This window comes from Cornus florida, unplaced genomic scaffold, assembly GCF_030987335.1.
Source record: "Cornus florida cultivar Cherokee Brave unplaced genomic scaffold, ASM3098733v1 CherokeeBrave_3.0.0_Hap2_Chr11, whole genome shotgun sequence".
Classification (NCBI taxonomy): domain Eukaryota; kingdom Viridiplantae; phylum Streptophyta; class Magnoliopsida; order Cornales; family Cornaceae; genus Cornus; species Cornus florida.
The window spans coordinates 128,036,269-128,098,874 of NW_026775581.1; the positions used below are offsets into that span (position 1 = coordinate 128,036,269).

The 62,606-nt window shown below is 33.4% G+C and overlaps 5 protein-coding genes, 1 long non-coding RNA gene and 1 other non-coding gene across 12 annotated transcripts; 3 read left to right on the forward strand and 4 right to left on the reverse strand.

Annotated features, from left to right (window-relative positions):
* The first annotated feature begins 13,893 nt into the window (after positions 1-13,893).
* On the forward strand, positions 13,894-22,867 carry LOC132283080 (PHAF1 protein At3g51130). Of its 3 annotated transcripts, none has more exons than XM_059784970.1 (15): positions 13,894-14,210; positions 14,541-14,623; positions 15,715-15,789; positions 16,782-16,849; positions 16,923-17,028; positions 17,126-17,186; positions 17,274-17,440; positions 17,870-17,932; positions 19,632-19,679; positions 20,858-20,971; positions 21,066-21,189; positions 21,274-21,350; positions 21,829-21,933; positions 22,103-22,164; positions 22,744-22,867. In XM_059784970.1, the coding sequence occupies exons 1-14, from the start codon at positions 14,111-14,113 to the stop codon at positions 22,148-22,150; spliced, it is 1,239 nt and encodes a 412-aa protein (XP_059640953.1). In that variant the 5' UTR covers positions 13,894-14,110; the 3' UTR covers positions 22,151-22,164; positions 22,744-22,867. The 3 variants fall into 3 exon arrangements, with proteins under 3 accessions (XP_059640953.1, XP_059640954.1, XP_059640955.1); XM_059784971.1 differs by having other exon boundaries at positions 13,896-14,210; positions 21,066-21,165; XM_059784972.1 differs by lacking the exons at positions 13,894-14,210; positions 14,541-14,623; positions 15,715-15,789 and adding an exon at positions 15,821-16,606.
* Positions 22,868-22,995: 128 nt separating this feature from the next.
* LOC132282111 (probable pectinesterase 53) lies at positions 22,996-28,638 on the reverse strand. Its single transcript, XM_059783735.1, has 5 exons — positions 28,494-28,638; positions 24,604-24,823; positions 24,299-24,488; positions 23,465-23,907; positions 22,996-23,287 (listed from the first exon to the last, which is right to left on the reverse strand). The coding sequence occupies exons 1-5, from the start codon at positions 28,636-28,638 to the stop codon at positions 23,137-23,139; spliced, it is 1,149 nt and encodes a 382-aa protein (XP_059639718.1). The 3' UTR covers positions 22,996-23,136.
* On the forward strand, positions 27,745-27,817 carry TRNAE-CUC (transfer RNA glutamic acid (anticodon CUC)). Its single transcript has one exon. It is a non-coding gene; the product is annotated as a tRNA-Glu (tRNA).
* Positions 28,561-32,422, reverse strand: LOC132282408 (B-box zinc finger protein 18-like). Of its 3 annotated transcripts, XM_059784079.1 has the most exons (6): positions 32,024-32,421; positions 30,910-31,039; positions 30,607-30,703; positions 30,351-30,466; positions 30,018-30,257; positions 28,561-28,957 (listed from the first exon to the last, which is right to left on the reverse strand). In XM_059784079.1, exons 3-6 carry the CDS (start codon positions 30,695-30,697, stop codon positions 28,946-28,948), a joined length of 459 nt encoding a protein of 152 aa, XP_059640062.1. In that variant the 5' UTR covers positions 30,698-30,703; positions 30,910-31,039; positions 32,024-32,421; the 3' UTR covers positions 28,561-28,945. The 3 variants fall into 3 exon arrangements, with proteins under 3 accessions (XP_059640062.1, XP_059640061.1, XP_059640060.1); XM_059784078.1 differs by lacking the exon at positions 30,910-31,039 and having other exon boundaries at positions 28,561-28,954; positions 32,024-32,422; XM_059784077.1 differs by lacking the exon at positions 30,910-31,039 and having other exon boundaries at positions 32,024-32,422.
* A 3,424-nt stretch (positions 32,423-35,846) lies between these two features.
* On the reverse strand, positions 35,847-37,075 carry LOC132283756 (glyoxylase I 4-like). Its single transcript, XM_059785767.1, has 3 exons — positions 36,824-37,075; positions 36,510-36,627; positions 35,847-36,432 (listed from the first exon to the last, which is right to left on the reverse strand). Exons 1-3 carry the CDS (start codon positions 36,985-36,987, stop codon positions 36,142-36,144), a joined length of 573 nt encoding a protein of 190 aa, XP_059641750.1. The 5' UTR covers positions 36,988-37,075; the 3' UTR covers positions 35,847-36,141.
* Positions 37,076-48,477: 11,402 nt separating this feature from the next.
* LOC132284868 (probable LRR receptor-like serine/threonine-protein kinase At4g36180) lies at positions 48,478-52,933 on the forward strand. Its single transcript, XM_059787001.1, has one exon. The coding sequence runs from the start codon at positions 48,762-48,764 to the stop codon at positions 52,179-52,181; it is 3,420 nt and encodes a 1,139-aa protein (XP_059642984.1). The 5' UTR covers positions 48,478-48,761; the 3' UTR covers positions 52,182-52,933.
* A 1,201-nt stretch (positions 52,934-54,134) lies between these two features.
* On the reverse strand, positions 54,135-59,875 carry LOC132286756 (uncharacterized). 2 transcript variants are annotated; one of them, XR_009472854.1, is made up of 3 exons: positions 59,685-59,875; positions 54,877-54,939; positions 54,135-54,640 (listed from the first exon to the last, which is right to left on the reverse strand). It is a non-coding gene; the product is annotated as an uncharacterized LOC132286756 (long non-coding RNA). The 2 variants fall into 2 exon arrangements; XR_009472853.1 differs by lacking the exon at positions 54,135-54,640 and having other exon boundaries at positions 54,776-54,939.
* Positions 59,876-62,606: the final 2,731 nt, after the last annotated feature.

A 62,606-nucleotide genomic window follows, 5' to 3' on the forward strand; every position in this document is an offset into this window, starting at 1 on the left:
ATTGAGAAGGTTGGATTGTTAATTTTTTTCTTTACTTTTTCTTTTTAGAAGCATTATTATTATTTTTTTTCTTTTGTTTTATTTTTATTTTTCTGTTTCTAATTGATGTTTAGAAGTAGATGAATTGTTTTATTTTATTTTTCTCTTTCTAATTATTTTTTTCTTTTTTCTTTTTAAGAAGTATCACAATTCTTTTTTCTTTAGTTTTTATTTTTATTTTACTATTTATAATTATACTTTGGATGGTTCAAATTTTGTTATTCTTAATTTGTTGTATTGAGAATGTTGAATTGTTATTTTTTTTCTTTACTTTTTTATTTTTAGAAGCATTATTATTATTTTTTCTTTTGTTTTATTTTTATTTTTCACTTTCTAATTGATGTTTAGAAGTAGATGAATTGTTTTAATTTATTTTTCTCTCTAATTGATGTTTAGAAGTGGTTGATTTGGTAAGTTTACTTTGAATTGTGATTTTTTTTCTTTTAGTTTTTTATTTTTTCTTTTTGGTTCATTCATAATTTATTATTATTTTGAGTCATTATTGTTATTTTTTTTCTTTACTTTTTATTTTTCAAAAGTATCATTATTCTTTTTTTTACATTTAATTACTTTATACATTAAGAACACTAATTAATTACTTTACACATTAAGAACACCTATTAATTTTTTTGGTTTGGTAAGTATCTCACTCATATTTTACAAATTGTGTACAAGGGGGAACTAACGGTCTATCAATATAATGATAACTAATTATTATTATTTTATTTTTTAATACAAATTTCTATAATGGAAATAAAATAATTTTTATAAAATTTAACAAAAATTAGCAATTTTATTTTCTATAAAACTCCATCACATTATCTATTTATTATAAGTTTTATAATAAAAGAAAATCTAATTAGATAAGGATATACTTAAAGAAAATAAAATATTTTTCATAAAATTCTATTACAAATTACCTATTTTGTTTTCAATAAAACTCTATCACATAATTCACATTAGACAATGATATATTTACAGAGTTTCTATAAAAACACAAATTACCTATTTATCTATTTATTATTAGTTTTTTTAATTAAAGAAAATATATTTAAACAAAAATTATATATATATATATAAATATTTATTAATTGATATAAAAAGAGATTTTAAAAGAGTTTCTATAAAAGTCTAACACAAATTACCTATTTATAAATTTATATGTTTTAATAAAAAATATATATAATTAGAAAATATTTATTAATTGATATAAAAATAGTTTTTAAAAGAGTTTCTACAAAATTCTAATACATATTATCTATTTAACTATTTATTATGAATTTTATTAATAAAAAAAATCTAATTAGAAAATAATATATTTAAAAAAAATAAAATAATTTCTATAAAATTTATGACAAATTAGCAATTTTATTTTCTATAAAACTCTATTACATTATCTATTTATTATAAGTTTATTCAGGAAAAAAAATTAATCTATATTTATCACATATAACCTATATTTATCCCTATTTATCTATTTCGTATGAATGTTTTAATAAAAGAAAATATATTAGACGAGAATTATTAACATAAAAATATTTATTGATTGATATTAAAAATAAAATAATTTATCTAAAACTCTACCACAAATTATTACCTAATAAAATTTAAATATCTGTTTAAGTATTTATTTAATAATATAAAAAAATATTTATTAATTGAAAAAAAAATATTACCAAATAAAATTCATATTTCCTAAAAAATTATTTCAATTTAACTAATAAAATTCAAATTACAAATTACCTATTACTTTTGTAAAAGAGTTTTCATAAAATTCAAATCTAAATTACCTAAAAAAAAAATCAAATAACCTAAAAATTTATTTCAAATTACGTAAAAAAAATTTAAATAAAAAATTACCTATTAAAATTCAAATTATCTAAAAATTTATTTCAAAATATAAATAAAAAATACTAATTAATTGATATAAAAGGAGTTTTTAAAAAAGTTTCAATAAAACTCTAACACAAATTACCTATTTATCTATTTATTATGAGTTTTTTTAATAAAATGAAATCTAATTAGAAAAAAATTACTAATATAAAAAAAATGGTTATTAATTGATATAAAAAATAATATAATTTCTCTAATAAACTACCAAAAATTACCTTTTATTATGAGTATTTTAATAAATGGTAATCTAAATAGACTAGGATATATTTAAAAAAATAAAATAATTTCTATAAAACTCTACCAAAAATTAGCTATTTTATTTTCAATAAACTCTATCACATCATACAATGATATATTTAAAGAGTTTATATAAAACTCAAACCCAAACATCTATTTATCTATTTATTGTGATTTTTTTAATAAAAGAAAATCTAATTGGAGAAGAATTATTAATATAAAAAATATTTAGTAATTAATGTAGAAAATAAACTAATTTTACTAAAACTCTAACACAAATTACATTTTATTATGAGTTTTTTAATAAAAAAAAAAATCTAATTAGAAAATAATTATTAATATAAAAAATATTTATTAATTGAGATAAAAAGAGTTTTTAAAAGAGTTTCTATAAAACTCTATAACATTTTACCTATTTATCTATTTACTATAAGTTTTTTTAATAAAAGAAAATCTAATTAGACTAAAATGTATTTAAAGAAAATTCTAAAATTTCTACAAAATTTTGTACAAATTATTTTCTATAAAACTCTATGACATTATCTATTTATTATGAGTTTTTGAATAAAATAAAATTAAATTAAACAAGAACATATTTAAAAAAAAAAAATCTATAAACTCTACTACAAATTAGCTATTTTATTTTCTATAAAATTTTATCACATATAACATCTATTTACATATTTATTATGGATATATTTAAAGAAAATAAAATAATTTCTACAAAAATCCACCTCAAATTACCTATTTTATTTTCTTTAAAACTCTATCACATGTAACATGTGTTTATCTATTTATTAAGAGTTTTTTAATAAAATAAAATATATTTAAAGAAAATAAAATAATTTTTAGCAAAGTTTCTATAAAACTTTAACACTAATTCCCTATTTATCCATTTATTATGAAATTTTTAATAAAAAATATTTATGAATTGATATAAAAAACTAAACAATTTCTCAAAAAATTTACCACAAATTAACTGTTATTATGTGTTTTTTAATAAAAGATAATCTAATTAGACAAGCATATATTTAAATAAAATAAAATATTTTTTATAAAACTCTGCCACAAATTACCTGTTTTATTTTCAATAAAACTTTAATATATTAGACAAAGATATATTTAAAGAGTTTCAAAAAACTCTAACACAAATTACCAATTTATATATTTATTATGAGTTTTTTTAATAAAAATAATATAATAGACGAGATTTATTAATATAAAATAATTTATTAATTCATATAAAAAGAGATTTTAAAAGAATTTATATAAAACTCTAACATAAATTACCTATTTATCAATTTATTATGAGTTTTTTAATAAAAGAAAATATAATTAGACAATAATTATTAGTATAAAAAAATATTTATTAATTGATTTAAAAAATAAAATAATTTTTCTAAAACTTTATCACATATAAACTATATATTATGAATATATTCAAAGAAAATAAAATAATTTTTATAAACCTCTACCACAAATTACCTATTTTATTTTCTTTAAAAGTTTATCACATATAACCTGTATTTATCAACTTATGACGAGTTTTTTAATAAAAGAAAATATAATTAGACAAGAATATATTTTAAAAAATAAAATAATTTTTTAAAATCGTTTTTATAAAACTCTAACACAAATTACATATTTATCTATTTATTATGAATTTTTTAATAAAATAAAATATAATTATACAATAATTATTTATATAAAAATATTTATTAATTGATAAAAAATTAAATAATTTATCTAAAACTTTACCTCAAATTACCTTTTATTATGATTTTTTTAATAAAAGAAAATCTAATTAGACAATGATAAATTTAAAGAAAATAAAATAATTTCTATAAAACTGTAACACAAATTATTTATTTTATTTTCAACAAAACTATATTACATTAGACAATGATATGTTTACAGAGTTTCTATAAAACTCTAACACAAATTGTCTATTTATCTATTTATTATGAATTTTTTAAGAAAAAAAAATCTAATTAGACAAAAATTATTAATATAAAAAAAAATTATTAATTGATATAAAAATAGTTTTTAAAAGTGTTTCTATAAAACCCTAACACAAATTACCTATTTATATATTTATTATGAATTTTTAATAAAAGAAAATATAATTAGATAATAATTATTAATATAAAAAATATTTATTAATTGATATAAAAAATTAAATAAATTTTCTAATACTGTAGCACAAATTACCTTTTATTATGACTTTTTTAATAAAAGAAAATCTAATTAGGCAAGAATTATTAATATAAAAAATACTCTATAAAACTTTACCGCAAATTAGCTACTTTATTTTCTTTTAGTATTTCATTATTTATTTATTAATATAAAAATATTTATTAATTGATATAAAATGAATTAAAATAAAAGAGTTTATATAAATAAAATGAATGAAAATATAAAAGTTTCAAATCATTATTAAAACAACTAAAAAGTAGGTAAAATTGGGAATTGTTTAGTAAAATAATTTATTAAATAATAAAATAAGTTACAAAACATTCATCACGTACATCGCACGTGCCTTTTCCTAGTATATATATAAACTCTAAAATTATTTTATACCTCTAGCTTTTTGCCTCAAATTTATTGTTTCTTTCTTAATTTGATTATCGGACACTTTATGTCTCAATCTCTTTATAGTCTGTTTTTTTAAATACATGGCTCTCTTTTCAGCTAATTTTTTATTTAATTAGATATTGTGATACCCCTCGGATCCGAGACACGGGTTGATCAGGCTCAGGCCCAAACCCGAGGGAATATCAAACAATTAAAGTATTTAAAATGAACACAGATAACAAAATGAATTTAAGAAATAAAGTTTAAGCTGAAGGAAACTAAAATAAAATTCTCAAATAATAAAGATTAAATAATCCAACTCCAAAACTTCCAAGGGTACAACTCGGGAATCCATCTCTAGTGGACCCCTAATAATAATCCAAACAGTAATAAAACAACTGATAAGACATCCAGAAGTAAGTTACGAAGAGAAGTCCTATATCGTCAGTAGAGTGAATAAAATCTCTGCTCAGCACGAACACGTCTAAGTCTGGAACTGTCGTGTACCTGAAAAAATAGAAGTAGGTCAGGCCCACGAACAAGTTATATCCTACTACAATCCAAGCAGAAACTCGATACGCATGTACATGCTAACCAACTCAACAATAGCTAATAGTCCGTATGTATATATATAATCACACTAAAGGACTCTCACTGGACTACAGGCCGGTCTCAACCTGAATAGAGGCAACATGCAAAAACGCACACAAAGTGGGTATGTGTGCCTAAACCTAAACAGGGTACACCTCCAACCATCGTAGCCAGCTAAACATCCCAATGCATATACGCTCCCTAACCAACGACTCTGAGACTCAGGCTCATATCGTGGTGCCATAAAAATATATTTAAAATCCTATCCTATCCATCCATAAGAAATCCAGTTGGCCATTCAGCTTGTGCAGCTTCTTTGACTCAACACAGTTAACAAGTAATCCAGCTAGTCATTCAGTTCGTGCAGCTTTTTTGACGTAGTATAAATATAAGTAGGATTTATTTATAATCCATTCCCTTATTCCAATACAGGTTAGATTTAGTATTTTTGAAACTAAACCATCCCTGGTATGTCACTGTCCCATATCGGTGCATACAATCCAATCCATCCAGCAGTTGATAGAATAAATACGAATGATAACTACCAACTAATCCATAAAATCCACAATTGATAATAAAACATAGTAGTAAATTTAAACATCAATTGTTCCACAAGTTAGCACAATAAAGTTACGTATTTTAACATACCGGCATTACACTACTCAACCAAATAATCCAGCAATTAATAGTACAACAGTATATGCAAATATCAACTTATTCCCAGAATCCTTATAATTGAGAGAACATGATTGAAAGTCTATATCAATTAACTCCACAACAAGTGTATTAAATCTTGACCAATTATCGTGCTCATACTTTCAGTCCAACAATTGATGCGATGAATAAGATAATTTAAACACCAATCATTCCATAGCAAGCATAGGAAAAATATATCAATTTTAACATGCTTAATTTATATCACAAAAACATGATTAATAACTGATAATTATCCACAAAAAGTTTCTACAACAATTTAAGAAATTTAATCCACCTGCATTCAAGAACAGTTCGCATATCTTGCTATAAACTGTTTACGGTTCAATCCTATAAACCCTAAGTAAATTGTTATTCCTTCCCACACCCTCTGGAGTCTTTATATGATCACAAAATTCATTTAATCTCTCATGTACAGTCCCTGAATGTCCCAAACAGACCAATAACTCAGCTTAGAAGCAAAATTCGTCGAAAATTGCATCAAAAGGGGAATGAGCCGCCTCCCCCTTGTGTGGAGCCGGCTCCACTCCATGTGGAGCCGCCTACACACACCCTAGAGCCGGCTCCACCTTGTGTGGAGCCGCCTCTTCCTCCTTTCTCCCTCTCTGCTTGTTTTCCCTCATCGTTTTCATCTTCGGCGACTTCCACCACCTCCGTCCTCCATGGTCAGGGTTCCTAGATGTCTAAACTAGGTTCTATAATGTCCATGGGACAACTTAACTCTTATTACAACTCCTAACATCAACATAAACATGCACTGTGTAAAAAGAATTTAATCTGAGAAATCTAGCATTACCGTAATCCCACTGTTTCAAACAACTCAACTATGCACCCAGATTTAATCTAGTGTTCTCCTAAGGTGTTCCAGAATAATAAATCTCCTTACACATCAATGGACATGAAATAGAACAAGAATTAAGCAAGAAAGCATTTAAATAAAAAATACAGAACTTGAAAACATGTCCTAGTTACAGTATCTTAAACATGCAACTTAGTTCAATTTTAATCCTTATATGTTCCTGGAGTTGTATTAGACCTGTAAAGAACACGAGCAAATGGGAGAGAGTTAGGTATAGAACTTGTCTTTAGCCTTGCATAGTCGTCTTCCTACGTTCTTCGGCAACGTCCTACTGAAATCCTCCTCTATTCTCTTTCTGCCTCCACTGTCGTGAATAGTTTTTTTATAAAAACCCTAAGCAGACTTAATACTTATATTTATAGGTTTATGCAGAACCTAAAATCAAGCCAAACCCTACAATGAATCCTAACCGGCCCATAGAGAATCCTAATTAAAATCTACATCGGCTACCCAGACTTAACTTCTAAAACCAAAACCCTAAATTAACACAATTAAAAACAAAATGAAATTAAAACAATTAAATCCGCAATTAAGACAACTAATTAAACAAAACAATTAATCAATTAAGTAAAACAAAAACCAAATTTAATATAACCATGAAATAAACACACAATTAAAATAACCAATTTAAACTAATTAAATCAAATAAAAACCAATTTAAACAATTAAATAAAGGATTAAACAATTAAATAAAGAATTAAACAATTAAATAAATGTCAAGACTATCCTTTTAAAATTAGGAGTATTACAGATATCGTAATGTTTATGAAGGTAAGAATAAATACCTAAATATAAAAGTTCTTCACTTCTCTTTAGACTCCATTGTTATAAGTGATATATAAAAATAATGAATATATACCCGTTATAAAATGTGAAACCTCATATTGTAAATCGTACAAATCTTTATTTATTTGATTTAATGTTAATAATTGATTTGGTGAACCTAACCGAAAATAGTTTAAATTTTCAATAAACAAAAAAAATTTATTTGATTATTTTTAAATTATTGAAAGCTAGATTTTTTAGGTTTGTTAGTGTTAATTATTTTGACATAGGGATAAGTGTAGAAAACACCCATCAATTATGCTTTGAGTAGGCACTTTTATCCCCTATTTGAAAAAGTGTGCAATAAACGCCCTTAATTTTTTGAAATTGTACAAAATTACCCCTCCATCATAAATGTGACCTAAATTATTATTGTAATACCCATTTTGCCCTTTTAATTTTTCGAAAATACCTATCATCTACTCTCTGCGATTTGGTCCACCCCACCAACTCTCCCACCACCGTCTTCTTCTTCTTCAACCACCACTACCTCAACACCCGACCCGGTTGGACAGAGGGAGTGATGTTAAGCTCTCGAATCCCAACTCCGACACCCCGAACATTAAGAAAGCTGCCGTCAAAGCGAAATTCATAACTGCACTTAAAGGCGGGCTGTAACCTCGATCAACCAACCTCTGCCTCTTTTTGTTCCGATTCCTAAACTCTTCAACCAATTCTTTAGTCAAACTTTGATTCTAGTAAGAGATATCCGGATTCAGATAATGAATTTTAGATAGAGTGCCAGAATCAATGTCTTTACGAGGTTATAGGGCTCGGTCGTGACTGTACTGCTGACAAGATCTGGTCGGCCTACAGGAAGCTTGCCTTCCAGCGCCACCCCTACAAGCTTGTCCAGTCTGGCGTCTCCAAAGCTGAAGCCACCGCCTCCTTCCGGGAGCTCGTCAACGCCTATAAAGTCCTCTTTGACCATCGCAAACGTGCTTGGTACGATTCGCACCGTTCCCAAATCCTCTTCTCCGATCCCACCCCATCCGGTTCCTCCACCGTCCCCAACCTTTTCTCCTTCTTCTCCAACTCTGTTTACTCTGGCTATTCTAACACTGCCTGGCCTTCTACAAAGTGACAAGTTCGAAAAAAAAATTAATAAATAAATAAATAAATCACCGTTTATTGTCCTTTTTGGTCTTTTTTACAAAATTTTGTATTTTTATATATTTTATAAAATTGTTGACTAAGGGTACTTTAGTTAGATTTGGTTTTAAATGTGCTAGAGGGATTTGATTGCACCAAATTGAAACTTGAGGGGTATTTTTTGCACTAGAGGGATATGAGATGTGATATGCACTGTATGCATAGTTGAAGGGTGTTTTTTGCACTTGACCCGTTTGACATATTAGAAAACTCTTACTAGTATACACTCGAAGAGGGAATGAGACATCCTCTATAATACAAGCACACATTTCAATTTGTTTTCCTTTGCATGATAATGTTACTTAAAGATACACAATTATTCTATTCAAATATGTATGAAAATAAATTTTTTTCCCCTGAATTTGAAAATATTGCCTAATGGAAAATAAATTCATCGGGAACAATTGTCAATGTTATAAATAAAGATAATATCAATCAAAATATAATATTTAATATTTTGTTTAAGAAAAATCTATCTTCAATTTTTTGTTATTTTATTGTTTTCAATGGTGTTCCCTGCTCAACAAATTTTATGAATTTGTCAGTGTGTTTGGTAACTAACTTGTTGCACAATGTTTTATTACAAAAATATTTGAATTTTTCTAAAAAAATGGTATTTATATGATTAAAATTTTAAAATATTATTATTATAATGACAAAAAAAAAAAAGGTGAATAAAAAAAAAAACAAAATAAAAAAATCAGAGAGAATTTTGAAGGGGAAAAAATGGAATTTGTTTGAATAAAAGGAATTCAAAGTTTTTGAAGATAATTAAGAAAAAAATTGAACAAGAATAGTAAGATTGAAAAGAAATAAAAATTAGAGAGAAACTTTTTTTTCAAAAAAATAATTTTAGGGGAGACATTTTATAAATTCTTAAAAATTATCTGGCTAAGTAAAAAAAAAAAAAAAAAAGGTCAATGGATGAGCATACCTCTGCCCCTCTGGGTCCATTTTGGTTTAATCGTTTATCATAAGAGATTTTGGCCATGACAATTAGACATACTTTAAAGTACTCAATATTAAAAATAAAAAAAATACAATCTAATTAGGAAAAAATGTACACGTAGATCAAAATATTTTTAGACAAATAAGTATTTTTACGATAATAAATAATATATAATAACATAACATAAAAATAATAGCAAAAACGTGTGACACGAGTAAGATTACTATTAAATACTTAAAATATTATTTAATAAAAAATATAAAATAATTAATTAATATTATAGAAGTGGTTTATAACTGATAGAAAAATTCAAAAGGTGGAAGCTATTTAATTTCTCAATATTCTTCATGAAAAATATTGAAAAAAATACATTTAATGGAGACAAATTTAATTTTAATTTAATGAAAGAAAAAACTTTATTATTTTATTCTTTGTTATAAAAAAATGTGTTTCAATTAGGGTCAAGTCCAGAAAATACTCCTATCATACCCCTCACATGCAAAAAAACACCCCTAAAGTTTTAATTTTGTGCAAATAGGTTCATCTGACACATTTAAATTATACTTTGACTAAATTGCCCTTTATTGAACTATTTTTAAAATATATCATTTTGTGAAATGACCAAAAAGGGTATACTTCAACAATTTTTTTTTTTTTTTGTGACATCGTTTTTGCCCATCTAACAAAAGATGATGATGACGACCAAGAGAAGAAAAAAAAAAAAACACATGAATGCAACGACAAAAACATAGACCAGAAAAGAGAGTTCATAAATCAAGAGGATGGTGCCGCCCAGATGTCTCAAGCTTGGATCCGGCGGGTGGTGGTGTCTGTCGGTGTATGAGAGTATATTGGTAAATCATCGGAGAGACGAGTCACGTGGTGGTGACTTAGCCAGGTGAGGCCTAGTTTATTAACAAATATGCTGTTGGATTGCAGTGGCACCGGTGATTGGGAAGTTGCTGAGCATCGACAGAACATGTATTGTTTATTATAATAACCCTCACCCTAACTAGACACAATATTGTCCATTTTTGGCTCCCCCGTACCAAATACTTCTCAGGGAGTCAATCATCCTGGTACTATTCCAGGGTAAGCATGTTTAACTCTGGAGTTCTGGTAGGTTAACGGCTATCATGGCTTTAAAATACGTTGTTGTATAGAAGGGTGTTGAATTTACATATAACACTTGTCCCATCCACACCCAGGCGATGTGGGATTGTGCACCTGTAACTCGTCCAGTGTGGTAGCCTACTGGTGCCACCTACATACGCTCGCACACACCCACTCGTAAAATTGCAATAATCACCCCCCCCTTTGGGCCCAACATCCTCGTTGGCCACATTTCCGGTTAGGTTAGGCTCTGATTCCATTTGTAATAACCCTCACCCTAGTCGGACACAATATTGTCCACTTTTTGTTCCCCCATACTAGAGTCTTCCCAGAGGGTCACCCATCCCGGTATTACTCCAAGTTAAGCAAGCTTAATTTCGGAGTTTTGGTAAGTTCACGGCCATCATGTCTTTAAAACACATTGTTACATAGAAATGTGTCGAATCTATACATAACACTTGCCTCATCCATACCCAGACAATGTGGAATTGTGCACCTATAGCTCATCTATTGTGGTTACCTACTGGTGCCACCTGTATACGCCCACACATATTCGCTCACAAGGTTGCCATATTTCTATAGAGTCGGTGAAGGCGAATTAACTGGGTTGCCGCTTAGGGATGACAACGGGGGCGGTTTTGGGCGGGTGTACCCTCCCCCGCAACCGTTTAAAAATCCCGCCCCTATCCCCACCCAAAACCGCAAAAACGGGGGAACTTTACACCTCATCTCCGTAACCGTTTAACATTTTTATCCCCGCGGGTACCCGCCCGGCCCCGTTTAAGACCATAATTTATTTATTATTAAAATAGATTTACTCTTTTTTTTTTTTTTCCCTCATCTTCAATTTTTCACCTTGCAACTTTCCTTTTAATGAAATTCATTTGTTACTTTAATATTGTTATATAGGGTACTTAATATATAGTGGAAATTATATATATTAATGAAATAAGAGTACTTAAGTAATTTGCTATCTAAACGGGGTGGGGCGGTGCGGGGCCACCTCCCCCGCCCCCATACCAAACCTGCGCGGGTTTTTATTACATCAAACCATCACCGCCCAAATAAGTAAAACAGTCCGCCAAAATTGTCAAAAACAGGGCTGGTAACCGCGGGGCGGGTCAAATTGCCATCCCTATTGCCGCTTCTGGAATCATCACGTAATCGGTGGAAGGTGGAGGCCGCCGGTGACGGAAACAATGGCACAGTGACCACGTTGAATCGCATTTTGAGTGTGTTTATGTGCGTAGGCGGTGACTCGTCGGCGATGATGGAGGCGGAACCATAGTGGGTTTTGTTAAAGAACACAATGGCAGTGAGCAAAGCATGTGAATAATGGTTTTTCGGTAACTGGTGGAGAGGCAATGGAGTTTTTGACTACTATACCATGCGATCCAATGTTGGACGTGTTATAACGAGTCGACCAAGTAGGCCAACTCGGCTACTCGTGAGACCCAATCCGGTGGTAGAGACAACCTGTTTACTCACCAGAGCGAGTTATTATTCTCTCTCTATTGTCGCCTCACCGACCCGTTAACTAACCATCATCCTCTTCATCACTCCACCAAAGAACACTATACAGAACAATTTACTCGCCGAACTTAGGCCTGAGATTGATGCAGTGAAAATTGCAGAGGTTGCTGTCGCCAAAGGTTTCATCGTTAGTGTGCCATAGTTGCCGTTGTTGTTGCCTTTGCCGCGATTTAAGTAATGGCGGGCTTGAATAACAGTTGTCATTAAGTGTTGTTGAACATATGCTTGAGATTGACACGGTTATGTGTTGTTGAAGAAGAAGAAGAAGCGTGTTTGGTTACAAGAGTGATGGTGTCTTAAACTAGCTTGACCTAAGCCATTTTTGGAAAACTGAAATGGCAAAATGGATGTTATAACACTAATTTATGTCAGATTTATGATCGAGGGGTATTTTTCACAATGTGAAAAAGAATAGGGGTGTTTTTTATACACATTTTCAAATAGGGGTAAAAGTGATACTTAGAGTATACATTAGGGGTGTTTTGTGCGCTTGCCTCGTTTAAATTATCAATGCTAATGTACTAAGGAAGTTGAGCATGCACACCAAACGCAACATTAGATTCTTATATTAAATGAAATATTTAAAATCTTAATTGGTAAGAAATATAAAAAAAATGCATATTATAGCAATGGTTTGTAACTGTTGGAAAATTTCAAAAAGAGAAATTCAAAAGGCAAGCTATTTAAATTCTGTATTAAGGAAGTGGTTCATGCATTTTGGAAAAATTAAAAGGAGAAATTCAAAAGGTACAAACTATTTAAATTCTTCTAATATACACCTAATACATACTTAATTATTATTTGATAAAAAATATAAGAAATTGAAAAATTCAAGAAGTGCGAGCTTTATAAATTCTCAATTTTCTCTATAAAAAACCAACAACACATAATAATAAAATTTTCCCGCACTCTCATGCGTATATTATTATAGAGATAATATATATGGATAGATTTTGAAATTGCAACAGTTGTAAAGAGATGAGTTGTAACCATGGTTATTTTGATAATTTATTTATTTATTTTGACGGTTTAAGTTCTCAGTATCCATCCAATTTGTAGTCAAATTAATTGAGATCAGTTAATTAATTAGGGTATGGTCAAATTACAAGCTATATTATCTAAGTAAAAATAAATTATCCTTCCACAGGACACTTGAAAAGAAAAAATTATAGATGGTCTTTACTATTTTGCCCCATTTAAGGAGCTTTCTGAGACGTAAAAAAGTATTTTTATTACTACATAGATAAAAAAAACCTTTTAAAAAAATTATCAGAAAAATCCATTTTAAAAGTTGTTAAAAAGAAAAAATAAAATTCCAAAATTGGACTCTGTTTGGTAATTAGTACCTCTAAAGCAACCCTACTTGAGTAAAGTTAAAGTTATCCATTCCGGAGGATTACGTGCCCACGCCACTGGGGACATTTATATAATTTTACAATGTTCCCATTTTCTTCGCTACGCTTTCCAATCTCGTTGGGTCGAACTCAATGATCAGACGATTCAATTCACCGAATTCAACGTTTCGTGTTTGAAATTGTTTCCAGAGATTCACTCGCACATACACATACATACATACATACAATCTCAACAACCGAGAAACCCTAATCCGAAAGGAGACGAAAGAGAAAGGTATGATGTTGCAGAGACCCAGACGGAGGTGCGAGGGCACGGCCATGGGTGCCATCGTCCTGGATCTCCGGCCCGGCCTCGGAATCGGGCCTTTCTCTCTCGGTAACTCCCAATAACACAACCACCTGTATCTTTCGATCGAATTCGACAATAATCATTTCGTTAATTAGGTCAAATTATTTGTGCATTGGTTATTAATATTCAGATTGATTGAATGATTATCGATGGTCGATTGTTTACGTGTTGGGGTGTATTGAAATTTTGCTGTTTTGATCTATTGATATGTTGGTTATCAATTTAGAGTACCGTATCAAATTCTTAGTTGAGTTTTGGGAATTATGTTACTTAATAGTTTACTTTATCTTATCGTCGTTGTGAGTATATGTGTTATGTAATATGTTGATTGATGATTTGATGTTGATGTTGTTTCAGGAATGCCGATATGCGAAGCATTTGCCCAGATAGAGCAGCAACCCAATATTTATGATGTAGTCCACGTGAAGTACTTTGATGAGGTTCGTCAATGAATTTAATTGAAGATGGTTAATGATGTTAATTTATTCAATCTATTATTATGTCAAGGGTCATGCTATGAAATGAAAAAAGAAAATGTCAAATATAGATTGCAAGTGTCAAATAAAACTCCACACCTACAAGTGGAGAATGGGTTGTAGGCATATGATTGGTTAACCAAATGGCAATTTCCAAACCATATCCCCTTGTAATCGGGAGCCATAACAGGTAGAAGATGTTATTGTTAGTTCACACCATCTGGTGTTCAAATTTTTAATTTTTTTTTTTTTTACAGGTTCAGTTAATCCTTACTTCCCTGGTGTCTTGTTTTTGAAGTGTCCAGTAATGATTCTACCTTCTTTTCCCCACAAACGATGTTATGCTTCAATTTGTTAAACAAAGGAGATCTAACAATATCCAAGTTAAGATGCACCATAAATAGTGTATTGCGATGTTGGCTTTCATGGCCATATTGACATAAGTTTTTCTGATTATAAAATAGTTTTAGTTCAATGACTTTTTCAATAAATTTCTAAAATGGCTCTGGTTTTGTGAGCCCTGAATTAAGTCAGTCGGTGTACTCGGGTAATTTAGACTACTCATGAATCACACAGCTCTTGGAAAACAATTGGTTTTGCTGTTATTAGCCTACGAATAATAGGTGCACAGATCTAACAGTTAATGTTGCAATGGTTGCTGCCAGCTCGTAGCATAAATCCTGAATATCCGGTATAAAGTTCCTTCAATCAAAAAATGTTTGCAGTTTGCAATCGGCTTGCTGACTACTTGTACTTTTTTATTGCAATCACCTACCCATTTTTGTCATCGCTGTTATTAGATTATGTCTATTATTCATTTTGTTTTGAGGTTAATGATTTCATTGTATAATGTGATATATGCAATTGTTTTGAACTTGTAGTTATACATGACAGTTCAGTTCGTAGACAGATAGCATTTGGTTGTACTGACAATCTACTTGTCTTAGTTGTCATTCATTTATGGATTACCTAATGGGCACTCGGTGAAGTACCCAAGCATTTTTTTGGTATCTATAAGTTGCAAGACCTCTCATCATTATGCCTGTTTTCTGCAGGAGCCTCTGAAGCTGGATATTGTCATAAGCTTTCCTGATCATGGTTTTCATCTCCGATTTGATCCCTGGTCGCAAGTATTCTTTTTAACCATAGCTTCGACATTACCTTTCCTGCATGGTTATATTTAGCTGACAATCGTATTTGTTTTTATATATATATATTTCTATGCAACTCTAAATATTTGCATAAATTAGTACCTTGGTGCTTTGTGGTTTATTGGACAAGATTTCATATATGGAAAAGAAAAACTTGCTGTTAGTTTTAGCTTACAATGCAGTAATTTAAATTCATGAGTTTGGCCCCAAACAAGATGACCAGAAATTACTAGATCATAAATGCAATGAAACCATTACTTCGATCAAGGTAAATTTCCTAGAACATTAAGTTGTGAAAATATATATATTAATTCATACTTAGTTGAATAAAATTCAATTAGAGAGCCCGAAAATAGAAGAATTACATAATAAATAAAAAAATTGAACAAGAAAAGGAAACCTCAACTATCTTTTTATATAGTTAGTAGAATTCCTTTCTGGAAGTTTGTGAATGTCACACCATATTTTTCATTAGTTATATATTAGTTACTCCAACATGAAACCTCTTACCTCTGGGTTAACAGTGATATATATATATATATTGGTTTTTCCCATCTCATTTTGGTTTTTGGTTGTTGTAGCTTGAAGTTACAATTCCGTAACAATTCTAGACATAATATCCTTGAGAATAATCAGAAAATGAAGAAATTCTTTGGAATTTCTTTATGTATCATTTTATTTTATGGGAGAATGCTTCGTACTTTATTTGAATGTTTGCAGTGAAGGATTCATTGTTGTCCAAAAGTCAGTGGCGTCCTTTGATCTTTGGGCTGTAACAATATATTTGAGTTTGAAGGTGTGGTACATATTATGTGATCTGATCTGCTATGCTTCTAACAATTTAATTTTTTTGATTCATGCTTTATAGATTGTCTTACAGAATGTTATTGTATGAATGATACATTTTGAATACAGAATGTTATTGTATGAATGATACATTTTGACTGACCTAAATTTGTACCATGTATCAGAGGCTACGCCTTGTAGAAATTTTTGATGTCAAACGGCTTCAAATGCGCTATGCCACTTCCCTGATTGGGTGGGTTGTGAGATTGCACTTTATTTACATACTGTCTGTTAGGATTATTCTTGACCCTTATTGTTACTTTCAGGGGACCGTCAACTCTAGCTACTTTTGTAGCAGTTTATGCGCTTTTTGGGCCAACATTTCCTGGAATTTTTGACAAAGACAGATGTGTTTACACTCTATTTTATCCAGTATGTTCAGCGATACATGATTATGACACAATACTTCTTTTCTTTTGCTTTTATTTCCAATTCTTTTTCACTGGGAGGTGATATCTGTATTTTGTAGGGGTTGTCCTTTGCCTTTCCAATTCCCTCTCAGTACACAGAATGCTGCCATGACGGAGAAGGTATCGTATTTAAAGTTTTTATTCCGATCTGCACAAGTGTACCAATTTGTCTATCCTCATTTGGCTCCCTCCTTTTCATCATGAAAGCGGAATTGCCCTTGGAGTTTCCGGATGGCACCACTCCAGTTACGTGCCGTGTCTCCATATATGATAGTTCTACTGATGGTAAAGTTGGCGTAGGGTCCTTAATGCACAAGGCTTCTGCTCCTCCTCTGCCTTCTGGTAGCCTCTACATGGAAGAGGTGCATGTTAAGGTCTGACCACTTCCTTCACTTGCATAGTTGCATTACGTAATTTATTTGTTTGCACCCTTAGTGAATTACTACCAACTCACGTTTCTTCCCATCAGCATCATGCTTCTGATTTTAGTTGGTGAAACCTTTTTTACACATTCTCCTGTTTGTTTAGAGTTACATCTTTAGACGGTATCTTCTTTTGCCCAGAGAGGGGGAGAGGAGAATCATGCAGACAGTGATTTTGAATTTTAGTCAGTGTTTATAAATCTAAGCATGGATGAGAAAGGAATCTTGTGGCGGGTCCCAATTAGTTGTCACATTACTCTGTTATGTTCTTGTTTGTTTCAAAACACGACAACTTATAGATGTACTTTTTGAGACTCCTTTTTCATCCGGTGCCTGTAGAATTTGGATCTGATCCTCCTTTCCCTTGTCAATGTTATTCAGCTCGGGGAAGAATTATGTTTTACCGTTGGTGGTCAGCACATCGCGTTTGGTGCATCTCAACAAGTAAGATCAATTGTGCTCTTTCATTGCATAAAATAATCTTTTTATGGTTTTGTTTGATGTAATATATATATATATATATATATATATATATATATAAAAATTGGTACGTACATCTTTCTCAATATTTTCATAAGGTGTACGGTTTGTAGAAGAAAAACTGCTGTAAGCTTTCTTAATAAATTCTTTTTGATCATGATGTCTTTTCTTAAGCAATCAGATATACCATTTAGATCACAGTTGATAAAGTTGCAACAAGAATTAAGAATCATCACTTCTTCTCCTCAAACACCTATAAGGCATGATCTGAGCAAAGCCGATTTTTTTTTTTCTTTGAATATTTCCTTTATAGAGAACAAAACAATTACCTTCGTCGAAATCATGGGAACTACCCTGTAGTCATTTCTTATTGCATTAAGTTACTAATTCTTTATCTGACATATTAGGGATGGGAAAGTTATTCTGGCAGTGGACAATTTGGAATTTAAGAGTTCTGGTGTGTTACAGTCCTACAGATAATTTGGTAAAAGTCCAAGAATGGAATCAAGAGTGAAAAGTAATGCAAACCAAGAGAAGACAGAGAATTTTGTTGAATTGTTTGCAATAATATGTGAACTTTATATAAATTTGTAGATGTTCATTGCAGGTGGAAATTCATGAATAAATTTGGAATTATTAAATTATGTGGTGATGACATAAAGTTTACCCAATTGATGTAAAAGCTTAGGATTTTGTTGGAATTTTTATGAATGATTAAAGAATTATCTCATGGAAGTCATGCATTACTTCAGTGAATTTGTACTGTTATGCTAAGAGAGGCTTTAGTTTGGATTTTCCTTTCATTTTGCTTGCATCGCACACACCTAGTTTGGGTTTATAGGTATTCAAACTAAAGAGAGTGGAACGTTGCCCCAAACCCACCTCCTCTCTCCACTATAGTTTCCTGCCTCCCCCTTTATTTGAAACACCAGGTTGTACTCTTCCTCCTTGCGTATTAATATATATATATATATATATATATATATATATATATATGTATGTATATTTTTATAATTTTTTTTTTTCTTCTCTTTTAATATATTTTTATGCTAGACAAGCTATATAATATGTATACTTCGTAAATTGTTGAGAAAAGAAAGAGAAACATAATGTTTGAGGTTCAGATATACTTAGTTATAGTTTCACTTTACCTGTATCCGTATCTTTCCTAATTCTTCCATAATTATTTGATTTTGAATGATGTTTATTCTTACTACTGTAACTTTGACTTTATTTCCATCTTCTGGTGAAATCTGTTTTTGATTTATAGAAAATTGATGTTATGCTTTTTAGTAATTCCGTGCTTGATCTCAAATGGTCTTGTTATGCAGATGTATGGATTGCTTTATAGAAAGTTGATATTTTGCTTTTCTGTAATTCCGTGCTTGATCTCAAATGGTCTATTTCTTATCTTTCCTAATTCTTCCATAATTATTTGATTTTGAATGATGTTTATTCATACTACTGTAACTTTGACTTTATTTCCATCTTCCGGTGAAATCTGTTTTTGATTTATAGAAAGTTGATGTTATGCTTTTTAGTAATTCCGTGCTTGATCTCAAATGGACTTGTTATGCAGATGTGTGGATTGCTTTATAGAAAGTTGATATTATGCTTTTCTGTAATTCTGTGCTTGATCTCAAATGGTCTATTTTTTATGCAGGATGTGTGGAGTGAATTAGGTCGCCCCTGCGGCATCCATCAAAAACAGGTATGTGAAGTTACTCAAAACTTGGAGACAGTGTGTCAGGATTGTATATGGTTATAGATTTGAGTTTCTTATGTAAAGCAATAGGATTTTTATTTTTCAGCTTGCAGAATTTCAATTTTTTTTTTATGAAACTTTAAGTGGACTGAGAGAAATTAGAATTATTCAAATCAGTTAAGGAATTTTGTCATTTATTAGAAGGTAATACATTAGAGTTATATATACCAACTCAGTGCTTTGTATTTTTCATAATTTGTATTTTGTAATAATGCATTGTGGGATTCTTGGATTTTTACCTAGATGACCAGACTGGGATTTGAAATGAATGGTAAATGATGTTTTCCAATGTTTTTATTTATAAAGCCAAAAATTCTATGGTTTCTATCACTGCATGCTTGATTCAAATGGTTGTCCTTCTCACTCTTTTTGTGCTTGCAACATGGGTAGAAATAGAGGTAGTTTTTCAATAATAAAATTCTTTCGAATATATGGTGCTAGATGTGATAAACTACATCAAAAGATATAATATTTGACTAATATTAGCAATAACATATTAATAAGGGAAAAAAAAAAAAGGTGCTTACTCTTTCATTTTCTTTATGCTATTTTTGGCTGGGAGTTTGTTGACAGAATAGTTTGGTAGGCGAGTAGTAGGGTACTCACCTAGTGTCATCTACATATTTTGATACTTCAATACTTGCTATTTTTTCATGTTATTATAGCAGGTCAATTAGATGATAGGCAACTAATAGGGTCATTGTCTGGGGTCACCTAGGTATTTATTATTATTATTATTATTTTTATAAGTAGGGTCACCTAGGTATTTATTATTATTACTGTTTTTATAAGTAGGGTCACCTAGGTATTTTGATGACAGTAATTTTTGCTAGGCTAAGATACTTAAGATCTCTGTTAGAATATGTAAGAAGAGAAAATTGAACAAGTGGTAAATATATAAGGAAGTCAACTAACAAGACCATTGCCCAAGGTCATTGTGGTATTTTGACAACGATTATGTTGATATTTCAGATACTTGTGATTTATAGTTTGATAAAATTTTATGGACGTGAAATTTGAATTGTGAGGGATGTTGGAGATAGATGCCTTAGAAATGTGTCTGTCATGGTCACTTTCTGGTTCAGGCCCAAACAATCTGTTGAGATTGATTTTCACTTGTACAGGTAGATCAAATGGTGATTCATTCTGCGTCAGATCCCAGGCCACGCACGACTCTTTGTGGTGATTACTTCTACAATTATTTCACACGTGGCTTGGACATATTATTTGATGGGCAGGTATTCTCTTCCTTTATCTCAGATATTATCAATGAAGTTCTGCATATTTATTTTTGTGTTGGAAAGTAATCAGATCTTTGCGCTAAATTTTCAGACTCATAAAATCAAGAAGTTTGTTTTGCACACCAACTATCCAGGGCATGCTGATTTTAATTCCTATATTAAGTGCAATTTTGTAATCTTTAGTTCTGAGTGTAAGTTCCTGCCTCTCATGCAAGGTGCTGCTTCATTCTCTCCCCCTTAGTCTGCTTAGTCTTTGCTATTCGGAAACTGATTCATTACCCATCTTCTGTTGCCTACAGTTGGTGGGTCTTTTCATCAGGAAGTAAATGCCTCTAAACGTAGCATTGCACCCAGCACAAAATGGGAGCAAGTGAAGGTAAAATTATGTTTGTGCAAGCCCAGATGTGTAGTTTTTTTTTACCCTAGAAAGATTTAACCAAGGAATTACGAAAGTTGATTATAGAAGTGCAGTTCTAATACATCATGGCAGACTTCTGTGATATCATAAGAGAAATTAATTATCTTGATTTTCTTTTTCTATTCACTTGCGTAGTTGGTGGGAAAAAAGTTCCACAATTGGCGTGTTTTTTCTTCTTCTTCTTTAATACCAAAGGGAACATTAAAGAATCCTTCACACTGTTTCGTGTTATTTTCAATGTTTTATGGAATAAACTGTTAATGGTTTACGATGCTGACATTCAGTATTGTTGGGTTGGAGGTGCTCTGAAATTTCTCCTTGTGAAAGTAAGCAAAGCTTACTTTAGCCACTCTTTCCTCCATCCGGGAAAGAAAAATGAAATAGAAAAAAAGAATTCAGTTTTTCGGGTGTTGATAGAAGAACTATTTTTCTGTAGGAGATTCTTGGGGACTGTGGTAGAGCTGCTATTCAAACACAAGGCTCTTCGAGCAACCCTTTTGGATCTACATTTGTATATGGGTATCAAAATGTTGCCTTTGAGGTGAGTTGTTGATAAAAAATCGACCTATTATTGTAGTAGCTAAATCTTTTTTACATCTTTTCCCCTTGCAATGCCCGGTGGTCCTTTTTTACTTTTTACTTTTTTTCTTTCTTTCTGTCCAACTCATAGCATATCCAGGATTTCTTACAAGGGAACATTGATATCGCAGGTTATGAAGAATGGCTATATTGCAACTGTAACTCTTTTCCAGTCGTGATAAAGTGTTGATTGGTATGTGGATTTTGATCCTTCCCTTACCAATGCTATGTCATTGCATACTGAGTCTTTGTGACTGTTCTTTCTGTATTATTCTTCTGTTATTTCATGTAAGCACTGCTCCTTTAGGCCAAGCCTTGGGTGTTGCTTGTGAACTCCTGGAACAAATTTGTTCTTTTAAGTCTCACACGTGTGTGTGTGTGTGTGTGTATCTTGGCATATTTAGGCTTTAGTTGGAAGACTGTTTTCAAGCACTTATGAATACTCAAACATAATATGACATCCAACATAATTTATTTATTTATTTTTAACCATGGCAAGAAACTTACACGCCTAATATTTGTCCATTGTCCGTAATGGACTTGAACCCTCTGCCTTCAACAATCAACCAATTTAGCTATTGTCATTTCGAATAATGTATATATTCTTCTTTGAGATTTATAATGCTGTCACTTCTACGAGTTACTGTCTAATTGACTGTATTTTTTGCATCTCTGGAAAAACATAACCGAACCTCCATACAAGGAGACTTTATTCTTCTTTTTCTTCTGAGACTGACTTAATGCTATGCTGTTTTGAAACCTATTTTTGCAGGGGCTGGTGTGTTTTGTACAGTTAATCGGTGTTAAAGCGGTACTGCTTAGAATGAACATCATGATGTAAAATGTTAATTGTACAGTTATATAATAAATCATACAATTTCTCTATCTTGTCTCAACATGTAGTTTGCAAGATATCGTGCAACTAATTATAACTTTATTATAAAGGTAATTAAGGTTTCAATTCAGCTCCTTACCAAAAGCTTGTCTCCACCTTCACAACCATACAAAATCATGAATCAAATTTAATTCTTGTTTGTAGTCCTGTAGGTGTTTACAGGGTGGACTTTGTCAGTACTTCAGTTAGGCAGTGTCCTAGTGATTTAAAATTTTGTTCAAATCTAGTATAGCCACGATATGAGGATTGAAGTGTGCGCATTGGATATTATCACAATTCTGTAAGCCATTCATTGCCGTAGATAAAATCAAGTGAAATAAATGGTTCCGCCTCTTGTGGGGTGAGCTCCCTGGACCATGACACCCTCCCTCGAAAATCAGCCCCTGGTCCAGAACACTTGAATTGTCCGTAAAACACAGTCCTGCAAAGGAATGCGCATGACTATTGTTTGAATTAGTTATCAAGCTTAACAAATAACTGTAGTGCAGTGTGACTCTGAATATAGTTCCTTGGCATTTGACTGGATTCCATGCGAGTGTTGGGGCATGTGTGTGTGTGAGAGAGAGAGAGAGAGAGAGAGAGAGAGAGAGAGAGATACCTTTCCCTCTTCTTATCTCCCCAATCGTACCATCCTCTAGGAGTGATGATTCTGTCCATGTAAGTGTAAGCAAAAACAACCCTAGAGAAAGTGCCCCATGCCCTGCCCAGGTAAAGGGCACCAGACCCAGTGACCTTGCAGTGGATGAAGGAAAAGCCGGTTTCCTCAAGCAAGCTCTCCCTCTTCTGGGCGGTCAAGGCTCCGTAGCTGTTTGTAATGGCATGCAGATGGCAGTTCTCATAGAGGGAGCGACCGTTCCCAAATATGAAGTCCACAGAACCTTGGATATAACAGTCCCTGAAGTAATGCCTGCCTTTGTGATCGAAAAGAGTGTCTTGTGCTCCAATAAATTTGCAACCTATAAAAGCCGCCGTGTCTGCTGAGATTCGTAGTGCCACTGCTTGCTTTCCTAGTGCACCTGAGGGTGGTGATGGTGCTTTATTCTGTTAATCAAACATACAATCATATAAACAAAATTGGGTATTCTGAAGCTTCCTTTTGCACTATCCATCTTTGATAATTTGCAGGATTTTAGTCGTTTATTTTATAGTCTAACCCAGTCTTAAGGCTTTATACATGCCATTTCATTGAATAGGCTAGTTTACAAGTATGTATATAATACCACATCGAACGGATTCCAGCCTTTGAATGGAACGCTCACACGTGTGAGAGTTGAGATACATCTGATGCGGCACAATACTACTGCATAAGTACTGAGATCCGTCAAATATGATACAAAATCACTGCAAACTTCAGTCCTTGATCATGTGGGTTCTGTTGTGGGACCAACATGATTCAAGTGCTGAGTTTGTATGGTCATGAAATAGTACTAACCTTGAAGGTGATGTTCTTTGCCATGAAGTAAGGCGAATTAATGGCAAACGTTGCAGAATTCAAGGTACCCAATGGTTGCCCATTCTGCCCGGTCCGGTCTGCCGTGTCGTCCCACTCGATAATGGTTGTGTCTGCACCGGCACCTTCCACGCTAATGTAAGCCATGGTCACAGGAACCTCAATCTTCTCACTGACATTTCCCATCAAATTTAAACCATTTTTAATATAAACTAAAAATATTATATAAAAACTTGAAGAAATTCATATACCATAGAAAAGTGAAGTAGAACTCTATCTATTATTACCTGTAAATACCTGCACTAACCGAGATAACCACCCGACAGTTATTGATAATTGGTAGAGAATTTATGGCTTCTTGCACTGTAACAAAATCTCCTAAACTTGGATTTTTATTTACTTTTATGGTTAAGCAAGGATTGAACTTGTTCTTTGCTGTCTGAAAGAGGGAATGATTGAAAGAACCGATTTTTCTAATCCATTTGTGGTAGGTATCTTCAATAACAACTGACCCAGTAGACCCATTTGGATGATAAGATGAAGTTGTGATTTGGAACAATAATATATAAAAAAAAGAGCTTCAATTTCATTGTAAAATCAATGGACATGGATAAAGTAACAGGTTGTAGAGTGAAGAGAAGAAGAAGAAGGTGAGGAGTAAAAATGTTTTGGTTTGTGGATGTGAAAGAGGTGAATATTGGAGGACAAAAGCTGTTTGGTTTTAAAAACAAAAAGAGGGAGGGAAACGCATGCAGAGGAATCTTTGGCAGAGTGTGGTTGGTTGTATGTTTTATCTTCCCACCAAACATAAGTGCCAGTTTTTCCTTTTGTCATGTAGTTTTAAGCTGTTAATGGATGGTAAGAGAAAGAGCAAAGGGAATGGTATATTTTGGGGAAGGGGCGTGGTGCATGATGACAAAAGGTGGTTATAAATCGCATGATGTTGCATCATGGAGATGGCAACATGTTGACTTCGGCATATTGATAACATCAAGCACACATTAAAAGGATTTTTTATTTTTTATTATTATTATTATTTTTTTTAATCCTATTTTAAGCAAACACAACCTATGCTCGAATATTTGAGGAGTAGAGTTTATAGTATGTCATTTAAGTTGGTCGGTGTTCGGGGTTGCTTCTCTATAGCTGGAAATCATTTTCATTTCAAAAAATTGCAGTTGAATATGTTTTGGTGAAAAAATAGTGAAGTTAGGAATTGTAACTTTTAAAATTGGGGCAAAGTACAGAAAATTTCTCTCGACTTGTAACGTTTTTCAATAAACCCTCTAATCTAATTTTTTACCAAAGAATCTCTCTCGACTTGTATCTCTTTCCAATAAATCCCTCTTATCTAATTTTTTTTTTCAATAAATACCCCTTATCTAATTTTTTTAACCAAAGAACCCCCCTCAACTATCTAAGGGGGGTAAAAGAGTTGATATTTGGACCAAAATACATTTTTATTTAAATTTAAATTTTCCCAAATTTTAAAAATTAATATCTCACAAACCGTGCATCCAAATATTACAATAATATATGAGTGAAAAGCTTATAAAATAATGATTCCAGAAATATAAGATTTGTTTAACAAAATTTTATAACCAGAAAGAAATAGACATCTAAAAATCTACTGCAACAATCTTATTTTATTTTATTTTTTATAAAATGCTAGAGTTATTTGTAAGAAAATTTTCAAAATTATTCATTTTCATATGGAGCATAACATATAAAAGAATTAGCCCTAATAGAGACCGAATATTCAAAAATTTTTTTATATAAAAAAATGGCGAGTCTATAAAAGAATGAAAATGCTTTGATGCAAAATATGATATTTCATGAAATCGATTTCTGTTGGGGTTAAATTTTTTATATATTCGGCTTTATATGTAAATGAATGATTTTGAAAATTTTCTTACAAATATCTCGAGTATTTTATTTTTGAAAAATAAAATAAGATTGTTGGAATAGATTTTTAGATTGCCTATTTTTCTCTGGTTATGAAGGTTTATTATACAAATCTTATATTTTTGGAATCCTTATTTATAAGCTTTCTGTGCATATATTATTTATAATTTTTAAATGTATGGTTTGTGAGATATGAATTTCTGAAGTTCGGGAGAATTAAGATTTAAATAATAAGGCATTTTGGTCCAAATATCAACTCTTTTATCCCTTCAAATAGTTGAGGGGGATTATTTGGTAAAAAATTAGACAGGGGGATTTATTGGAAAAATAGACAAGGTGTTTTATTGAAAAATGTTACAGGTTGGTTGGGGTTCTTTGGTAAAAAAATAGACAAAGGGGATTTACTGGAAAAGGCTACAAGTTGATGGGGGGTTTTCTGTACTTTGCCCTTAAAATTATGGTGCGGGTAGAGGTTTATCATTTTCGGTAACTAATATTTTTTTAAAATTTTTTTAGACAATGTAAACCCTTTCTATTTTTTATAAATATAATTTTGTCCTGTTACAAACAAATAGCAAACGAAAATTCTAGTTTTTCCAGAACTCTGCAAAACATCATATTATTAAATTTCATTTTTTAGGTAGCATATGTATGAGTTTGCTTTATTTACTGTATTACTTGAAGATCCTAAATCAAATACAAATTAATAATCATTAAATTATGTTTAACTTATATATATTTTAGTACTGAATAAAAATAGTGAATCATAAACAAAATATGTGATATTTTAAAAAAATAAATTAAAAAATAGGAAATTTATAATATTTAATATTAAAAAATTAACCCATGTTTATTAGTAAAAAGTGTTTTATGCAACATTATTACCAAATAAATTTAAAATTGCTTCAAGTATAAAATGTATTTTATACAATGTGTCACCAAACGCATGTGTTTTACTGACCAGCAGTTTTATGACAGCCCTACTACTAAAAGCGCTTTCGACATTCTAACAACAATCCCAAACACTTTATTTATTTATTTTTGTTATTGTAGTACATATATATTCTTTAAAAAAGTCAATATAATTTAAATATGATATATTTTTAAAAATCATCCAAACATCCTTTTTATTTTATTTTTATCTATTTCCTTTGAAACATTGTGTATCAATTTTAATTACCAAACATTTTTTATACAAAAATTAATTTGCAGTTTTTATGAAATCGAAAATGCAAAACAAAAGTAATTGCCCAAGGAATATAAGGTTAAGAAAATTACGATCAAATGGTGTACATTTAATTCAGAAAAATTTCGTTGCCGGGACTTGAACCCGGGTGAGAGCGGAGTATTTATTTATTTTTTTTGTTTTGTTTTTTTTTTTTCTTCTAATTAGGACTCATACGTTACCTTCACTGAGGCCAAAATAATTTTAATATGGTAGAGTCTAATGATGCGAGAGAATAATTTTGGTTAGGACATTATTCTACCCAATATTAAAATTATTTTGGTACCTCCCAAACAAATCCGTTGTAGTCTAGTTGGTCAGGATACTCGGCTCTCACCCGAGAGACCCGGGTTCAAGTCCCGGCAACGGAAAATTTCATTTTTTTTAAAAGATTAATTACATGGGTTAAAGACCGATGTACCCTTATATTTCGAGTAGTAGTTGCCTAATTTTCTTGGTGGTTTGTTAATAGGCTGGAAGAGAGAGATTCAGAAAACCAGATTTCCAGTCCTGTCCATTGAATTTCACTTTCATATCCAGATTGGAACCGGACTCGAACGTCTTTTGATCCTGCTTAGGGCCGGCTTTCATTCCACTTTCTTACATCAAGAACGTCGACTTGCAATATCTGATTTCACTTTCCGGAATCCTTGCTCCTGGCTCATATTCACACAGGCCACTCATAAGAATAAGAAGTTCAACTCCCTAAAATATGTATAAGTGAGATACTCGGAAAATCTATGAAAGAGGTTCTCATTTCACATTCAAAGTCAACAAGGAATCTAGGATGCAACATCCAGAACAAAAACTCTTTTACCACTGTACCAAACAATGGTCCCCAGCAACAGCTTTTGAAATGTGAAAAATGGAAATAATGCCATAAAAATGGTCTCTACACCATCTACTAGACGAGCCACAATCGTTTAATCCATCGCCCATTCCAAATGTAAAGACAATTATATGCCCTCGTAAAGCTAACGGGTTGGCTCATTCTTGGCTCAATCAGCCTATATATTCAGCGGTTATCAAAAAACTTCACTCCAGTACTCACAATGTAGTATTCCAGTCCTTGGATGTAATGCTGAAAAACAGACTGATCAAGCAACAAAAAAACTGGAAAGCAAATGCAACAAGCATTACTATGGATCTTTAACCATGTCGAGAAATCTCGAAATGCAGAATTCAATGCCATTGTAACATTTGTCTTACCCTGCAAATAAGAGCACTAGCAAAAATTTCAAATAGTTACAAATGATTAGCGTGCTATTTATGCACATACAATCTTATTATCTGCAATAGATAGTACCAATGCTGTCCATATGTTTGTCTAATCAACTCAGCTTCATTGACGAAATACCTACTCCTGCAAGCCTCAAAGACCATAATACCCACTTTTTAAGAAAAAAGTGAGAATGAAAATAGGTGGCGTGCAAACTGGCAGCAAAGGAAGCACAGATGCAACTATACTCGGTTATCCTGCAGGAACCAGGCTTCCAGATTCACAATTCCTGCTACAAAAACAACAAATTCCTGTTCCTTAGATGGATGAAGTAGCAGACACTATGGGTGAAAATGCACATACTCAGGAATGATTATGCTACCAAAATGTCCAACAGAAATGGAATAGTCTATTTTTTTATACATTAGGTTTTCAGAATTCAGAACTGTAATCTATATCTCACCGCTCTCATACCCACAATTCCATTTCCAGGTTCAATGCACACACCAAAATTACTAATCAATAGGATCTTAATACAAATCTCAAAATTAGAGTTTGCTCATGACATCCTAAACCAAAGGGTTGATATTACATCTTTAACTTTTTGTTCAGGAGTCATTTATGTTTTTATAAGTATTTGATCAAGAGTAATTTATGTTCCATATTTTTTATTTATTGTTTCATCATTCATCCATTTCATAGCATCTTTGGATTCTCAATGCAAAACAAATCTAGAATGACTGTGCTATCAGTTCACATAGAGGACCATCTTTAAAATGTCATTGATTGATACATTTTAGTTTTTCACCATAATGTCTGATGATGACTGTCTTTTTCGCTATTGATTCATTTGACAGGATTCAATCGCTACACAAACCAAATTACTAGTCGGGAAAATCTTAACAGAATTCTTAAATTCCAGAGTTTGATCAAAAGATCCTAAACCATAAAACTGATATCACATTTTAATTTACTGGGTTACAAAATATATGATTCAAGAGTCATTTAAACTCTAATCTTTTCAATTTTCTAATAGAATATCTTTCATCCATTTAATAGAATCTTGATATTCTTGTTTCCAATTTTACAACTTTTATTCTATATAATACCACTTCCCCCCACCCCCACAACAAATCTAGAATATCCATTCTGACAAATTTGGCAATAAAAACATTAAAAAAGGGCCCGCGGGGTGGGGTGGGGGGGGGGGGGGGGGGGGGGGGTGGGGGTGGTGTGGGGTGTGGGGTGGGTGGGGTGTTAGGATGTCACAAATGATGCTGCTTTAGTTTTTCATAGAGTTCCAATGTAGAATTAAACATAATTCAAGATCTTGTTCCTGGAGGCAATCTAACCTGATTATTTGAAGCTTGACCATGTATCCGTTGTGGTTTCATATTCAAATCAATCATTTTTGTTTCCATGTTGGAATGTGCATCAGCATTGGCTGACTTAGAAAGACGAGAGACCCTGTGATTTTGCTGGTTCTCTCCATTTATCAGTTTGGGTGGCTGATTTTCACCCTTTATATTGTCAACTGGATCTATTGGTTGCAAGATTGGGTCCTCCACGTGGCCAGGTTTATCCCCAGGAAACTATAGATGAAACCAACAGAAGAAATATTATAAGGGAACTCCTACCATAACAAAAGGAAGAATTCGAACCAATCCTATCAGGTAAAAACAAACCTCAATTCTCTGCCTCAACAGGAGGTATCTTCCATGGGTTCTTTTACCCCCAACATGTACAATCATATCACATTGCAAACAAAGGGAACTTCCATCTATCTCACAGTAGAAGAAAGCTGCATGCGCAATTCAAACGAAGGAATATAAGTTTAAGCCTACCTCATAAAAAGATATTTTCTTAAAAGGGTTAAAAAAAAAAAAAAACAGACGGAGAAGAAACAAAAACGAGAATGGAAAAATAAAAATATATGCGGACCAGGAGCATTTTCACAAATGTCACAGCGAGGTACAGCACTGGGGTCAGCAAGCCCGACTCTCACATGCCGATTAGCAAGCTTATTACACATGTGCACCTGTGACACAAATTTGAGATTTCTTTAGGAATAAAAAATTTGCTATTTTAAAACATCTCCAACAAAATTCAGAAAAAGGGAATTTCAAAGGCTTTGTTTATATAGCAGTGACGCGTCTGGTTAGAGGACACAGAGATAAATCCAAGACGTGCCAAGGCGGAGCTTGACACATTTTTACTATTAACAGATGAGTGATAATGATGCACCTATGACAAAATCCAGCAATATGTCCACGAAAGCTTGATAGAAAGTGAAAAGAAAGCGTGCTAATGTAGAGTTTTTTCCTTCTCTGCAAGGCTTAAATCAAAAAAAATATCCCACCTTTGGCAGCAGCCACTGCAAAATAGGAAACAAAAACACCATTCCAAGCTCAACATCATAAACAGAGAGGAAAGGAAAACATGGATCCATAAAGCATTACATCGCTTCACTGAAGTCTAGGTTTACCCATAATAATGTAGTTTCCTTCTTCATCTGCATCATGATAACACTCCTATTAACAACCATATCTATATCAAATCCCATAATCTTCATCTCTACTTGTGTGGTTTTTGTATGGGACTGAGCTCATCACATACATCGTCATTAACATCATTGTCCTTTCCTTAATCTAAGGGGCCGTACACAAGAATTCTCTTGTTTCATTCTTTTCTATTACATGTCATCTCATTCATCGTTTTTTTAATAATGTTTGCAGTAAGTTGAAAGCCATTAGTAACTATTCAGTGCATGAATCTTACTATATTTGTGCACTTTACCCCCAAACAATTCACTCAATTTCGAATCAACATAAAGTTTATCAGCTGGAGTTCACAAATAAGAAATTCCTCTTGTTGGGAAAAACAGAACACATATAACATGTTACACATCAACCGTCCTCTTTTATTCTTTTCTTTTTTACAAGTCCAATCCAATGGCTAGGCTAAACAACATGAGGTGGGTAGTCCTCCACCTTACCCACAAACCGAATCCAGATGAAAGCGAAATTAATCCCAAATCTTTTGATTCCCCAATTGGTAACAAGAGAATACATCAACCAGTTTCACTTTTTATAGCATCTAAACATACAACTACACAAGTGCTCCAAGTTTCACTGATGCCACATAAACCATTCCTCAAAAGCATCTAGACCAGTCCAACGACTAATTAACAAGCAATTAAGAAGATTGTATTACAATAAACCAACAAATATATATATCACAATTCACACACATCAAAAGAGGCATATATAAATATGGATTGAATATACATATATATAGCCAACAATATTATATAAAACATCAAATTAAATAGGGTTTAGAGAGAGAGAGAAAGAAAAACCTTCTCATCGCAGGAGCGGCAGAGAGCGGCCTCATCGGCAGCGCAAAAGAGCACAGCCGCAGCGCTCTCACAGGCGTCACAAAGCGTTCGCATTCCTATTGTATCTGTATTTGTATTTGTATCTGTATCCTTCCACTCTCATTTCCTCAGATTATACACTTCAAAATTTTCGTATATACATCAATCAAATTCCACATAAACATTCAACAATCAAACACCAAATCCAATTCGATTCTTAAAAAATAAGGGTAGAGATTCAGAGATCGACAAGGAAACAACAATTCACCAAATCTGTGCATGGATATCAATAAATTGAGGATGGAGAAACATTCAGGAAGACGTAGATTTTAGTGAACAATTTGTTTATTATTTTTATTTTTCAAGAAAATAAAAAATAAGAAAATTATTTAAGGTAAAGTAATGAGGTGCGTGTCGACTGTCAACATTGCTTTGTCCGTAGCCACAAATTATAAAAGGCAGAGGAGCCGAAAACGATACCCAGTTACTCCCACCCACCAGTTAGATATCTTGTTTGGGCCTACTTATTAATAATAATTATACTAATAATCATGCTAATTAATTATATCTTATAACAAAATGATCTAGAGCAACATAAAAAAAAACTTCAACTAGTTCGATGTGAATTGGAGGAAACTTGTTCATTGTGAGGGGAACACTCACATCAAGTTGCAGATATCCGACAGACAGTCGCACTCTCCATTATAACTTTTTTTCATATAAGAACAATGCTATTTAAATATATTTCTCAAATCCAAGTGTATAATTTAAAGAGTTTTTATTCATTTGATCTCGTTATAATTATTTTCTATAAAAATAAATAATTTTTAAATTGAATAGTTACAGTCAATTGTTAGACTTATTGTTTTAATTAGTCATTTATGTAACAAATATGAAAATGGAGTCATTTACTTACTTGTATTTGATAAAAATAATTAATTAAAAATTATTCGATTAGACTATTGACTACAAATATTTGTTCAATACTCTAAAAATAAAAATATTTAGACTTATTTTTCAAGATGAAAGGTATGGCAGAAGACTTTTTTTTTTTTTCCCATTTGGTGTGGTGGATGGAACCTACACTTATTCTTGACTAAACTATCACTTTGAAAATTTGTTTAGCATATAACTATTTTTTATAAATATAAAGGAAATGACAAGTATACATTTACTTTCATTTTTTTATCAAAAAAATTTCAATTGTTTCTAAAAATTTCAACACTATTACAAAGTTATCACATTGCCCTAATTCTGTCAATAAATAGTTAAGGACTTATTAAATGACTAAATTACCCTTATGATATACTACTTTAGTTAAAAAAATAAAAATTAATATTTTACAAATTACAAAAATTATCCTCAGTCAATGTATTAAATTATAAATAGTTCAAGTCAATTTATGAATATTATATTATGCATTAAATTATACTTTAGTTCATTTAAATTAAATAAAAAAATCTTTTGTAGACTTCACAATTTGGTAAACAAAAAACTAAATAGGTCATTAAAATATCATTATTTATTTTATATTTTTTTAAAATGAATCATTTTCGTACTTCAAAAAATTGACTAATTACTACACAATTTAAATATAAAAATTGACAACAATTAGATGGCTAATAACGTTTTTCAAATATGTTCAAATATGTTTAGATGGCAAATTAATAGATTTTGGATAACCACTAAATTTTGAATAAAATTCTAATTACAAAAGTTTAATTATTATTTTGAAAAATGGTATAAATAAAAAACAATTGATTCAAAACTTAATTAAAAGAAGATTTCCAAAGTTAGATTTCCAAAGAAGATTTCATCTGTGTTTAAAAAGAAAGTGCATAATTTGATGGTAATTTTTTTGAAATATTCTTTTCAGTCATAAATTATTTAAAATTTAAATTCAAACATTCAAATTCAATCATTTTAAGTGGATGAGTAAACGACGACTTCTATTATTTAATATGCTTAGGTGCATCTTTGAAAAAATAAAAAAAATGTAACAACACATGGTTGGTACATGTTTTTGTAGGGGTAATTTTGTCACTATAAATATTTTGTCAATGCAAGTGAGCAGCACATGCTACTTTAACGTTCCAAACTAACAGAATTGAGGCAATGTGATAACTTTGTAATAGTGCTGGGGTTAATAGAAACATGTTGAAGTTTTATGATAAAAAATTGAAAATATTGAGGGTTTTACGAATTTAATCCTATTTGTTAAGCCTAGTTAAGAGATTACTTGAATTTCTTACTCGTAATAAAAAATGTAAAATACTTTTAAATTCAAGAAATTCTGATCATAACAATAATGTTCAGTAACAATAATAACATTATTTATAATATATATATATATTTTTACCTCTTTGATACTAACCAAGTTTTGAGTCAATCCCATAAAATTTAATCATAAATATATTTACACATTTATTAAAAAGGAATGTTATACAATTGAGTACCCAAAATAAAACATTTTTGGTTTACTTATTTCCTTTCGCTTCTCCGCGTAGAGGTATTGATTTATTTGATTATATGTCTCCATGCTTATTTGTTCAATTCTAAAAATTTGATTACGTTAGATGACTCATATCACTCTCTCAATGGGCTCAATGTCCATTTCTGATTGCTCCACGTGCTCTAAACTGATTGGACTTTTCCTGTTAGTGGTGGGAGACTAGGAGACGCAAGTGGGTGTGGTTAACTTTCCGGTATGCATTTGATTATTGCATGACCCAAAAGTTTAGGTGGTGAGCTGTTGATTAAAATCATACATTTTCTTGCAAAGACGCACACTGACACATCAACATTTTTTGTTTCAGTAGGTAAGCAACACCACACACAGTTACATTATTTAATATGAGTTTCAAACTGCTCACCTTTCCCTTTGGAGTCGAGATCTCTCATATAGCTCTGCCCATTGACTTGGTGGTCTCACGTTTACTTATTTGTTCCAATAGAATTTAACCTTCAATCTTCTCGTTAAGGATGTGGTTGTCACAATAGAATTTTATTGCTAATTTTATTTGCTCATAATTACTCAAATGCACGAATAATTACTCAAAAGTTAATGAACATGTTATAGTTACAGCATTGCACGAGTTGATAGTATCTATTTACTAAGCGTATCTAATCTCATTTGCACCCGTAGTTTTCGTTTTTCAGTGTCGGTGTCCTGTATTCTTTTGGAAGAAGCTTGAATAGTTTCAAAAAGGGTATTAATTAGTTGATTAAAAAGAAAAATCTACTTCAACTCATAAACTCTTAGGCATGATTATAAACTCTTGGGCATGATTATACATAACATATAAATCATCCTTAAAAAATGGTGGACATTTGGGGCTCATTGAAGATTGGGCAAATCCCAAAAACAATATTGACACGCATGCACATGTGTTTTGAGCATAACACGGGTGGTGTAGGATGTGTTTTAACCCTTATATACTCTGTCAAATATTAGGTATCTCTTTTGGAAAGAACCTTTAATCAAACTTTTAATATATGTAACTAGGTTTGAAATAGAATTTTCAAGGTATTTATGAAAAAATTGTGAAATGTGTTAGTTTGAACTTTTTAATGGATAAATATTTTGGAATAATTAAAAAACATAAGAGCCATATACAAAATTAAGAGTTTGATTGATTTATAATTATGAAAACAGTTTTTTTGGAATGAACAAAAAACTGTACAAAAAATCTTGCTTGATTCAGTTTTTTTTAAAATTCAATTATAAAAATGCATATTTTCAGAGAATTGTTTTCATAGTTACAAATTAGACAGGGCCTAACTCTCTCAAATTTAAATTCGAATTTGTTCATCCGTGTCTTTATTTTATTTCATCCCAGTTTCAATTACATATTTTAGATGTGTCCACATCGACACTCGAGGGATACAGAGCATAAAGTACGTACATTTCATTGATTCAATCTTACAATGTGTCTCACCACAAAACAGAACAATAATGCTCTCCAATCAATTGAAAACCCCAAACCCTGAAAACCTGTAACACAAATATAATAGCAACATAATAATTGATTTTTTCTTTTTTCCTTTTTTCTTTAAATCACAAAGCATTGCAAAGAGAAGGGTACAAAACAATCCCAAACTTAGAATGAGAAGTTCATCATGTCCATGCTCAAGCTCTCCATCATCACATTCTCCATCAATCCACACTTGGTCACCCCCATCTTCTTATAGCTTCCGTCCCTGAGCTTGAATGGGCAAGAAGAGATGGGAAGGACCGGTATGTTATCACAGTTACATATTTCAATCATGTACCCGTCCGGGTCATGGAAGAACACTTGATCCACCATGATCCCGTCTTCCTCTACTACAGCAGTCACATATTTCATTCCCATGTCTTTCAGTCTCCTCTTAACGAGTCCCACGTCAGTGCACTGTTTCAAAACACATTTTAAAAAAATAATTTCATTAATTATCGACATTCTTATAAAGAATTGTGTTGTATTCTTACTTGAAAGGATATGTGATTATCCTTAGGATTAATGGGTCGTGGTTCGTTGTTTGTGTCATACTCGTCGTCAATGGACTCATTCTCGAGAAAGTGTATCCCAATCCCGTAATTGAATAACCTAGAAAAAAATTAATTTGAAAAGAGTTATTAGTACTGCGTAACCATGATTATAGTCATATATTAATATAAAGTAATGTTACAAACAACGAATCTGTTAAAAAACAACTGAGTAGCATGGTGACTAAACAGAAGTCACAATCAATTAAGAAGGAAACAAAATTAGAAGAGAAGAGAGAGAGAGAGATTAAGCTAACCAAGCTCCATGGAAATTGAAAGAAGAGGGTCTTTTGATGGAGAAAAAGCCCAAGACGTCTTCATAGAACCTAACAGAAGTCCACACTGATCTGACCAACAAAGAAACATGGTTTAGTGACAGAAGTGGGAGTGACTCACAGCTGTTTACTTCCTCTATCTCCATCTCTCTCTCTCTCTGTATATATATATACACTGTATATTTGCTTATATATCTAATCTCTCCAATCTCACTCTTCTTCCTCAACCTTCCTCTGTGTACATTAATCGTGTTACTAGTGTTGCTCCTTTATAGAGAGATGTGCATGCTTTACAACTGATCTCAAAATTGAGTGAAGAACTTTCCTCGCAAATTCCCATTGAATACGACAACAAATGGTATGCAGTCATATCATCGAATCATCGTAGTAGCAATCAATATTGGGCGATATTTACTCGCGATATATAAAAATATAGATACATAAATAATAATTATTGATTTCTCCTGCTCATTTTATAAGTCTGGGAGAGAATAATTTGTTATGATCGCTCACAGGTTATAGAATGTCATGATTTCATATCATTTGGAAAATGTTAAATTCTATATGTAAGGTTCAACACGACACAAAACGTTTTAGTTAGGGTTTAATAATATCACATCGCCTGAAAAATGTGAAGTGTTATATGTAAGTTTCAACACCTTAACACAATATGTTTTAAAGCTGTGATGACTATGAACCTACTAGAATTTCGGAGTTAAGCGTTATCTGGAATAGTACCGGGATGAGAGACTCTGGGAAAACATTTGGTCTGAGGGAGCCAAAAACGGACAATATTATATCTTGACAGAGTGGGGGTTGTTACATAATTAATTCGACTAGAGCAAGGTATATTAACTACCTACCAAAGACCTTTAACCTTCCTCTCCTGAAAGAGGTGGGCGAGGATTTGAGTTCTAACTTCTAAGCATAAAAAAAAAGTATTTGTGAGTACCTGCTTGATAAAAAATATATATATTTACACACTGCTCAATTATGCATTAGCACGAGAACATATATTTTAAAATAAATAAATAAATGCGTAAGATAGTAATACTTACTGTAAAAGAAAATGATGAGTTACAAGTGCCATTTTCTCATATTTTGTTAAGTAAAGTAGGTACGTAAACAGTCACCGACCCAATAAGGGTTTCGTGGGGGTAGCCACCCCGTTGAATTTTTTTCTTAAAAATTTATTTATAAATTTTATGAAAATTTAAAAATTGTCAATATATATATATTAATTTTTTTTTTTTTTTTTTTTTTTTTTTTTTTTTATAAAAATTTTAAAAATGCTTACACTCAATTTCTAATTAAACTCACTTTATATTATTATTGTTCAAGGCCACCATTCTCATACAATTCTCTGATCGGTTTATTGTAGGTAAAGTACACGTATGTGGAAAGAAAAGGGCATGGAGGTTAATTAAGGGAAGTCTTAAAAAGGAACTCTTCTATGCTTAGGATGATTTCTTCTCTTTTTTTGGTAAGTTCGCTCTGGCTTGAATTTCTAGCACACACAAGTTGATAAAATGTCACACTAAACCTTAGGTCCCAAATGCTTACCAACAATTAATTGATTAGTTGGCATGTTGGGTCAATTCCATAGGAAAAAAATTAAGGAAAGAGCGAGCTAGTAAAATTTCATTCATGCATATACAATGATATTATTTTACTAGTTATATGGAGGATGACTATTTATTATTACTCTTTTTATGCCAAAATCATTGTAATCAAAGTTTAAAAAAATCTTTGATTGTGATCTTGTACCTTGTATTAATGTTTGTGTTATGTTTACCCCAAGCTGAGCTTGGTGTTCCAAGTGTATCAGCCCAAAATGGGTAAGGATCAAATAAATAAAAAAGGTAGGTTCCAAAAAATGAGAAATTTCTTAGATGTTTCATCAAATAACATGTCAGCAACTGGACAACCAATGGATTACCAGTTCTAGCTACTTTTCTCTAGCGTCCGGACCCTACTTCAGTAGTTCAGTGGGTGTTACAACTTACTCTTCCCAGGCTTTGATATATATAAATATATACATATATAAATATACACACACACACATAGATATCTATAAATATGACGGAAAAAAAAGACTTCCTTTCCCTTAGATTACTTTTTCCCTTTTCTACTGCCTCGCTCACTCTACTTCTACCGTACAAAATATAATATTTCTTTATAAATATGAATATATTGGGTTCAATTTGCCAAAATATATAAGAATTGCATATGTGAGCAAGTTTTAAGAGATATAATTAAACTATAAATTGGTACACTAAGTTAATTTTGATCTCTCCGTCTTATTAATCAATAAGGACAAAATGATCAGGCTTTGTAGTGTAACTCAAGTATTATTATATAACACGATCCTTTTACAGTGTAACATTTCAATATAACATGTCCATCAATCATAATTATATAGGCGATTGTGAGATTTGAACTTATGTCAGGTTTGGTGTAGGTGTTTTGAATTTGTAATTACAAAAAAATTAATACAAATTTTAAATTAAATTTTCTCTAAAAAATTAATACTTAGGTGTGGGTTCATTACCTAAGTATATTGTTCGAACGATCACAATAATCCGACCCAATTGCCAATGTTTAAAATGGGCAATTTAGCCCTTTTATGAACCCATGCAGGCTTTGGCCTGTCTGGTATCATGGATACATGGACTCACGAGTACCGTACATGGTCATGTGGGCTTGCCAGGTGCCAAATAACAAAATTTGGAGAAGACTTTGAGATGGACTGGACAACTATGGGCCTAAAATGTGGGAGGCCCAACTTGGCTCCAACCTTAATTGTTAAATCAAGCCATTCTCTGGATTGGAATTATTTACATTAGGGTTAAGTGCAAAAAAAAATCCCTAGTATATAGGATTTGTGCAGAATTAGTCCCTACTTTTTAAAAATGTACATGTTAATCCATAAAATTCAAAAAAGGTACCAATAAGGCCCTCTGACCACTTTTTTAGCAAAAAGTAAATCTGGATATCCAATTTTGCCCTTCATTTCTCTCCCCTCCTCTCCCCTCTTCACCAACAAGCCACCTCCTTCCACCACTATTACAGGCCACAACTCCATCACCGCCACACCTAGAAGTGTGTGTGTATATATATATATATATATATATATATATATGTATACACACGTGTATATAACTCAAAGCCCATCACTAACTCATCGAACCACTTCCACATCACTCACTCAGTGGAACTCACACGCAGTCTCTATCCATTGATGAGAGAACCAAAAGAGAGAGAAGGTTATCAAGAGATGTAATTTTTTGGCCGCCACTCCTACCAACCACCACCATCACCGCTTTCCCCCACCGCCCCACTTCTCTCACATCCCTCGCATTGGAATAGGCTCTGCAACAAGCGATTTGATTTAGCGGCGATGATATACATATGGACGACTTCATCAATTTGTCCTCTACCAAGAAAATTGAATCTCTTTTGTGACCCATAAAGGGTCTTCATCAATTCGTCCCAATTCCATTGTAAACCAAGTTATATATATATATAGAGAGAGAGAGAGAGAGAGGAGAGAAACCGTGGGCTGTATCAAACCCATCTCTTTTATCAAATCCATTTCTTTTATAAATGTTGTATGCACGAGAAATGAGGATGAAAATGATTTTCTTTTTACTTGTACTTCCTTTTCATCCATATTATCATTATTGCCTCTAACACGACAATTGCTGATGCCTCCAACAAATACAAGAACACTTAAATAGAACTTATGACATCTTTTCTTGCTCTAGTGCATTCATGGAACTTTCCTCTCTTAGGGCTAGTTTGGTGTGGTGGAATGGAAAACAAAGAAAGTGGAATGAAATGGTTTTTATTCCATTCTTATGTTTGGTGCCCAATTTTAAACTTGGAATCGTCATTCTCCACCATTCTTGGAGAATGGTCATTCCATCAAAACCATTCCACCTTTAAACAAAAGGAATGACCATTCCATTCCCTCTTTCAACTCTTTCTTTCTCTCTCACAACATTTCTCTCTTCAGACCACCCTTATCGGAAACCATGGCGCCCAATCTAAAACCCTATCTGGGTCTTCTACTCTTCTCTCTCTCTATATCATCTCCGTCCCTGCAATTTCCTCCTCCTCTAATCCCCCAACAGTCTACAAAATTCTCCCATAATTTGGCCTCCCGAGCGGTCTCTTGCCTGACTCCGTTAAATCCTACTCTCTTTCCGACGACGGAAGCTTCATCGTCGAGCTCGGAAAGCCATGTTATAAAAAGTTCGAGTACTTGGTCTATTACGAGACGAAAATTACAGGGAAACTCAAATATGGGTCAATCGCGAATTTGGATGGCATTCAGGTCCAACAGTTTTTTTTGTCCTCTCTGTCGGTGACGATCTAGCACAACAGAAGCATGTTTTTTCTCTATTAGTTGATTCCTCTCTCACAGTTGTTTTTGGTATTTTTGGTGGATTTCATCTATTTTTGGTGAATTTCATCTGTTTTTGGTATTTTTGGTGGATTTCATCTATTTTCGAGAGTTGTTTTTGGTATTTTTGGTGGATTTTAGAATTCATTTATCGAAATGAATAGTGGTGATGGTCGTGGTTGTGGCAGTGGGAATGTTGATAGCTATGGAGACTCTGTGTTTATCTCTCTATCTAGTTTATTTTCTCTCTCTATCATCTCTTCACCTTTTTGCTTTTGTTAATTTTTTTACAATAATAAAATGTATTTAAAATAATATAAATCTATTCCATTCTAACTTTACATATTCCATGTTTGCAAACAAATGGTAGAGTGGGAATCAACATTCCCATTCTATTCCTTTCTCATTCCATTCCCACCTCAATTCTCATTCCATTCCAATTCATTCCTGCACACCAAACTAGCCCTTAATGTTGGATCAAGATAATTTTGGGTTGGATTTGGTGGCAGTGCTGATGGCGTTGGAAGTGCAAAATGGGTTTAGATTATATATGTGTGTGTTTAGGTTTGGGGTTGGATTTGTGTTTCTGGTTTTTGAGTTGGAAAATGTAGTTGATGGTGGTGGTGGTGGTGGTGGTGGGTGGAGAGAGAAAAAGAAAGGTCATTTTACAAACTCTACACAATTTGGACAAAATGGTCATTTTACATTGCTGATATTTATATTTATTAATTTATGCTGAAATGAGGGTATTATCTTCATTTTAAGTCTCTAAGGGCTATTTGCACCAAATAAATAGTATATGGGTGTTTTACACTACATGGGGACTATTTTGCACTCTATTGATGCTAGAGGGTTTTTTTTTTTTTTTTTTTTTTTTTTTTTTTTTTTTTTTTTTTTGCACTTAACTCTTTATATCAGGCTTAGATTATCTATTTTCTCTTAAAAACTGTGAACTATAAATTTGCCACAGAAAAAACATTAGGCTCCGTTTGATTTGATGGAAATCAATGCTAGAAAGTGAAAGTGACAGTGAACGTAAGGTCAAGAACAGTCAAATCTCTTCCACAGTCAAATCTCTTCCAGACCGTCTATACCCAAAGAAAAGTTGACCTAGGTCATTGTTGGGTAATCCCCATTCACCCTCTTTGCTCATTATATGCAATGAAATTAAGCAGCTCCTGAATAGAAGACTGGAAATAGAATGCGTGGTACCTTTCCTTGGTCGGGTACGTGGGGACCTCAAAACCGGTCCTTTCCCGATTTGGATTTCCTTGGTAGAATATTCCGCTCTGGTGTACTCCATTTCCCGGAATCCAATGAACAACAACGATTACTTAGGATCAGCTTGCGGCAAAGAAAATAAATTTTCTGTAGTTCATTTGTTTAGTATGAAATTTTTGCAAGAAATTTGTAAGAAAATTTCATTTCATAGTTTAGATAACATGAAAGTTAATAGAAAATATTATGATTTACTTAAATTGTTCATTTCTTATTAAATATGACAATAGGTCTAAATAAATTTATATTTAATAAATATTCTTTATTTTTTTTAAAAAATAAAAGTTATATAAGAATCTAAATAATAAAATTTGTGATACGTAGAGAGAGAGAGAGAGAGAGAGAGAGAGAGAGAGAGAGAGGGGACAACTATTATAATATTTTTGTAAAAAATCATGCATAACCAAATTTATTTTAGAAAGTGAAAAGGGGTCTATTATTGAAATTTCATATAGTTTTCTTAAGAAAGCAAAATTTTCCTGTGTTTTTTTGTAGGAATTTGTGGGAAAGTTGGGTGATTATGGAAAATTACTTTCCCACAAAAATTTTCTTTTCTTGCTAATTAAACTCTTAAAAAGTTAGAAAATTTTTATTTTATTTTCCTTTTCTTGCTATTTCTATCAAACCAAACTAAGCCTTATTAATACTTATTATGCTTAATATTACTCTTTATTGCTATTTAACGGAAAGATTTTAGTTCAGATTTCGGAGACCTAAAGACCCATTGGTCAAGCGAGGAAGACAAGTGCTAATAGAAAGGTAAAGACGGAGAAGAGCAGCTATAAATAACATTGGATAAAGTTATTGAAAATGACTTTATAAATTAAACATAATAGATAAATAAAAATAGCACGTAATAGAAAATATGAAGAGAGAATTTATTTGGTTGACCCATCCATATGGAATTATGGTAAGGATGGTGATATAACGTTTTTTCTTCAACACATGCCTATTCTTTTCTACTGCTTAAAATATAGCAAAAGAAAGAAGGACATCCAACCGGCTGATGTGGCCCAATAGATTTAAAACAGATGTCCAAAAATAAAAGTTAAGTTTAAGTTAGATATTGCCCAATTATTCCAGTTTAACTAATTGATTGAGATTTGTTTGTTTATTTGTTTATTTTATTTATTTATTTATTTTTCTCTCTTATCATTTTTCTCTCCAAGAAAGACCATCAACGCCGGTTCTCGCCGATTCCACAATACCATCACAACATTTGCTTCTCTTTCTCACCATTACCAACCCATTCCAACAAACTTACATTAATTATTCATTATCAAACATGTATACGCTGCCACCAATTCATCTTGCAATCGAACCCTAGCACCAAATCTAGCAAAATCAATTCATTCCTGCAATCGAACCCTAGCCCAAAATCCAATGCAATCAGAATTATTTAACACGTGTCTCTGTCTTTTGAACTAAAATTTTGTTACAGAAAACTGACTAACGGATGATGGCATGAACTAGCAATGAAGTAGTGAGCAAAGAGGCAATGGCGCGGTAGCGTTGAACAGAATTGGCAGAACCGGCATTGATGGTCTTTCTTGGAGAGAGAAAAATGTCAGAGAAAAAAAAAAAAAAAAAATTCTCACAGCAATGGGTTAAACTCGAATAATTGGATAATACCTAACTTAAACCCAACTTTACTTTTGAACATCTATTTTAATTCTATTAGACCACATCAGCAGCTTGTACAAAGTTCATCAAATCTGGATTGAACACAACCATTGTCCTAAAAGAAATATAGAACTAACAATCACAAATTACTCAATAAATGAGTGAGTGCATGGAAAAGGAAAGGGCCAAGAAATGAAGACTAGTGACAGTGTTATATAAAGGACATGCTACAATCCCTTCATGGTCTGCTTCTTGTGGCTTTTCTCATTTGGGCCTGGTCAACAATTGGTAAGGCTTGTTTGGACTTTGCTTGGTTTAGGTTTGATTGTTGATTGCAATGGGCTTTACCTTATTAAGAGATGTTGCTTTTGCGCGTGTGGTTTGCCCCTAATTCACACAATCATTTTAAATATCTTTTGCGCGTGTGGTTTGCCCTAATTCACACAATCATTTTAAATATATTCAGGCTTCACACAAGTTTTTACTCTCTTTCCATTACGTGTCACTTAGACCTACCCTCGCACTGGCTCCCATTCCCACTACCACTCCCGTTTTGTGTGACTCAAGTTTGTTTAAACAACCATTAGTATATAAGAGGTGGTCTCTCACATTAAAGCACAACCTAAACCAGGCTGGTTATGGTAACTGTGATTCATTACCATTAAATCAGCCTGGACCTCCAGAGAGGAAGCATTGCCATCAAGGATCACAATACAGTTGTTTGGTGACTTTTAGAGCTTCATTATTGTGAAATGGGAGGACCACCAAAAATTAATTTCACGTGCTAGTGTGCTAATAATTGATTTAAAGCTCTAAATGATCTCTACTCTCTCTATACAGAACTCAACATTCCTTAACTTTATCAACTTATTTAATTTGGAAACCTGGTGTTAGGAGATATAAATACTCAAGTTTTACCAAACATGTTAACAGTTTTAACTTATGAACTCATTTAATTTGGAAACCTAGTGTTACAAGATAAAAATACTCAAGTTATACCTAAAATGTTAATAGTTTTTTTTTTTTTTTTTTTTTTTTTTTTTTTTTTTTTTTTGGTTCGGGAGCTCTTCCAATTAGATTATTAAACTACTGAATAATATCCTAACAGTTTTACAATAATTAATCAATATTACATTAAAGTAGAAGCATTTATAGTTTTAATTTTAATACACCCTTTTTATTATTATTATTATTATCTATTGTAATTCACTCTTTTGACTGACTTGTAGTGAGAAATGAAAGACCAAATGTTGTAATCCAAATTACTCAATAATTATTATTCACCATTTAATATAAAAGGTCCATAATTTTAAGTTTCCATATAAATATGTGAGTGGATGAGTTTGAATAAAAATAAAAAGGTAAATTACACCAACTCCTTATATGGTTTGCCTCTATTATATCCAAAAACAGCTTCCCTATCCACGAACCCTGAGGTTTGCTCCATCTTACACCATGCTCTGACACCTTGTAGAATGACCCACATGCCCTTTGAATTGTGAAAAGACATTATTGATACGCTAAAATTTTAATTTGCCCAATATGTACATCTCATTTTAATTGACCAAATACCTTTTAAAGTGAAATCCCAACCCCACACATGGAACCAACATATTTTCAGACTAATAAATCAAGCACCACCACACCCATTTCACACCCCCACCGCACCACTTCACACCCCCACCACCACCAACCCCACGGTCAACTTCACAACCCCCCACACCAACCACTACCACACTTCACACCCCCACCCCCACCCCCACCCACCAACACAAGTTCACAATCCCACCACCACCACCACCACCACCACCACCACCACTTCACAGCCCCACCACACCCACCACTACCACCAACAACAATTATATAAACAAAAACACTATTTTCCTTCTTATTTTTCACAGCACCCCACCCCCCGCCACCACTTCACAGGTGAATATAAGTGTACATGTGTGTGTATTTATTATATATATTTCTTATTTTATACTCACACACACTCTTCAAATAATTATTTGCACATAAGAGTATTTGAACTTTATATCTATGCTTCCTGAGCCACCGAGAGCAAGTTCTTATCTACTTGAGTCAATCTTTGAGGTTGTGTATATATATATATATATATATATATGTATTTGTGTGATTAGGTAGACATGCGTACATCGCCACCAGATTCAAAACGAAATAAAAACCTTAAATTAGCAAAACCCCAATTTTATTGAACCTTGAATTCTTAATTTCATTACAACAAAGTGGAAGTATAAAATCCATAGACTTCATAATATACATATTTATATCCCAAATTGTGAGAGAGTAGAATGGAACATTACGAGTTGAGGGATTTTAGGAGGTCATTCAATAGTTAAGAAGCCATGAGATGGCTTCTCTGACTATGGCAGTCCATACCAAGATTCCGACACAGCGATGCATGCAGGGCAGTGGTTGTGGGGGTGGAGGTTGCGTGGCAAGTGGAGAGAGAAGGATGGGCGTTGGTGGAGGTGGCAATTAGGGATGACAAATTACAACACAACACGAGTTAAAAGGTTTTAGGGTTGAATCATAAAAAGATTGACACAATTAACCTGTTTACTTAACTATGTCGGGTTAGGATTGAAGGGTTCAACCCGTGTAACCCGTTTATAATCCATTTAACTCAACATATTATAATCGTAAATACGACCTATGTAATATATTACCTATTTAAATCAAATTACAACGAATAGTTAAGTCATTTTAACATAAACCTTGTCTATGCTTTACGATTTTTCTTCTTATTTTGAATATTTGGGTTAATTGTGACAATTTTTTTTCTTCTATTATTTAGTATTTGATTAAATATTAAATGTCCCGTTTTGATAAACAGGTCATTAAACGGGTTAATACATTTACATATTTAATAAACGGGTTGGGTTAGTGTTGAGAATTCTTGACACGATTATTAAATGGGTTGGGTTTGAATTTATCTATTTAATATAATGCTCTTACATCGACACGACAAGATTATAACTCACGAATACGAATTATCACCCCTAATAGCAATGGCAAGTAGAGGTTGTTGATAGTTTTGGGGGCATCTAAAAAAGTGAGGAAGAAAAAAAAACTAAGTACGAAAAATATGTGGTTAATATTGAATTTTTCTAACGAATGACATTTCATTCTTTTAATTGTTCTACAATACAGTAATATTTTACAAAAAAAATCAATATAAAATTGAATGGAATACTTGGACATTTCACCCTTATTCGGCTCCTTCTGAATTCAAAATTTGATAGGGAGTGTCATTATAAAAAAATAGACTAGGTTCTGTCTAGGTGTTAATAAGATAAATAATCGGGAGTATTGGTGTACTTCATCCAAAATGAAAGAGTGAGAAGGGAAAGAAACTAAATTAATATACTTAGGGCCTATTTAGAAAGGATCATGATATAATTCTTCTGATATTGATATTTAAATTTGAACCTATATCATGTTTGAGACGACTAATATTAATTTAGAATAGTTTATAACATATCAAATTTTTTGGCCAAAACTCATATCATCAAATTGGTGATATTGAGTGTTTTGATATTGTAGCGGATGAATTAAAACAAAATTTTAAATTTCTCAAAAAAAAAAAAAAAATGGTTACCATGATTTTGATTTTTACCCAAAATAATCCTACAACAAAATTATTATTTTCATATTAATACAAAATTTAACGCTTAAAACATGTCAAACAGACCTTTAATTATCTTAAACTTCCACAGTTTTTAGTTAAATCCCGCCAAAGAAAGCAAACAAAATTTCCCACCACAATCTTTTTGCCCGCACATTGCTCACATTCGCTATTAGTAGTATTTATCTCAAATTTGTTCATGTACTTTTCTAAGAAAAAAATTCAACTTCAGATCTTACTTGAATTCAAACATTATGTGTGATTATTATGTTTTGTCTGCTTTTTAATTTTTAGCACCTCTCATTGACCATCTTATCACTAAACAGAAAGAAAAAGTGCAAAAGGACATGTCTACTCACAAAATTGGACAAAATAATAAAGAGTAAAGAGGAAGTAAAAGAAATAGTAAATCAAATTATTTGCAAATCCTTACATCACAGTCACACCACTCTTTATCACAGCTTGGGTTTATTGACAAATGAAGGTAATTAAAGTGGGACCACCACATTAATACAAAACTTTATTGGAAGTAATGGTTATAAATGGAGCTGTGATGGTTCATGGTCACAGCCAACAAGTACAGTGTGAATAGGGTTTTTCACAGAGTTTTTAAACCAAGTCAAATAAAAATAAGATCACACAGGGCTTAACTTCAATTCAATCATTCAACCCATATGAGGTTAAAAAGTGCCAACCCACAACTCTCTATGCCCTGTTTCAAAACTGCTCTTTCAAAGGCTTTTTTTGGGAGGAGGAATCTTAGAGAGAGAAATAGAGAGGGGGAGGTGTTGTGTGGGTGTGTGACCCATGCGCACAGTGGCGCAACATATGGCCAAACCCCTCTGTAGTTCTCACCTGCCAACACTACCAGTCCCTGGAGGTCCCTGCTAACCTACGCTGGCCTTGCGCAGCTCGTAAACTCCACCCATTCATCACTAATGATTGAACTGGGCTAGTTTACAATGCCGCCTCCACCAGAATTTTCATTGGCGAGGATGGCTTTTCTCTTCCTTTTACTATTCTGCGCCCCCTTCTTATCCTGTGCCCAACGCAGCGCCGAAACCCTAGCCGAGATCGAAGCCCTTGCCTCCTTCAAAATCAATATCCACGATCCACTTGGAGTCCTCAACGGCTGGGATTCGTCGACGCCGTCGGCTCCATGCGACTGGCGTGGCGTCACCTGCTACAACGGCCGGGTCGACGAGCTCCACCTGCCTCGCCTCCAACTCGGCGGCCCACTCACGGCGCAAATCTCTAACCTGCGCATGTTGCGCAAGCTCAGCCTCCGCTCCAACTTCTTCAACGGTACAATCCCTACTTCTCTCTCCAAATGCGCTCTCTTACATTCTCTTTACTTGCAATACAACTCATTTTCCGGCAACCTCCCGCCGGAAATATCTGCCCTCGCCGGCCTCCAAATCCTCAACGTCGCCGGAAACCAACTCTCCGGCGATGTCCCCGGGGACCTCCCTCGAAGTCTCCGCTACATTGATCTCTCGTCTAACTCATTCTCCGGTGGCCTGCCGAGAAACTTCTCGACCTCATCGAAGATTCTGCTAATCAATCTGTCGTACAATCAGTTATCCGGCGAGATTCCGGCGAGCTTCGGTGAGCTCCAGCAGCTTCAGTTTCTCTGGCTCGATTTCAACCGTTTGGAAGGGACATTGCCGTCCGCAATCACGAACTGTGTTTCGCTGGTTCATTTCAGTGCCGAAGGTAACGCCATAGAAGGCGTGATTCCTGGAGCGATTGGTTCACTTCCAAAGCTTCAAGTGATATCTCTTTCACACAATAAACTCTCTGGTTCTATCCCCTCTTCAATGTTCTGTAACGTATCTGTATATCCTCCATCCATTCGGATTGTGCAGTTAGGTTTTAATGCGTTCACGGACATTGCTTCGCCTGATACAGCAACGTGTTCTAGTGTTCTGCAAATTTTGAATCTTCAACAGAATCAGATAAATGGCATGCTTCCTTTGTGGTTGACCAACATTTCCTCATTAACAATGCTTGATGTTTCGGATAACTCATTTTCAGGTACGATTCCAGCTGAAATCGGAAATTTATGGAGATTGGAGGAATTGAAGATGGCGAATAATTCGCTGAACGGTGTGATTCCACCTGAGATTAAGAGATGCATTGCTTTGCGAGTTCTTGATCTTGAAGGAAATCACTTCACCGGGGAAATTCCGGCATTTTTCAGTGAGATTAGAGGTTTGAAGGTGCTGTCACTTGGTGGAAATCGATTCTCCGGTTCAATTCCTTTGAGTTTTGGTAATCTTACGCAGCTCGAAACCCTGAATTTGATGGATAATAGTTTGACCGGAGCATTGCCGGAGAAGTTAATGGGATTGAGCAATCTGTCCACATTGAACCTCAGCGGTAACAAGTTTTCCGGCGGAGTTCCAATCAATGTTGGGAAATTGAGGCAGCTATCAGTTCTGAATATGAGTGGGAATGGGTTTTCGGGTACAATTCCAGCAACTGTGGGAACTCTTTACAGGCTGACCACACTCGATCTGAGCAAACAGAATCTCTCCGGTGAGCTGCCGTTTGATCTAGCTGGTTTGCCTAATTTGCAAGTGATTGCTTTGCAAGAAAATAAGTTATCTGGGAATGTTCCTGAAGGTTTGAGCAGCTTGTTGAGCTTGCGCTACTTGAACCTATCTTCCAATGCCTTTTCTGGTCACATTCCTTCCACCTTTGGCTTCCTCAAGTCACTAGTTGTTCTCTCATTGTCTAACAACCATATATCTGGCTCGATTCCTCCCGAGCTAGGCAATTGTTCTGATCTTGAAATTATGAATCTTCATTCAAACTCTTTCAGTGGCCAAATTCCAGATGATCTCTCTCGACTTTCCCATTTGAAAGAGCTTGATTTGGGTAAGAACAATTTAACAGGTGAAATCCCGGAAGAAATTTCAAAATGCTCGTCGCTTACTTCCCTTGTTTTAGACTCTAATTATCTTTCAGGCACCATACCGGATTCATTGTCCAATTTGTCAAACCTCACCACCTTGGACCTCTCTGCCAACAACTTGAGTGGGGAGATTCCAGCAAATCTCTCACACATATCTACCCTAGTGAACTTCAATGTATCACAAAATAACCTCGAGGGTGAGATTCCATTGATGCTGGGTTCTAGATTCAACAATTCTTCGGAGTTCACAGGTAATCCCGGTCTATGTGGGAAGCCATTGGACAAGAAATGTGAGGAGACTAATATTGGTAAGAGGAGGAAGAGGCTAATTTTGTTGATTGCTACGGCTGCTGGTGGAGCTTGCCTCATGGCATTGTGTTGCTGCTTTTACATTTTCAGTCTCCTGAGGTGGCGCAAGAGGCTCAAAGAAGCTGCTGCTGGAGAGAAGAAACCGAGTCCAAGGGCAAGTTCAGCAGCAAGTACTGGAGGCCGTGGCAGCAGCGATAATGGGGTTCCAAAGCTTGTTATGTTCAATAACAAGATTACACTCGGCGAAACAATAGAAGCAACAAGGCAATTCGATGAGGAAAATGTGCTAGGCAGAACTAGATATGGGTTGGTTTTCAAGGCTTCCTACAACGATGGAATGGTGCTCTCAATCCGTAGACTCCCGGACGGATCACTGGAGGAAAACATGTTCAGAAAAGAAGCTGAATCACTAGGTAGAGTGAAGCACCGCAACCTAACCGTCCTCCGCGGCTACTACGCCGGACAACCTGACCTCAGACTCCTGATCTACGACTACATGCCCAATGGAAACCTCGCAACACTCCTCCAAGAAGCATCTCACCAAGATGGTCATGTTCTCAATTGGGCAATGCGACACCTAATTGCACTAGGAATCGCCCGCGGCCTCGCCTTTTTACACACAGCTGCCATGGTTCACGGAGATGTGAAGCCCCAAAACGTCCTATTTGATGCCGATTTCGAAGCCCATCTCTCCGATTTCGGGCTCGATCGGTTCATGATCAAATCCTCAACAGAACCCTCCACTTCAACCACAGTGGGGACTTTGGGGTATGTATCACCAGAAGCTTCATTAACAGGGGAGGCCACTAAAGAATCAGATGTGTACAGCTTTGGCATAGTGTTGCTTGAGCTATTAACAGGGAAGAGACCAGTGATGTTCACACAAGATGAGGATATAGTGAAGTGGGTGAAGAGACAGCTTCAAAGAGGTCAAATTTCAGAGCTTCTTGAACCGGGACTTCTTGAGCTAGACCCTGAGTCGTCGGAGTGGGAAGAGTTCTTGCTGGGTGTGAAAGTCGGCTTGCTCTGCACAGCTCCGGATCCACTCGACCGTCCCACCATGTCCGACATTGTCTTCATGCTCGAAGGTTGCCGTGCCGGCCCCGATATCCCGTCGTCGGCCGATCCCACCTCTCAGCCCTCGCCGGCGTGACATCAACGTGTCTTAACATTATTTTAATGTTTTTATCATTTTAAATCCCAATTTTAGGAGTAGTTGTAATTTTTTAGTAGCTCTGTTTGTTTTTTTTTTTTACCAATAGAGGTTTGTTTTGGCCGCCGGAGCTTTGTTGGGTCCCACAAAGAGGGAAGATTTCAAAGTTTGTTTATTTAGTCAACGACGGGGACAGGTCCGCGATCTAAGCGGACGAAAGAGTAGGATGGTGGGGTCCACAGTGTTGTTTTTCTACTTTTTCCCGCCAAGGGACCAGAGGAGTGACGTGATAGAGTCACGTGGGTTATAGCAGTGAAAAATATAGCCGTTAATGGTGGGGGTACAAGTGGCAGGACCACTTGGCCTGTCCTGCCGCCACGTGGGGTTTTCTGATGCCCTGAGATGCAACAGGAGGAAGAAGACAGGTATCGGGTAATTCAGAGGACCCACCGGATCAGGCGGAACAAGTGGACATGGAGATCCGAAGAGGATAGGGGGGTGTTTGCAGAGAGAAAATTATTACTATGATTCGGGTTGGTGACCCACCAATTGATTAATTTTTGAACTTTTTGTGGGTCAGGGCTTTTGTTTTTTATTTTTGCAATTTGTTTTGTCATCTAATATTTTGTTTCATGAGCCCAAGTTTATGTTTTTCATACTCTAGTTTTTGTTTTTGTGGATAAAGCTTTTGTTAGGGGGTGCAATGTGGGTAAGCAAGAAGATTTCAATGCAAATCCAATTGAGTCTTTAAACATGTGTTTTTATTTTTCCTTTGAGTTGGACTTGATTGGATTGGAGATTTTATATACATGCTTTGTCAGATTGAGTTTGGATGGAAATATTTAATGCAAATCCATCCATATTATTATTGTAGTAAATTGCAAAAAAATCTCACCAACTATTTCCCACTTTTGCATCTCACTTACCCAAGTACATTTTGATACCTCATCTAAGCACATGCTATCTATTTAGTTGGAAATGACAATTAGACCCTTTCTTTTTTTGGATAATCCCGCACTTATTACGACTATTATTTATTTATTTTAAATATATACACACGCATAAATAAACATAATTAACGATATTGCGACATGGAATGAGAGGTGTTGTCTCCTCTCTGTTTTGGTCATTGTGGCAATGTTGGAATCCAAGCACTGCTCACTCACATAATTAGTTGCGAGCACACCTGGTACAATAAGCGCATGGTAACGGGCAGAGCAAGAGGACATGGAGATCTGAAGAGGATAATGTGTTTGTTGTACTTTGTAGAGATAAAATTATTACTGGTACTATCTATCAGCTATGGATTGGTGACCCACCAACTGATTAGTTTTAGTACTTTTTGTGGGTTTGTTTGGGCGTTTTCTATTTTCGATTTGTTTTATTATCTAATAATTTTTGTTTCATGAGCCCAAGTTTATGTTTTTTTTTTACAAGATACAGTAGTTTCCAAGGGGAAAAAAGAAAAGAAAAAAGAAGGTTGTCTGTTTAGCATGAATAATTCAATGCATATCTATCTAATTGAGTGTTTGAAGATATTTGAGGAGTTTGTTTTTATTACTAGATGGGCTTGGGTTGCATTGAAAATTTTAAAAACTTCCTCTGATGGGAGTAGTAATGTTCAATGCAAATCCAACTAAATTATTAATGGAGTAAATTGCATAAAAACTCTCACCTACTATTTTACTTTTGCAACTCAGTTTTATAAAGTACATTTAAATTCCTGATCTATTAAAAGCTGTAACCACTGCTCTTGTTGTTAGATTGGCTTATAATGAAAATTAATTGTGTGAGCACTTGCTATATATTTAGTTTTGCAAAATTTTAATTGGCTTATAATAGGCAAAATATAAAAAAGTGAGACCTACAACTACCTTCAAAAGGTATCGGGTGTGATCAGACTCATCCGAATCGTACGGGCACAACACGTTCAGCTTGAATGAACCAGTACACCATGCCTCACCCAATATCTATTCATTTCCGATCAAAAACTATTCTATTCGACAATTCCCTCTAAACTAAATATCACGGCTCATAACAGAAATTAGAGTTTGGATCATATTCTGAGTTTTGTACATCATCAGGTTGACCCTTAAATCCGTACAACAGAGTTGAATAGACGGTACTCAATCATTAAAAATGTAAAATAAATTCCCCCTCCAAAACCAAATAAATTCCCCCTCCAATAGTAGAGACATATTATAGTATTATTATTATGAACAAGTGACCGTTAAGCATCCTTCTCTTTGTCTTGTATGTATGAAACATTATGCTTGGCTTCATTAATTAATAGCTTTGATGGTATTGATGTTGATGCCAAGCTCAGCCGACACTCCCCAGCTAAGCGTTAACCGTGTGAGTTGGATTTTCAACTTGGATTGGGATTAGCTCAACTCAAAGCCCACCCGTTTGAGTAATAGTTCGAACCTGGGTTGGGCAAAGCCCAACTCAGAGCCCAGCTAAACATTGATTCATTAGCAAAAAAGTCAAATAATTATATTCATATGAAACACAATTTTTATATGGGATTTTATATGGCTAGGAGAATAATAGACTCCAATTCTTTCAGAAAAGAAACGCAATTTCATTTCACGTATAGAATAAACTGATTTTTATATATTCCTATTAAATTAATTCACAGAATGTATATTAGAAATAAAACAACAAACATTTCAACACAAACAGAAATACTCACCAAAATGTATTAGTACAGCATGTTATCCATCTACATCCCAAATTCCCAACCGCACTCTTTATCCTGCAAAACAACGCGAAAGCAAGTTCACAAAGTATTCCCTTTCGCGACATTTTCCTATGAACTCTTATTTTCACATTCATGTGTTTGTAGTATGGTACGTAACTCTTTCAATATAATGGTCGGGCCTAACAAAAAAAAACACATGTATGGATGGGTGGGTCTGAAAACACACCATGATAGGGCCAAAAGACAGATCATTTTTTCACTCACCAGTCTTGAACATTCATTTGTCTAACTCTTTCAATCCACTGATTGAGTTTATAAACAAACAATGGTTAGGCCTACTGTTATTTTTCTGTGAATTCGAAAGTTTCCATGCACCATTTCTAAATGTTTACTGAACATTTTGTTTCCTCAAGACCATGTCAGCATCAAAATCATAAACTATAATGTTTTACCTTTCACATGTAGCTTGCATATATGAATTCAAAGAAAAATCGATGAAGATTTGTCATTTAAAAATTACACGACTGACAAGATGTTCCAAAACTTTAACCATTAGTGAAACATAAATTAATGACATTCCAAGTCTTCCGCCATTAGTGGTGCATAAATTAAGGTTTAAAAGTTACCTCTGTCATGTGCACCAAATTAGTGGGATCGGTCCTATGCTACTAAGGAGCTATATTTGTAAAATACAGCAATAAACAAATAAACAAAGCCAGCTTTACAAGACTTTACTCCCCGTATTTCAGTAAGCACAGAATAAAGTACCGACACAGTGAATAAAATTACTTGCAGGACAATAAAAAGAGAGGAAATGCACCTTTGACCTTTTGAACTAGCATAACGAACCAGGGATTAAGCAAGGTGACACCAACACACACAAAATAACCAGGGAGGACACCCTTTCTTTTTAATCCGCTCTAGATTGGATGGCATAGGAAGAGAGGACGATGCCAACAATAAGGTCATAGAGAGACAGTGCTTCAGCAAGCATGAGAATGAGTATCATTCTGACAAAAAGCTTTGACTGTTTCGCATTAGCTCTATAAAAATACAATCGAACTTCAGAAGTGGAACATTTTATTATGGAACTAAATTTATCGAACATTTTAATAGTCAGTGGTATGTTCTACACAAACATTGGTTGAACCAAGGTATTAATGATCATCCAAACATGGTTATGATAACCTTTGCTGAGTTGAGTTGAAAACAAAAACAAAAAAACAAACAAATTCAACAAATGGCTGAAAAAACATCCAATAAGAACATGATGCACCATATATACAACAGAAATATATATACATATATATGTGAGAAACTGAGAATTAACCATTCCATCAGGTAATATTGAGATCCATTTTCCATGCATATGAATTCCATTAGAAACTCCTAATAGACCAGATTGCAGGAATAGAAGCTGATTCTAAGCCTGTCATGAAGCAAGAAAGAAGAAATTTCTTATGAATCTTGGGAGACGCAACATACAACAATTTATCAGGACAGCCCCGCCCACCACCCCCCCGAAACATTTTTTTTGTCTTAATTCATACGCGTGCAATGCCCACTTGGGTGCAAACAATTCCTTGAGAGGGGGGGAGGGGTACCAACTAAGAAAAAAGATACGCGCACAATGCAATATTTGTTTGCTGTATTACAGAATAACATAACATTTGTAAGACTTCACCCTAGACTTGTCATTCCCGAGTCCCTTAACCTTCTAATTTTACCCTCTCTCCACTTCCTGTGTCTGCAATACAATATCATTATTATGTATATGTCGAAATCCAACTGACAATAGTGAACAGAAACACATCTATATAATCAAGGACAATAATTTCTTAATCCTAGACAAGAACAACTGCATCTTAGTATGTGTGGCTTGAGCTACTGGACAAAAGATTTTCAACTAGCCCACCAAGCCCATATTGGACACCCATTAAAGGCTTTGTACCTGAGGTACTATCCTCGCCCGCAAGAAATAGCCAAAGTTTCTTAAAGGAACAACATGACAAATATTTGTTGTTGCATTGTGGCTTTTGCATTATTTCCTTTTATTTTTAGAAGACTAGAAAGAAAAATTTATAATCATTAAGTAACTCATCTTGATCAACCATACAATGCATTAAATATTATTCGTACTATCAAGAACCCAATTAATAGAGTTGTACAAAATATGAAATTAAAATGGCGACTTAGAGTTGAGCAATGTTTATAATTTTTTACTTTAGAAAGTGATAGACATTAAATACATTGTGTAGTAACTAAACGAAATGTTCCCACGAAAAGTTATTGCACCTTTACATACAAGGAGCTTTTCATTTTAGTAAAAATAAATAGTACTTAAAATTGAATATCTAATGCATAAAAATATGCACGAACGAACTTTAGGGCACCTGGCGCTGCAACAAGAAGTAGGAAAAAAAAATGGAAACAGCATTGGCTGAAAGGAGATATAGAAGAAAGATCTATCTAGTCAGTATCGGTATAAATGATCTTTCCCTCGTGTTCGGCTATAGCCAAAGCCCCTAAATCTTTTATCCTGAATCTCTGGAGTTCTCCATTTATACCAAATCTTATTGGTGACCTGGATAGAATTGCTTTGTTATTCTTTCATATCTTCAGAAAAGATAAAATCAGAGATTAAGAAATTTCAAACTTTCTATTACCGCATTTAAGTGCTTGTTTGAACAATTAATTCTTATAAATAAATGAAAAAACTGTTAATGGTTTTAAATACCTTTTAAGGGCATCTGACCTATAAAAGAAGTCCTTTGAATGGTGTTTTGTGTCATTCAAGGTAAAATAGATTTGTAGAAAGATTTGAGGGGCATGGAGTGGAAAGGTGTCTGGAAGATTGTATTCATGTTGTTCATATTGATGCTCAAGAGAAATGAAATAATCCCCTTTGCAATGGCAGACTGCTACAAAAATTGTTTCTTTTCTTGCGCCCTACAACCATTCATGACTCCTGAGATGTGCGCTGCGAATTGTGTGAATCAATGTGGCTCTCGTGGACCTCCATATACCATTAATGTTCACATGAACAATGCACCAAGCTCGTCAATGGTATTTATGCTCTCTCTTTCTCTCTCTCATATATATATATATATATATATATATATGACGAGTATTAAGTACATACTCAATCTAATGTCATCATTATCACCATCATCCTTAATTTGATTCCAAAAAGAAATTGTTGACCACTTCTACTTTCTCTTTTCGCTAATGAATGTCGTAATGCTACAGGTACAAAGATAGTCTGAAGAGGTTAGAAGAAGTAATTGCATAGTTTCTATAATGGCACAAACTATGTAGTTGTAATAATAAATTTGTATCCACGATGATGATGGAATGTATCATCTTCGATGATAAAATGATTATTTAGTTTGGATTTTTAAATAAGAATCTTTTAAGCTTGTATGATCTAGCTTTAATAAAGTTGTGTGCAATATTGTAAGAAATTCAATTACTATCTCATGAATTTTTTTTTCCCCCTTTAATACTTACATGATATTAATACCTATCACCAAGGATTGTAACTTTGTAGAATCTCCTCTACTTTTCAAGTGAAAGGTTGAGAGCTGAACTCTACATAGGACCAAAGCGAGTGTGTGCTCTTTCCCGAGAGTAAAAAAGAAGACAGAAAATATTAATACTCAGTCCCACACCTGTCATAGTGCTTGTGTGAATGGAGGATGGTTTATAACTAGTTGACTGGAATATAGCTGAGGTTCAACTAGCCTACGTCCCGCAAATTTGCAAAAGATTGTGATAGCCAGCTGAACAACACACTTCAAGGTGCAACATAGTTTTTGGTCTGCACTGCTAATAAAGAGTAATTTGATTCAAATTGAAGAAAATGTGAAAATAGGAAGGAAAAAAGAAGAATGTACATCAAGGCCTCAGATATTATGGTCTTGGAGTTGAGGAAATTATGGGCCTAAATTTTCCTACCCTCTAATTTCTACAACCAAATTAACTTAAGGAAACTAAATGACCATGTGAACAACCTATAAAAATACTGTACCATCATAACAAAAATGAAAGTTGCTAATAACATTTATTGGCTTTTATTGTTCCACCTCCAGACAGGATATTGCCTCAGCATTGATGCAATTCCAAAAGCTAAGACTTGAACAAAATTTCCTTTAATTCCAATTATAGGCCCCGATTTGGTGCTTCCAAAGGCAACACGAGTGAAAAAACAAATAACCCACTGTGTAAAAATATATCAAAATCGAAGGTTTGGGGAAAAAAGAAACAAAAGGAATGATCTCCCGGATAAAAAGAAGCTAGCACATCAATTTACCACCAAAAAAAAAAAAAAATTGTTAGCACATAACTTAAAATATTCAATTTGTCTTTGTCTAAAATATTTTAAACGACCGGTTGCATTGACAATTTCCAACCATGTGGAGCATTAAATCTTGCATTTATTCAAATAGTAAAATCCATATAACCAATTAAAGTGTTGATACAAGTCCATAATTTTATTATTGGGAATGCACTTTCTAGATAATATGCCACTAGAAATGATCCATCATCAAATAATAGAATGCATATTCTTTCATAGCGTTGCTTCACAACAGTCGAAATACCCTAACTCGTGGCTTCATCAGATACCATGAACAATTGCTTTTTCGAGTTCAAGTTTCCATTAAAAGAAACACAAAGTAAATAGCATCATAATTTTCATAGTAATTCAAAAAGATTATATTAAAACAGTAAAAATAGAAGTTCTAAAGTGTAAACCTAATAAATTGCACAGAGGAGGAGCATGTGGAGGTAATGACTACCTGAACTACCATCGTAGACGCTCCAATAGCCATTCCAACTGAAACCCACAAACGAGCTCGAAGATGATCCAACAAGTTTTGGACGAGGTCTTTTATTTAACGTAATCAAATCACAAATACAGGATTTCATTTTCTTTTCTCGTAATTTCTGGGTAACCAAACAAACAATAGCAATAGAATGGACACTCTCATTTACTAGGTTCGTGTTTTGCTGAAATGTGCGGTTAATGGGCCTTTTCATCTGGAATGTGTTGTTTATGGGCCTTATTGGGCCTACACCTTAATGGTGATTGGGCCTTATTGTTAATTTAAGCTGATCCAACAAGTTTTGGACGATAATGGTGATTGGGCTTTCTAAATGGGCTTTTAAAATACTCTCTCACCCGTTCTTTCCCGTGTAAACAACACAAATTTATGTTCTTCCTCAACTGTAACATCATACCAGTTACTAAGTTAATTCCTTGATTATTTTGCCGTGTTTGGTGCATGTGGGATTGGGGGTGATAAATTATGGGGTGTTCTAAAAGGCTCTCGGATATATATATACAATATTAATTATTAAATATATCTATGAAAATAAATACAATCTAATCATGAAATTTTAGAGTTTGCAATGTATTCTGAAAAAGATGTCACGTAACAAAATAGAAAAAAAGTTATAATAGGACGTTATGATTCAAATATCATATGATGGGGGTCACGCCTCTACTCACATGCCTTCTGTTTTAGCACGTTGCAATTGAAAATAGTTTTCAAGAACCATAATAATAATATATTTAGCAATGTTTACATGAAAAAGTTTTTGGAATGCTATCAATCAACCGTTTTTTTTTGTGTTGTTCATGTCAATGTGACAACAAATAAAATAACCTTAGAATGATCAAGCAGACAGAAACTATAATTTTGTAAAGACTATGCATGACTAGCCTTACCAGCAATCAATATAATTAATGAAGAAGCCAATTAAACCAAAGCTTAACGTTCAATAAATCTTCATCAAGTTTGGGATATGAAGTAATAGACAAAAATAATTTTCACTTTTATCATTGTAATTATCAAAGCTCTTCGTGCACAAAGCAATAAGTTTCCAAACCAAAAAGTGAGCATAGAGTACAATGCTTACCAAAGATTATTGTTATGATAAATTTGGAGATGATTAAATCTCATTCAACTTCTAGAAATTCTTGTAGTTGACATTATACCTACAAAAAGATCAGACGGTAATTAAACCCCACGTTCATCAAGAAGATCAAGTATTGCTTATCAACCCAATTAGATATGGGCCCTGAAAAAGATATGAAAGGAAACCCATAGAAGCAATCACTAAACAGGTAATTATTTATATGTGGGATCTCACACCTCAATGAAATGAATCACACTACACTATGTTTTTCATGATACATTAGAGATGTCAGTGCCTTATGTTTCAACTGCATTTTAGATGAGGTGTGAAATTTTATTTAGGATTCAATGAAATATCATTGTTTATGTTTTTAAAGTTTCAAATTTGTTAATGAATCCATTTTCAATGAAGAATTTGTCCACTTTTATCGAGATAAAAAAAAAAAAAAAAAAAATTTGAACTTAAATCAGGGATTTGTGCTTTTATATACTTATAAAAAACGGAAGAGGATCTCCTTTTGTACGGAGGGGATCTGTGCTAGTCATATGCATCAAAATGATACTGTGCACTGGTACGAAACTCAGTGCAGGCCTTGTGTTGAACTCTGTTGTGACCTAAAATGACACCGTTTTTGCACAAGAGGGGATTCGGGTCCATGAAAAACAAAAACAAACAATTGAATTTCTAGCTATTCCTTTAAAGGGTTCACTGCAAAGAGACTGAATCTTCTACTAACTACTTTGATCACAGTCGTTCTCTATTGTACAAAATACAAAAACGAATCTCAGCTACAACGCGAGATTTTGAAGTAACCTTCCAATTGGAAGAAGACAGATGGTCCTAAAATATGACCAATTATGAAACAAAATAATGTAACTAAGTTTACATGACAGGTGTGATATCCAAATGCTGAAAGAAAGCCCTTTAATTGGCTAATTACCAAAAAATCAAAAAGGGAGAGGAAAAGGTAATGAAAAAAGAATCATACTTTTTGACAAAGAAAAAAAAAACACATTGCTTATGAAGCTAAAGAGCTAGGCAAAGTTGGATCCAACAACATCCAAAGAGGCATGTCTGTCTGTGCAACACAAACCAACATATCAGAACTGTCAATTTTAAGCGTGTTATCATTGATCTGAATTTGGATCCCATCCCCCACTGAAACCCTAAGAAAAAATATTAATCTCTCATTAACACGTGGACACGTCGGTCGATCGAAGCCAACCAATCAGAGACCACTATCTCCATCATCTTCATTGCAGGACCCCTCAGCTCACCTGTGACCATCATGCCTTCTGTTTCTTCTTCAACCATCTCAATCAATACCATATCATCACTCATGCACCCCCCACAAAACCACCACTAATTTTTCATGTTGCAATTCAATCACTTCCATTTCAAAATCACACACTGCATTTTCTACTTTGAACTCACAAGAATAAGCAGAAAATGGCCAATCAATGCATATCGCGTAAAAGAAATGTTCTTGCTTGGTCATACCATAATTTCTATATGTTGTGGTCAATATGGTCCATTGAAAGTGACATGAAAATTAACTCCATATTGATGTTTATGTTATGTAGCCATTTCTGCAACTAGATTGTAGAGTACTAGTATAGAAATCATCCCAATCTCTGACACTTCATTAGTACTTACTTATTCTTCCTTCCTTTTCCCTCCACCTTCTCCTCCTTCAATGTTACACCTCATAGCATTAGATATATGGTCCAACATTCTCCAAAATTAATTGTTCTGTTTCAAACTTCTATTTTCATATATATGATCAACACTTAACACGA

Bases quoted from the DNA above. Each gene is read 5' to 3' on its own strand.
- LOC132283080 (XM_059784970.1), top strand. From the start codon at position 14,111: ATGATGTTGCAGAGACCCAGACGGAGGTGCGAGGGCACGGCCATGGGT. The intron at 17,933-19,631 runs GTAAGATCAATT...TTTTTTATGCAG, and splicing joins CGTTTGGTGCATCTCAACAA to GATGTGTGGAGTGAATTAGG. The intron at 21,934-22,102 runs GTGAGTTGTTGA...TTGATATCGCAG, and splicing joins ATCAAAATGTTGCCTTTGAG to GTTATGAAGAATGGCTATAT.
- LOC132282111 (XM_059783735.1), bottom strand. From the start codon at position 28,638: ATGGCATTGAATTCTGCATTTCGAGATTTCTCGACATGGTTAAAGATC. The intron at 24,824-28,493 runs GTACTGGAGTGA...CTACTGGGTCAG, and splicing joins ACTGGAATACTACATTGTGA to TTGTTATTGAAGATACCTAC. The intron at 23,288-23,464 runs GTATCTCTCTCT...ATTCCTTTGCAG, and splicing joins GGAGATAAGAAGAGGGAAAG to GACTGTGTTTTACGGACAAT.
- LOC132282408 (XM_059784077.1), bottom strand. From the start codon at position 32,116: ATGCGAACGCTTTGTGACGCCTGTGAGAGCGCTGCGGCTGTGCTCTTT. The intron at 30,704-32,023 runs GTTTTTCTTTCT...TTTGTGTCACAG, and splicing joins GCCGCTCCTGCGATGAGAAG to GTGCACATGTGTAATAAGCT. The intron at 30,467-30,606 runs GTCCGCATATAT...TTGCGCATGCAG, and splicing joins CATTTGTGAAAATGCTCCTG to CTTTCTTCTACTGTGAGATA.
- LOC132283756 (XM_059785767.1), bottom strand. From the start codon at position 36,987: ATGGAGATAGAGGAAGTAAACAGCTGTGAGTCACTCCCACTTCTGTCA. The intron at 36,628-36,823 runs GTTAGCTTAATC...ATTTTTTTCTAG, and splicing joins TTCAATTTCCATGGAGCTTG to GTTATTCAATTACGGGATTG. The intron at 36,433-36,509 runs GTAAGAATACAA...GTTTTGAAACAG, and splicing joins ATAATCACATATCCTTTCAA to TGCACTGACGTGGGACTCGT.
- LOC132284868 (XM_059787001.1), top strand. From the start codon at position 48,762: ATGCCGCCTCCACCAGAATTTTCATTGGCGAGGATGGCTTTTCTCTTC.